The sequence below is a fragment of the Vulpes lagopus genome, chromosome 18 (assembly GCF_018345385.1).
Source record: "Vulpes lagopus strain Blue_001 chromosome 18, ASM1834538v1, whole genome shotgun sequence".
NCBI lineage: Eukaryota > Metazoa > Chordata > Mammalia > Carnivora > Canidae > Vulpes > Vulpes lagopus.
In genome coordinates this window covers 31997577-32069665 of record NC_054841.1, presented here as the reverse complement: position 1 = coordinate 32069665, position 72089 = coordinate 31997577, and the positions used below count along the sequence as shown (strand labels likewise).

At 40.8% G+C, this 72089-nt stretch overlaps 1 protein-coding gene across 1 annotated transcript; it reads left to right on the top strand.

Moving 5' to 3' along the window:
- Positions 1–40272: 40272 nt before the first annotated feature.
- On the top strand, positions 40273–71549 carry FERMT1 (FERM domain containing kindlin 1). Its single transcript, XM_041732393.1, has 13 exons — positions 40273–40410; positions 43457–43625; positions 45658–45891; positions 49274–49420; positions 50656–50869; positions 51831–52017; positions 55272–55321; positions 62841–62965; positions 63702–63808; positions 65002–65223; positions 65838–65962; positions 67670–67811; positions 69217–71549. The coding sequence occupies exons 2-13, from the start codon at positions 43475–43477 to the stop codon at positions 69388–69390; spliced, it is 1878 nt and encodes a 625-aa protein (XP_041588327.1). The 5' UTR covers positions 40273–40410; positions 43457–43474; the 3' UTR covers positions 69391–71549.
- The last annotated feature ends 540 nt before the right edge of the window (positions 71550–72089 follow it).

Sequence of the window (72089 nt, the reverse complement as noted above, 5' to 3'; positions counted from 1 at the left end):
TACAAACTTTAAATTTTATCAATGTGATCTGTTTTTTAAAAAGCCAAGCACGGGTCATCTGGGTGGCTCAGCGGTTGGGCGCCTGCCTTTGGCTCAGGTCATGATCCTGGGATCCAAGATTGAGTCTCATCCCTGAGGAGAGCCTGCTTCCTGAGGAGAGCCTGCTTCTCCCTCTGCCTGCACCTCTGACTCTCTCTCTCTCTCTCTCTCTCTGTGTCTCTCATGAATAAATAATCTTTTAAAAAAATAAAAAATAAAAAGCCAATCACATAGAGCCTTTCCTTCATCCCCCACCCCCCAAGAGCTTCCAAGGAAGGTGAGAAAACAGTGCCCTACCTATCAACAAATGAAAAAATGAAGGGTTAGGGAGACTATTGGTAGCATCCTCCTACCTAAAAAGAGCATACTAGAACCTACTCTGGATGTGAACGCTTAGGCAGAAGTTTCTCCCACTTATCCAAAAGGTGACATAACTCAAAGGGTAAATCAAAAATTACTTGCTATGTGGACAGCAGTCCAGCAGTTGGTTGTCAAATGTTGGCATGCACTGAATTACCTGGAGGGTTTAATTTCAACACAGATTATTGGATCCCATCCTCAGAATTTCTGGTTTAGTAGGTTGGGCCATTGCCAAAAAATGTGCTTTTCTAACATGCCCCCAGGTGTTGCTGCTGCTGCTGCTAGTGCCAGGACTGCACACTGAGAACCCTTGCAGTGTAGCATGGTGGGTAACACTAACCTAACATAAAGGAGCTGGAACTCTGAGCCAGTATCCTTATTTAAAACCCAACTCTGCTTCTTCCAAAATGGATGACCTTGAGCAAGCTACTTAACCTCTCTCTGCTTCCATCTCTTTACTTACAAAATGAAGATAATAACAGGATAATCTCCTTGGGTTGTCACAGTAATTAAAAATGTTAATACAGATAAAAAGCACAGAACAGTGCTTAGCAAATTGTACAAGTTCTCTCAGTGTCAGCTGTTAATGTCAATGCCTACTGAAGACAAATTAATTCTGTACTAGCTTTACTCAGAGCACTAGTAAAGCTAAGAAAAATAACCCAATTTATTTACTTTTTTATTATAAATACAATTATCAGTCTTGTTCTCAAGTACTGCATATGAAACAGTGATCTATCAAATGAGGGAACTGCATAAATTTTCTTGACTTTGAACAAATTCCAGAAGGTACAAGCAAATTTTGTCATGAGTCTGTAGCTACAACAGACTCAGAAGGACATAGAGTTCTTTTAAAAGCACTGCAATTATTAAACAAGAGTTTAATAGCCCACATTATAGCAAAAAAGGAAGAATTATTTGATGAAAAAAGGAAGTCAAAAGTCAAACAGAGCACTTTAGAGTCAGAAATAGATGGAACACAAAGGAGGAAGGTGGACATGACACAAGATGGCTGCCACTGATTTGAGCACTTGAAGACCAAGCCCAGGAAAAGCTCCATGTCCAGGACACTAGACCTAGAAAGAACTAAGGGGGTATCAGCTAAAGGAATTAGGAATGAAACATTTAGAAAAATAGAGCAAAAAAAGCAAACTCAAAGAGGAGAAAGTAGAAGCAGGTAAATGGGGGGGATCAGGCTTTACCTGAAGGATCCTGGCCCAGAGCAAGGGTTTAAGTCCATTTGCAAGTTTTAAAAATGTAGTATGTTGTCCCTGTTGTGAAAAATATCACAAATTGAACCCTTGGTCCATAGTCCAGCCCTGTGCTCTTCCAAATGATCTCCTACTTCCTCTCAGCCGTTTTATGTCCCATTCAAGCCCACTACTTACAACTGTCCCCAAACAATCTGATGCTGCAGTGGCCACAGCTGTGCAAACACTAGTCCTTCAACTTGAATTAAGTTCCTCTTCTTAGCTTAATCCTTTCCATCATCTAAGGACAAATCAAAACCCATCTTCTCTGCTCCCCTAAGTAAAATCAATTTCCCCTTTCTTCATGCTCCTGTGCTTCTTTTTAGCCAATCTATTAACAAATATCCTGCCTCATGGTATAGTAAATGGGTGCTTCCCTGCCTCCTTTTCTCAATCCTGTGACTGGAGGCACCCAACCAGCACTCTGAGCACACGACAGGATCATGGTAGATATTGCAGGGTTCTCTGCACTCCCCAGTCCCTTATAGGTTCAGACTTCCTAGTGTTCCTACTGTATGCATCCGTAAATCTGCCCCACAGGGTCTCTTTGGTGGCTGGACTGTGCTAGCCCTCCCAAGGAAAAGTTAGAATTGGAGAATAAATGTCGCTGGGAGCAGTCCTCAACAAATTATGGTCATGGATTAGTAGAGTAATACCCCAGTACCCTCGCCTCTCTGGTAGAACAATTCTGCAGAACTCTGTTCTACACATTCTCCAAGAGGGCTCCAGTAGGTTTGAGCCCTCTTAGGTGATAACCCCATATGTCCCCAACTCATCCCCACTTCCCCACTTTTCTGTTGCTGTTTCCTAAGATTCTCTCTCAAATAAATACCTACTCTAGAATCTTTATCTTAAAGCCTACGTCTGGGAGAATCCAATCTAAAACAATACTCAATAAATATCAGCATTTGTTTTGATGACTTAAATTCACAGAAGAAGAGAGACAAAAGGAAAAGTGACTATATGTTAAGATGAATCTTCAGAGTTAAAAAACAAGCAAGTAGGCCCAGAGCCCTTACTGGTATGGAGGTTCAGACTGGAGAAAGGAGGCAGTGAGGCTAAACAGGCCAGATAAGACCAGATTTTTCTAATGATGACCTTCTCCCATGAAATCATCAAAGATTTTCTCAAGGGATTTCTTTATAGAATAGCTACCAAAAAAAAAAAAATCCATTTATTAAAGTTATCTTAGCATTATAGGATTAAGAAATGGGTACTCTCAGGAAATGCATAGAAATATACCCCAAACGGAAACTCAATTCTAAGGGTGACAGCATGTTGAATAGGGCTTTCCTCTTGCCTTAGAATTTCAGTGGAAGGTTCAAAGCTGAAAATTATATCCAACAAGATGGGCAAAATTTCAGTACTTTAAAACAACGGTTTGGGATTTTTTTTTTCCTTTTTTTTTTTTTTTTTTAACACTATACATCTAAGGTTTGGGCTGGCTCTGCTTCGTGTCCTCACTCAGGGACCCAAGTTGACAGAGCCACCATTCTTTTATAATTGCCATATTTCAAAAACAAGTCTGCATGATTTGCCAAGCAAGAAAAAAGAAGAGTGGAAGTCAAGCACTGGCAATTAAATGCTTCCATTCAGAAGTTATATTCATGTTTACTACTCACATTTCATTGGCCAGAACTGGTCACATCACCATACCGCACTTGAAGGGGACAGAGAATCTTAATTATTCATGTGCTTCACAATGGAGATGAACCATATATTGGATAACATTAGTTATATTACCACAATCATGGTAGGTTGAATACTGCCCCCACACACAACAGGATGTCCATATCCTAGAGCCTGTGAATATGTTACTGTACATGGCAAAAGGGACTTTGCAGGTGTGATTAAGCTAAGGACTTTGAGATGGGAAGGTTATCCTGGATTATCCAGGTGAGCCCAATATCATCACAAAGGTCCTTTTAAGAGAAAGACTGATGAATCACTGACCTCTGCCACTGAAACTAATAATACATTATATGTTAATTGAATTTAAATTTTTTAAAAAAAGAAAGACATTTGAAGGAGAGTGATAGCAGGAATTCAACAGTCTTCCCTGAGGTGCCATTGACTAGAACTAAGTCAAGTGCCTTTTTTTTTTTTTCAGTATAGTTGACACACAATGTTACATTAGTTTCAGGTATACAACATAGTGATTCCACAATTCTCTGTGTTGTGCTGTGCTCACACCACAAGTGTAGCTACCATCTGTCACTAAACAACACTATTACAATACCATTGACTATATTCCCTATGCTGTGCCTTTTATTCCTGTGATGTATTTGGAAGACTGTATCTCCTTGCCTTCATCCATTTTGCCCATCACACCCAACTTCCCTGCCCTCTGGCAACTTAGTTTTTTCTCTGTATTTATAGATCTGATTCTACTTTTTGCTTCTTTGTTTTGTTTTCTAGATTCCACATGTAAGTGAAATCATATGATATTGGTCTTTCTCTGGCATGTTTCACTCACTCATAATACTCTCTAGGTCTAACCATGTTGTTGCAAATAGCAAAATCTCATTTTTTTATGGCTGAGTAATAACGTTCCATTTTTTATGCACATACTACATCTTTATCCATCTATGGATGGACATGTGGGTGTCTTCCATATCTTGGCTACTGTAAATAATGCTGCTATAAACACACAGGTGCATATATTGTGTTTTTGTTTTCTTTGGGTAAATACCCGGTAGTGGAATTATTGGATCATATGGTATTTCTATTTTTAATTTTTTGAAATTTACCATACTGTTCTCTTTCTCTTTTTTTTCTTTTTTTATTTATTTATGATAGTCACACACACACAGAGAGAGAGGCAGAGACACAGGCAGAGAGAGAAGCAGGCTCCATGCACTGGGAGCCCGACGTGGGATTCGATCCTGGGTCTGCAGGATCACGCCCTGGACCAAAGGCAGGCGCCAAACCGCTGCGCCACCCAGGGATCCCTGCCATACTGTTTTCAACAGTACTTTACCAATTTACATTCCCACCAACAGTGCACAAGGGTTCCTTTTTCTCCACAACCTCACTAACACTTATTATTTTCTGTCTCTTTGATCCTAGTCATTCTGACAGGGGTAAGGTGATATCTCAATGTGGTTTTGATTGGCATTTTCCTGATGATTAGTGATGTTGAACATCTTTTCATGTGTCTGTTGGCCATCTGTATGTCTTCTTTGGAGAAATATCGATTCAGGTCCTCTGCCTATTTTCATCAGATTGGTTTGTGTTTTTTTTTTTTGTTTGTTTGTTTTGTTTTGTTGGTTTTTTTTTGTTTTTTTGTTTTTTTTTTTTTGGTGTTGAGTTGTATAAGTTCTTTAAATATTTTGGACATTACCCCTTATCAGATACATCATTTGCAAATATCTTTCCCCATTCAGTTGGTTGCCTTTTGTCTTGATGGTTTCCTTTGCTGTGCAAAAGCATTTTATTTTGATGGAGTCCCAATAGTTTATTTTTTCTTTTGTTTCCCTTGCTTTAGGAGATATATCCAGGGAAAATATATATATATTGCTGTGGCTAATGTCAGAGAAGTTACTGCCTATATTCTCTTCTAGGATTTTTATGGCTTTAGGTCTCACCTTTAGGTCTTTAATCCTTTTTGAGTTTATTTTTGTGTGAGATGTAAGAAAGTGGTCCAGTTTCATTCTTTTGCATGTAGCTGTCTAAGCTTCCCAGCACCATTTATTGAAGAGACTTTTTCCCCTATTGTATATTCTTGCCTCGTTTATAATAGATTAAGGGTCACATGTAGTTCTTAACTCACTGGAAAGGAGAATGAAACTATCATGACTGGCTTGGACTTAAGATTCACCCTTGGAGACTAGGGTGAACTGAAGCACACAGCCACCGATTTATGAATAAAATGTGTTCTCTTAAAAAGAGTAGGAAGTGACTACTGATAGAAAACAACACATTATATAGAGCAAAGAAGACTATTTGTCCTACCAAGTCCAAAGAGGTGCTGTCTCAGGCAAGTTTCCTAAAAGCAGAACCTGAGGGGCGCCTGGGTGGGCAGTCAGTTAAATGTCTGCCTTTGGCTCAGGTCATGATCCCTAAATCCGGGATTGAATCCCTGCTCAGTGGGGAGCCTGCTTCTTCCTCTCCTCTGCTGCTCCTCCTGCTTGCTCTCACTCGCTCTCAAATAAATAAAATCTTTTTTAAAAAATTTAAAAAGCAGAGCCTGAGATAATTTACTTTAGGAATGCCCTTAGAAAAGGAGAGTGAAGGAAGCAGGATGGAAGAAAAGTTGCTAAGCAAGGAAGAGGCGATCTCAGCTAGACATTTCCTACAGCTTGATTCCATGGGGAGCCCCTAAGCATAAGTCATACTACAAAGTTGTATGGACTTTAAGGAAAGGAAGTTGACCTTTTGTACCCCATTTCAGTCAGTCATTGTTTGTGAATTGTTGAAAGGGGCATAAACTTTATGACAAAGTGACTCTTTTCAATGAGAGACAACTCTCTAGAGAAAGACATAGCTATGAGTCATTTGCAGCCAACACTCACAGCATCTGGGATGGGTGTACAGTCTATTAAAAGGGATCTGAATGAAGCACTAACAATGCACACCATAGAAGTTGCCACTGGAAATAGACTCAACGACTGAAAAACCTTAACCAGCCTCCAAAATGGTGCTCTGCAGAAGATGTCTGGCACGCTGGGCCATTCTGGTTTCTCCCAAACAGGACAATTATAGAAAGTGTTGTCAGCCCCTGTGTTTTCTCTGGAAGAGCCCAAAACTACTAGCATGTCCCACGGTCCAGCACTTAGTTCCCCATGTTACAGCCTGGGTTCCAGGTATTACTTCTAGAGCTTTTATAGAACATGGAACCCAAGATGAAAAGCATTTCCATATTCATGACTGCTCTGCTGTTCCCCTCTGTCCACCACTGGAAGGTGCTAGAAGCCACTTTATTAAGATAACAAACTTCAGAAACTGCTGGTCTGGCTCTCTTTATAGGTTGAGTGGTCCTGTACTTGAGGTGGAGAAAGCATCTGAACTAGGGGAGTGGCTTGTTTCTCATCTAGTGACATCAGCCTGCAGGGATCAAATGAATCACCCAGAGCCTGGGGCCTGGTCTTAAGCCTACAGCATATCATTCAACCCACACACTTTCAACAAACCTTCCACTGCCAACACTCTGATAGGAAAAGGTTAAGCAACTCTCCACTTCCAAATTTCACTCTAGATTTCCTCTGGGTCGAGGAGAGCTGAGTTATAACAATTCCCCTTTTTCACTAGAAATGGAAAGACTTTAGAGGAAACCAAGACAATGAACAAGTCTTTCCAAATAATCTACTTTAAAAATCATGGGTAGAATTGCAATGTACAGATTAATTTCCTCCTAAAATGTAGCTGGATTTCAAAAGTAGGAAGAAAGGAGGCTTGAACAAATCAATCTTGGCAGAAGCTAAAAGATTTTAAAACAACTTGAATATTCTGGCCACCATCTACAACAGGAAATGGAAAGAATTCTAAAACCCACCAATAATTAATATTAGAGAAGTCAGCAAGTATTTGAAACAAGAATAAATATTTTGTATTATATTTTAACTTCCTGCATTTATGTCTTATTATCTCTGTATTTCATAAATTCTCTTCCAGGAAGGTTTGACTCAGGCTCACCTCTGTAGATCCACCCCCGCCCTTGTGCCTTGTACACAATCAATATTGGTTGGATTTACAAGTAAATAAAATCAGCAGAAATTTAAACCATTTTATGATCTGCTACTACTATCACTACTAGTACAACTTATCACTTACCCAACTAAGAAAAATATTGGAACAAAACTTCTTAACACTTTAACACCTTATATATAAATGACTTGCCAAAAACAAGCTTAACTGTAAAGCCTTTAGAAGAAAACTCTGTTTCCTAATGCACATCAGTATCTGCAAATAATTCTAAGGGTAAAGAGAAATTCATTATGTAAGGATGCCCTCTACTGGGAAACACTCTTTTCCACTCAGCACAAAATACCAACTTTCTTCATTCACTTGCCTACCATTCACATTTCTCTTCAGAGGAGAAAAAGGCCACACAGGGTGTGAGCCTGAAATCCTAGTGTCAGAAGACTTCAAACTCCAGGGAGCAATCAAACTGCCATCATTCTCATTTTAGATAGAACCATCTCAAACTACAGGGGACTCTTGGACAACAGGCCACAGCACAGTGGTGATGTTGAGGGGTGGGGGGGACCTGACAGAGTTGAAAATCTGCGTACAATTTTCAACTACCTAGAAACTGAACTACTAAGAGCCTAATGTTGATCAGAAGCCTTACCAATAATTAAGAATCAATTGACACATATTTGTGTGTATTATATACTTTATTCTTATAATACCTACATATTCTTAAATTTTTCAGTATTTCTAGGCTATCGGGTTCTTCTGCAAGTTTTTTCAAATTGTCACAAATCTCCAAAAAATGTTTTCCAATATATTTACTGGAAAAAATCCACATATAAGTGGACCCATGTAGTTCAAACCCATGTTGTTCATAGGTCACCTGTAAAGCATAAGGTGAAGAAATCTTGGAAGATAGATAAACTTTGGAGAGAAAAAGGTGTTCAGGTTCCAAACTCAATGAACATTTTCTATATGCCCAATTTTATCCTCTCAATGTAGTCTTCTTAGACTGCCTAATCTTTGCAGATCTGTTTAGGTTTAGAAGCAGTTAAGTCCAGCCTCTGGCTGAATTCCATCTTATAGAAATTGTATTGATATTTTTTTCATTGTACTTCAACTGAAAGGGGGATTGCTCACTTCCTGGCCTAATTTGATCTTAATACTGTTAGAAACAGACTAGTCACTGGGTTTTAAAGTCTTGATGGACTTTTATTTTTTCTCCCTCTTCTCCCACCCTCCTTCTCTATCTCCTCATCCTGTTTGAATATTTTAGTGTCACATAAAAGAACATTCCTAGGGACCCTCCTTTGGTGAAGATTTTCACATTTGCCTCTGCTCTTCAAGGCTGCCTAGAAATTCGCTCCTCCTATTGAGACTTGAGGCCAGCAGCAAATGAAGGGTTAAAACCAGCAGCCCAGCAACCATAGCACCAACAGGCAGAGTTCATGCAGAGGGGCTAAAGCCACAAAGAGTGCTGAAGTGGGATGTAACTTGGATATGCGGTGGCTGGAACGGACAATTTCTGACTCAGAAAGAGGTTCTGAAGTTCTACAAAATGCTCAGATCCACCTTTGCAATTTGGACTGGAGAAACTAACTGAAGAACAGTCCGCCAGTCCTCGGAATGGGAACAGTGCCTCGGAGGCACCCTTCTTCTGGGGAAAAAGAGGATCAATAGGCAAGGGCTAGAGTATGTACCATCTCTCCCATTTCCTGTCCCTGTCTGATGCTCTAACTCCAGCCTACCCACCTCCTACCCATTCAGTCCAGTTATTTGGGAAAGCAGAGCCAAGAGTTGCTTGCAAATCTCACAGAGAGGGCATTGTGGTTTAGCTAAGGTAGTTTGGGTTAACATCACACAAAATGGTATGGAGTCTTTCCGGGGACTAGTCAATAGGATTGTTTGGGTAGTATATATTTCCTGTCTACAGAAAAGGTTGTCTGGCTCTACACTCAACGTTCTCACAGAGGTACGCTCATGATCGTTGTGAATCTCATAGGCCTTTAGCCTACTTCAGGCTCAATCAGCACATTGAGAATGAATCCAATGGGGAATCACTTGGGGAGCTTATAGAATTATGACATCTGGGTCGTACCATCACAGATCAATTTAATTGGTCTGTCTGGCTTGTGGCCTGCCATTAGGATATCTAGAAGTTCCCCAGGTGATTATAAAGTGTGTCTAAGATTGAGGACCACTGTCCTAGAGATGGACTCACTAACATCATAACTGCAAGCTCAATTCATCTCACTCCACTCACCTTCTGGATTATTATTGACACATGTTTTGGCATCTTAAAAGTAACACTGAAATATAAATGAGCAAATGCTAAAAAAAGGAAATTTCCTAAGTTTGTGATGTTAGCTCACTGAGCAAAGTAACTCAAAGTAGAAGTCACCATGGCATTACTCCAGCTGAGAACCAGCTAATAGCTAACCAGCTATTAGATGTCACAAGGGATGGCTGTCTCCATATGTATGGGTAAGCAGCTTAGATTGTTGGTTTCTAATTCCCAAAGAGAAAAATTTAGCAAAAATTCTTTTTATCATAAGCTCACCACACAGAAAGAAGGGAGACAAGAATTGGCTCCATCAGAAAAAGAAAGAAACTGTGGTGGCAAGGTTAACCATGTAAGTGAAGTTATTTCCTTTAAAACCTACATTAATTCAATATAACCCAGTATATGGCCTTCCTCCAATACAATGAAAAGTGTCTCTCTTGGCATTTTAATTTTTTCAATCATGTTGAAATGTGTTTTAGTCACATTAAAGTTAAAATTAATGTACACATACCTTCATTTCTAGAAAATATTAACTCCTAAAAAAATCAATACAAAAAAGTCGAGCGCTAAAAAAAAAATAAAAAATAAAAAATAAAAAAAAAAAGTCGAGTGCTCTAATAGAAAAATTGGCAAGACTTGAGCAAGCACTTTACAGAAAAGGATATTCAAATGACAAATAAATACATTAAAAAGTGCTCAATGTTATTAATCATCAGATCAAAGCATACTGAAACCATAATGCAATACCAAAACATACCCACTAAAATGGCTAAAATAAAGATGAAATCCACTAAGTGTTAAAGAGTAAGAGGAACAACTAGTACTCATAGACACTGCTGGAGGGAGGATAAATTGGTATGACCACTCTGGAAAATTGTCTGGCAGTATCTATGCCTACCCTGTGTCCCAATGGTTTCATTTCTAGATATACACTGAACAGAATTGCCTACATAAGTTCACCAGGAGACTTGTACAAGATTTTTCATTTCAGCACTGTTTTGATGTAGCCAAAGTTAGAAATTATGGTAATAATCAAATGAATAAATTGTGGTTTAGCCATAAAATGGAACATTACACAGCAGTGCTAATAAATGAACATGGATTAATCTCACAAATAGAATAGGAAGAGAAAGAAACCAGACACTAAAGAACATATTGTGTGATTCCATTTACAAAAACTCAACAGTAGTCAAAACAAATCTATGGTGTCAGGAGTCAGATAGTGGTTAGCCTTGAGGAGGTGGGGAAGACTGGAAGGAGCATGAGGGGGCTTCTGAGGTGCTGATGATGCTCAATTTCCTGATAAGGATACTAGCTTCATGAGTGTGCTCAGTTTGTGAAATTCCTTAAGCTACTATGTGCCCTTTTTTACACCATAACAATAAAAGGTAAAAACAGACAGATATACAAATACATATACATACTTCATGGCTGCCCAATTTTTATTTCTCTGAGGTTTTCCTAGAAAAGTGTTTACCAGTGTGTTCAAGGAGTGAGTGAGTTTGGGTCCCCTGAGGAGCAGATGCCAAGACAAGATTGGACATGCAAGAGATCTATTGGAGGAAACACCTGTAAAGAATAAAGGGAGAAGGGACAGAAGGCAGGGACACCCTTCAAACTATGAAAGTTCTAACATTTATGAAAGGAGAAAAGGAAGGAAGGTTTGGATAGGATGATCCTCAGACCACAATGCAATTCTAAGAAAATTTAAGCCAGGTCACTGGGGAGACCCTTAGCCAAAGATGCCTTGGAATCCTACATCATGCAAGTACACCACCTCTGTCATATTGCCACCGGCTGGAAGCAGAGGTGTGGCAGCTGGAAGTGACAATCAGCAATGCCACTAGAAGCAGGCTTTCTTAAGGAGTGATAGCCACCACAGGAGGCATGCACAAAGAACCGCTCTTTGTGACATCATTTGCACCAGTAAACAATGTAAAAAGCCTCAAGGGTCTATTGCTAAGGAGGTAACAAGATAACTAAATATCCACAGTGTAGAATATCCACACAGCAGTTAAAAGGAACTACACAGAATTTTTTTGTACTAACATGGATAGATGTTTTGAATATATCATAGAGAAAAAAAAAATAAGTTGTAGAACTCTTTTTTTTTTTCCTTCTGAGACTACAAAAGACCCTGCTGTAATTCTTTTAAAAAAAATATTTTTACTTATTTGTTTATTTGAAAGAGAGTGAGCAAGAAAGAAGAGAGCACAAGCTGGGGGAGGGGCAGAAGAGAGGGAGAAGCACACTCCCCACTGAGCAGGGAGCCCAACGCGGGACTGGATCCCAGGACCTTGGGATCATGACCCAAGCTGAAGGCAGACGCTTAACTGACTGAGCCACCCAGGCACCACCCCCTGCTTTAATTCTGAACAGATTTGCTCCTTACAACTTCATGTCTAAAAATACTGATAAACTTTCTGCCATTATTTTCCTGCTCTATAGGTATGTTTTTAAATATTGTACATTTTAAGCAAGTATACCCACAAGACATTATTCCTTTAGCTGCCTTTGGTAAACTCATGAATTGATGTGCTATTTTTTCATCACTACCTTTCCATTGTTCCTTTCTCAGACATTATTTGCCATAGGCCTTTGAAAATATATTTCAATAGAAGTACATATCTTTCAAGAAGAGAATCAACCATCAATATCAATGGTCTCTCAAAGTTTTGGTCTTTGTCTGTGCCCCGATTTTCACCTTTGAAATTTCATCCTTTTCCTTTGTCCATTTGTTCCTAAGAACAAGATATTCATATTATTTGGGGGTCTTTGAACCCCAACGTATTGTGTATCATTTGCAAATATTATGCTATGTACTGGTGAGTTTTTCTCCCTGATTTTTTTTTAAGGTCATTTGGTTTCTTTTTCTATAACTTGGAAGACTTTGCTCTGGGTGGCTCCCTTTCTGCCATCTGATCAGTACCTGTCACACCTTTCCCCTACCACTACCACAACCAGTTTTACACATCTCCCAGGTGGCTTGCTGATACAAGTGGCCAAGAACTAGAGTCACTTACTTATAATGAATCATGGATAATAACAGCACAGGCCTTGGCGTCAGACCTCCCCGGGTTACATCTTGGCTTTGTCACTTACTAGCTGAGTGGCTACAGCCAAGTTAGTTAACCAGTCCTCACCTGAAAATAGGAAGAATAATAGCAGTTACCTCTAAAGAGTATTGTGAGGATCAAATGAGGAAAACTTCACAAAATGCTGAGAGTTTGACTGGTTATTCAACTGATGAACTAATCACAGAACACATCTTTAATAGTATAGGCCATTAAATGACCACTTTATCAGAGGTGTGGCCCTAATGGGAAAAGAAAAAAGTGCTTTGCGTTTCTTTAAAGCAAAAAGTTTATAGTCATTCTCTTTATTTGGCAAGAGGCACTGGGAACAGTTCCATACACCTGCAAAGTGACCACATTCTAGTTCTTCAGTTCCTGGAGACCTGGACGGAGTTAAGAGAACCGTGACTCAGCAGAGCGATGCTCCCTCTGCCAAGTCAGAATGTCACCATTACCGAATCTCAGCAGGAAACAGAATCCAGGGTGCCTCAAGTTCAATGAATTCCAAGCAATTAAAATCAAGAGCAAAGGATTGGGATTTTAACACAACATGTTTACAACGTTTGTCACCAAAACGGGCCGGCTTCTCATGGGGACCATAAATAGTTCTGTCATTTCCCAATTTCCAGCTTCCACATTTAAAACAGATTTTTTTTTGAGATCAAAACAATAAAAACAGAAAGATCAGAAGATGATATATGACAGGATGTTAGGCAACGATGAATGACCTTTTAATATGTACACTCAGTCATTGCTCTGATGGTCAGCCTTTCAAGTCAAGATGACAAATCATTCCTTCCGTTGGTGAATCGCAAACAACCCACTTATCAAAAATTGTCAAATAAATCTGTCACTCATTAGGGGTTACAAGGCATTCGTAAATGTGGCAGACCTCCCAAAGTAACAAGCCCCCTAATGCCCTTGACTGTCTCTTAGGAGGAGAAAAAGCAAACTATTGAACAGTTGCTGGAGACTTAGAGATTCCAAAGACTGATGTAGGAGCCAAGGGGTCTACAGAAGCCAAGGAGGCCAGCTGCAGGCTGCAGGCTCAGCACTTGGCCACCACACAGAGACTGCTTATTCTCAGGACCCACCTGTCAGACAGGCTGTGCAGGTGTTGGCTAAACAGTGGCTTCGCCTCTCTGGCCCTTCCATTTTTCCTAAAGAGAGAGGGCTATAAAAGAGGGACCAGAACACCATCTGGAGTCATGGACTCATTGAACTTTTAACCCAGAAAAATTCTTAATGACCTGTCTAACCCATCCCCCTTCATTTAAGTCAGGACAAAATGGCAAACTTGGTAGATCATAGGCTTTACCTGAGATTCATAAAGGCAGAACCCAGAACAGACCCTAGGCCTCCCAACCCCAGCCATGTATTGGGCACTATAGGACCCATAAAGCAAAGGAAGAGATACAACCTGTCTTCAAGCAAAGGTGCTATCATATGACTCAGTGTGAAGAACCAACCATAAAACACATGTTCAAAAAAAATAGTAGTGCCAACCCTGCTTCCCAATAAAATATTACATTCTAGCTGGTAACTTATCATTTTGATATCATTTCAATGTCAAATTTGAAACAGGTCATTTACTCACATTTTTAAACAAAAAAGTCATTTAATTGAAATAAACTATCAAATCTTTAGATCCATTTATAGAAATTTTTTTCAAATTCCAATGACCAGTGAAAGAGAAAGTTTCTGACCCGGATTTGCCAAAACAAACATTAATGAGACTGGTCCAACCAAACATGTTCCAGAGCCAGTGCTTGGCATTCAAAATCACCTCCAGAGAGTTCTTACCTGAAACATTTTTTAAACCTTCCTTTTTATAGATCCCTCAAGCATGTTTCCTCATTTTCTTCTTGTTAAGTTCTTGTAAGATGCATCATGTATTCATTTTCTTTCTCACTCCTTCACCTAGCAGGAGGATTTATAATATGTCAGTGAAAGGCATGGGCTTAAGAATCAATCACTCAGATCTGGATTTCCAGTTGGGGGACTTGAATGAGTTGTGTAAATTCGCAATTTCTTCCTCTGTCAAATGGTATAATAGAGCTTATCCATAGGTTATCCGTTGTGATGATGATTAAGTTAAAGCAATTCCATGAAGTGTTGGGAAGCATGTAGGTAAAAGGGAACCATCATGCACTATTGGAAATACAAACTGGTTCAGCACTATGGAAAGCAGCATGGAGGTTCCTCAAAAAGTTAAAAATAAAATTATCACGTGACCCAGTAATTCTACTATTAGGAATTTACCCAAAGAATATGAAAACACAAACTTGAAAAGATATATGCACCTCTATATTTATTGCAGCATTATTTACAATAGTCAAATATGGAAGCAACCCCACTGTCTATTGATAAATGAATAAAGAAGATACAGTATGTGCATGTATATATATATGTATACACAGCGGAATATTACTCTGCCATAAAAAAGAATGAAATTTTGCCATTTGCCACAACATGGAAGGACCTAGAGAGTATAACGCTAAGTGAAATAATCAGAGAAAGATGAATACCATATCATTTCCCTCATATGTGGAATTTAAGAAACAAAACAGATAAACAAAGAAAAAAGAGACAAACAAAAAAGCAGACCTTAACCACCAGTTTGTTCTCTATATTTGCCAGAGAAGAGGTGGGAGGGGGGATGGGTAAAATAGGGAAAGGAGATCAAGAGTACACTTATCATGATGAGCACTTAGGTACAGAAGTGTTGAATCATTATATTATACACCTGAAACTAATATAACACTGAATGTTAATTATGCTTGAATTTAAAATTAATTTTAAATTTAAAAATTATTTTTGAATTTAAAATTTAAAAAAGGCATTTCTTTATAAAAAGGAGAGGATATGGGGATCCCTGGGTGGCGCAGCGGTTTGGCGCCTGCCTTTGGCCCAGGGCGCGATCCTGGAGACCCGGGATCGAATCCCACATCAGGCTCCCGGTGCATGGAGCCTGCTTCTCCCTCTGCCTGTGTCTCTGCCTCTCTCTCTCTCTCTCTGTATGACTATCATAAATAATAATAATAAAAAAAAAGGAGAGGATATTAAAATTAGGACATCAAATATTAAGTTAATATAATATATTTCTAAACACCAACAAAACGTCTCCTTACTCTTAAAAAAAATTAAGATTTGAGGACCACCTGGGTGGCTCAGTCATTTTAGCATCTGACATCAGCTCAGGTCATGATCTCAGGGTCCTGGATTGGAGTCTCACATGGAGCTCCCTGGTCAATGGGGAGTCTGCTTCTCCCTCTGCCACTCCCCTCCTCACTCCTCCCTCCTTGTACAAGAGCGTGTGTTCTCTCTCTCACATAAATAAATAAATAAAATCTTTTTTAAAAATTTAGATTTGTAAATAAGCAATCAAATAAGCTTTCTGGAAACCATATGTACCTATCCACTTGTGAAGCAAAGTTGAGCCTCAAGATGTGACTTTGGGTCTGATAAATCTGTTGCTTGTCTCTTTAAGTGATCTTTCTTGTTTATTATCCTTATTATTATAAGGAAGTAGGTTCTTTCTATACTTCAATTTCTTTCAAGGAAGATTCAGTGTACTTCAGTCTCCTTTTTTGATGAAATATATATTAGGCTTGAACATAAAGCCTCTGCATTTCATTTCTCTCTACTCGAAAATGCTTTAGAATTACTCAGCTGTGATCACCCCTGCAGATACCATGGCTTGCTTTATAGACCTATATAACAGGCCAGGTGACGCTACCTCCAGAGTTTTACACATTTATGTCAGAAGTTTAAAACCCCGAGTCCATTAGCGTTTGAAACTCTTCCCAGCCATATGATCTATCCATAGTGGCTGTATTTGTCAGGGTAGGCTAATGGCTGTAACAAATAACCTTAAAGATCAGTGCCTGAACACAAGATAAGTATCTCTCATTTATGTAAATTCCAAAAACAGTGTTTCCTACTATGAAGCATCTCTGATGGGGGAACAGGACTAACTGAGGATGAAGCACAAGCCCAGGGAAGCACATTAACAAGTCCTTGAAACAGGCAGAGGGATATTCCTCTACACTCAACTGCCTCAATGTTCATACTTTGCTAAGGGCAAAAGGCAATCTTAGCCCGACCCCCAGGATCCTGTAAGTCTACTTTAACATATAAAAATTCCTTTAGAAATTTCCTTTGTCGGGGATCTCTGGGTGGCTCAGCGGTTTAGCGCCTGCCTTTGACCCAGGGCATGATCCTGGAGTCCCAGGATCGAGTCCTATGTTGGGCTCCCTGCATGGAGCCTGCTTCTCCCTCCTGTGTCTCTGCCTCTCTCTCTCTCTCTCTCTCTCTCTCTCTCTCTGTGTGTGTGTGTGTGTGTGTGTGTGTGTGTCTCATGCATAAATAAATAAAATCTTTTTAAAAATACGTTTAAAAAAAAGAAAGAAATTTCCTTTATCTCTAAACACCCAAGATACATATTGGCAATCATCCCCCAAGCACATGGACCACCAATATACATCTGAAGGGTCTCATGACAGGTTTTATTAGACAGTAATAAATGACCTTTTCCCAACAACAGCTAGCCCCCTCAAGGTCCTGGAAACTTTGCTTCCAAAATTCCTTAGAGAGTATGCTATCCTCAAGTCCCACCCAACTCCCAAGTATACAATCAGCCACCTCTCACAGGCCCGGGGCAGCCACTCTTCCTGCCCACTGGTCCTGTCCCCATGCTTTGATAAAACCACTATCTTGCACTAAAGATGTCTCAAGAATTTTTTCTTGGTCATTGGCTCTAGACCTCTCCTATATTCCAAAACTTCATCAATCTCTACTCTGGCCTATCTCCAATTTGCTTTCTTATCAAATCCATTTCTACAAGACCCTAATCTGACTGAGTGATTCACCTGTTGAAAACCCTTCATTTGCTCCCCATTGCCCACAGGAAAGAGAAAGATCCACATTCCCCACCACAGCCTATGAGTCTCCCTGACCCAGCTCCTGGCCATTCACTCCTCACACACAGAGCTGCTCGTCTTCTCTAAAGTTCTCCCAGCTGATTCACACCACCTCACAGAGGATCATGCCACAATCTCTCCTCCTCAAAATCTTTCTTCCTATCTTGTGGACACTTCCTCCACCAACACTCCTCCTTTTTTTTTTTTTTTAAGGTTTTTTATTTATTTATTCATGAGAGACAAACACAGAGAGAGGCAGAGACATAGGCAGAGGGAGAAGCAGGCCCCTGGTGGGAAGCCTGATGCAAATCTCAATCCCAGGATCCTGGGATCACAACCTGAGCCAAAGGCAGATGCTCAACTAATGGGCCTCCCAGGTGCTCAACACCTCGCATTCTTGAAGACTCAATTCACATCACTTCTGCAGAAGGCCTTATAACCATCCCCAAACACTAACAGGGACTCTGCATTTCCCATGTTGTATAGGAAATATCTTCTTCTGGGTCAGATTACCTGATAAAATGCCAAATTAAAAATAGTAATGATAGTAACAATAAAAATAGCTATCCCCAAATGGCTAATGTGGCAAATGTTATCCAAAGTGCTTATATAAATGGATTTGTTTAATCTTCACAACATTCCTATGATGAATCATTCCCATTTTACAGATGAGGAAACTGAGGGCATAAAGGAAAATTTTATGAGACCCTCAGCCCATTATACAGGCAAGATTCAAATCCAAATCCCTCTCTAGAGTTTCTGTCCTCTTCACCATACCTACTTGTTTTTGTTGTCATTTCCAAAAGGGCTGGTACCAGTAAGATACCAGAGACACATGGAAGAAACCTACCCAAAAATGTACTGCTCAGAGAAAAAGGCATTAAGTAAAAATAAAGGAAATCCAAAACAAAAACAAACTACAGACTTTAGTTAATAATTGTATTGAACCAATAGAACTAATATTGGTTCACTAGCTGTCACAAATGTACCTCAGTAATGTAAGATATTAACAATAAGGGAAACTGAGTGAGGGGGTATACAAGATCTCTCTGTGCTACCTTGGCAACTTTTATGTAATCATAGAACTATTCTAAAATATCAAGTTTATTTTTTTTAATTTTTATTTATTTATGATAGTCACACAGAGGGGGGGGGGGGTGCAGAGACACAGGCAGAGGGACAAGCAGGCTCCATGCACCGGGAGCCCGACGTGGGATTCGATCCCAGGTCTCCAGGATCACACCCTGGGCCAAAGGCAGGCGCCAAACCGCTGCGCCACCCAGGGATCCCATCAAGTTTATTTTTTAAAAGAAACATACTATTCCAGGCCAAGTTGGTAGTAACAGAATTTCTACAAGGAAAGACACTATTTCTTTGGCTTAAGACTTCAACCATTAATATGATTAAATTAGAGTTTTAATAAATAAATTAAAATGAAATTTTCTATACATGGTCTTGTCAGTAATTTACACTACTTATCCCAATTTTCCTGGTTTCAGCTCCTGGTATGGATCTGTTCATGGAAGTTTTTAAAAGAAATAAAGAGACAGAAGTAGTATGGTAGTTCAAAATAAATCCAGATTCTTTGATATATGAGGTGGAACAAACTCCTACCCCTTCACTTCTAAGGAATATATGTGACAGGTGTGATGGTGTGACATCAGAAATCAAGTTGTAAAAGGCATGTGACTTCTGCCTTTCTCCTTCTCTCTCTCTCTCTCTCTCTCTCTCTCAAATCATCCATTCTCAAGGAAGCCAGCCACCGTGTTGGGAAGATACTCCAGAGACACCATCAGCAGGTCCATGCAGCTAGGAACTGAGGCCTCCCACCCACTGTGATGTGAATGCACCATCTTAGAAGATTTCCCAGTTCAGCCTTTAGCTGACTACAGCCCCTGCCAACATCTTGACCACAGATTCATGAAAGGCTCAGAGCCAGAACCACCCAGCTAAGTCACCCCCAAATTCCTGACCCACAGAAACTACAATAAATGCTTATTGTTTAAGTTGTTATGGTTTGGGTAATTTGTCACACAGCAATAGACAACTCCTTGGTTCACCACCCACCTCCACCACAGATAGAACTGTCCTTAACTGACCCTTAGTCTAGACACAGGGCCTCCTAGATTCTTTTGTGCTACAGACCTCTTTGTCACTGTATTTGCTTCCTACTGCTGCTGTAACAAATTATCACAAACTTAATTGCTTAAAAAAAAAAATACAAATGCATTGTCTTATGGCTCCGGAGGTCCAAAGTTCATATGGAACTCACAGGGCTAAAACCAATGTGTAAGCGATGCTGTTTCTTTCTGGAAACAGGGGGTTAGCAGCTCAATATCTGAATTCAGACAGGGCAGCGTGGAAGCCCAGCTCCAACTTTTACATATTGTGTGATAATCTCTCTGAATGTGGTTTCCACATCGACTTCTATTTCTCCCCAGCCTGGGTGTCAGAGAGGCTCTGGGGAAGGATTTTTCCACTGGGTGTCAGGGAGGTTCCAGAAGAGTGATGGTGTTAGGAAGGGCTCTGTTCTGCTCTTTCTGGCTGTTGCTTTCTGTGTCCTGAGGAACACCAGGTCTGCTCCCATTGTTGGCTGGAGCCTGAGCCGACGGCAGCGCAGAAACCCTTGGAAGATCTGTTTCTTTGCTCAGAGAGGCAGGCCTCCTGAGTCCTCAGGCCGCGCGTGAGGTTCGCTACGCTTCTTTTTGCCACCCTTTGTCCTACACACCTGTCTTGCTTATCCTTGTCCTCCTGAATATGTTTGGCCCAAAATTAATAGTGTCTGGGACTGAAACCCTGGCTTTACTGGAATGCCTGTGGCGTGCTGTGGAAACTGCAATTTCAGGGTCTTCAGTCATCCCACTAGTACGTTTACTGCTCAGAAATAGCATAAGCCGAATTTAATATTTTTTAAATATGAAATGATCATTGTTGTGCATTAAAAAAAAAAATAAGAGTCATTGCCTGACTCTTCTGAGTGGATCTGTTTCCTTGATTTTTCCAGCATGGGTGTCAGAGAGGCTCTGGAGAAGGATCTGTTTCCTTAATTTTTCCACTTTCTAGAGGCTGCTCACATTCTTCAGCCTGCGGCTCCTTCCATCTTCAAAGCAATCCCTTTACTCTGTTTCCACGATCACAAAATCATTCCCTCCTGACTCTGATTCTAAGTCAGCCTCCCTCTTTTGCTTATAAAGACCTTTGTAATTATAGTGGGCCCACCTGGACTAAGGCTAATCTTCCTATTTTAAGGTCAGATGATTAGCCACCTTAAATCTATCTGCAACCTTAATTCCCCCTTTGCATTGTGGCATGATATTTCACAGGTTCCAGGGATTAGGTTGTGGAGTCTTCGGGGAGACATTATTCTGCCTACCGTTAGTCAGTCTGGCGAAATCCATGGAGCCCCTCTCAGGATGATGCTTTTACAGCCACTTAGTAATATACATATGACTACAAAGGAAACCAACCCCACTAAATACGATTATCAAAATACTTTAAAAACAAATGTGTGATATAGTAATACATGTGCTTCTTTCCTAACACATTATAAGAGCTAATGGTGAATCCAGTAATTATCTTAATTTCAAAGTGGAGATGATGTATATGTGCTATTTCAAAATCATCTGCAATCATATATTATAAAAATAATGATTTCTATTGGTGACATAGTCCTAGGTAGTACAGCCACTATGGCTCATTGCCTACATTTATACTTAAAGGAGATGCTATTTTTCTGTTAGAGGTTAGTCATTTTTTTTTCCTACTCAAAAGCCACACCAAATTTGGCTTAAGATCTGGTTAAGACCCTGGTAGAATTAAGGAATTTACTTTATTTATTTATTTATTTATCTTGGGCGGGGGGGGGGGGGTTACTTAATTTAAAAGAAATGAATAGGGGGCACCTAGGTGGCTCAGTTGGTTAAGCATCCAACTCTTGATCTCAGCTCAGGTCACCATCTCCAGGTCCCATGATTGAGCCTCAAATGGGCTCCATGCTCGGCACAGAGTCTGCTTGTCCCTCTCACTCTGCTCCTACCTTTCCCATAAAAAAATTAATTAATTAAAAATCTTTTTGATAAATAAAGAAATAGTACTTCAGTAGGTTGAAGTAGGACACCATCTCCTCAAAGTTCTTTCAATTCAAATTTTGTTTAGCACCTACTGGTACAGAGACCCTCATACATTCAATATGAGCAAGAAAAACAACAAACGTAATGGAAAGTCAGTGACAACATGCAAATAAAGCAACGATTCCAATAATTTACAGAGAAAAATCTGCCTTCTAACTTAAAATTGGGCATACTTGCGTTCTCTAATGAAATCAAACCCGGATGGGGGAAGGGTAGAGGGAATACAAGCGACACAGGATTTGCAAGCATGACAACAGGGACATCTAGTGGGAACTATGTGCTAAAGCACCTCAAGTACCTACCAAGAAATGCTGCAGATGGAAGCAAGCACAGAGAGCCACACTCATTAAACATTTATTGAGCACCTATTATAGATTAATATCTCTAGGCCCAGGCCAGCAGCCCACTTGTGTTCTTTTCCCTCTCCTGGCTCTATTCCACACCATAACGGCCTCATGTGTACACACCTTAGCCAAGTCCTGGACACAGGGTAGGTAAAGAAAATGATTCTGGCTATTCTTAACCTTCTAAAATGAAGTGTCTGGAGATTCAGTGCCAAAGAAAAAACTCATGCAGGTATGAGACTACCAAATCTAGGCAAGGGATATTTGTTCATAGGGACAAAGAAAAACGTGAGCACTCGGGTAGGTTATGATGTTGACCCTAGGGGTGGAGTCATTCAATACTCCCCAGACTACTTCCATGTTCTGTCCCCAGTGATCATTACTTTTTCCTTCCTCCAACAAACCCAAAGTCCCTTAGAAATAATGCAAGGGCTGTGCAAGAAGAAAGGAAGGGGAAGGAGTAAAATAGAGTTTGGAGGAAAGTGAGGGCCTTCTGCCCTCAGACCTAAAGGTGCCGACACTTGTGGCAGATTCACTCTGCAGAGGAAGGGCAGTCCCAGGTGCCATTCCTCTCTGTGCTGGGGTCCTATACCCCATGGCAGGCTGAAGATCCTTTGGAACCTGGGTGACCACAGTCTGATGGTTAAAGGAGAGGCCCATGCAGAGACATGCTTGGGATCATTTGTATAAAGAATTCCTGAGTCTCAGGTACCCAAAACAAGGTCTACAAGGGCAGAGGGAGACTCCAAGTGGACACTCCTCTTAGCCTCCATGGACTCCTCAGCCAGTGAGAAGCCAAAGGAGATCCAGAGGGGAGGGGAGGGAGCTCTTTCCAAGATTTAAGGGTACTACGGCTCTTACCTGTACTTCCTTCCCCCCACATTTCCCAGTTGGGACCATTATCATGACTGCAGCAACTGTTTAAGCATTCATACCATCAATGTGGAAGAGAAGTGGGAGAGATCGACCATACCTCCCTTTCTAAAAGCCCTCTGGAGTACAGCTCCTCCCGTATTTCACTGTGCACAGGAATCACCTGGGTACTTGTCAGAATGCAGATTCTCATCCAGTGGGTCTGAAGGGGAAGCAAGAACATACATTTCTAACAACTCCCAGGTGCTGCTGCTTCAAGTAGCAAGGCTGTAGCAGACATGATTTCCACCTGCCTGGCACTCCATTTTCTTAGAGAACCCATCCCACTCCCATTCCCTAAGGAATCCACCTCATTCCATGTGATTCACTTGAGACTGGTTCTACCCTCCCAAGAGCAGGCACATGCCCCTAGCAAGGCTGGTGGGAAGCCTTCCCAGGGCATTGTTAGAACTATTCAGCATTGCCAACCGTGCTTTTATAATGAACATTGTGAAGGTCATCCTTTCACCAGCTTGAGTCAGCTTGAGAATGACACCACTGCAGAAGAAAATATAGCCAAGACATGATGAGAAAGAGGCAGAGCTCTGGTGAAATCCTGTACCTAGCCACGCCTCTAGACGTCTCTTTAAAATATATATATATATATATATATATATAAATTTATTTATTCATGAGAGACACAGGCAGAGGGAGAAGCAGGCTCCTCACACGGAGCCCGATGTGGGACTTGATCCCGGATCCTGGAATCACGTCCTGAGCCAAAGGCAGAAGTTCAACCACTGAGCCACTCAGGCGTCCCACCTCTGGACTTCTCAATTGCAAAGCCTCCTTCAGATGCATAGTCAAGATAAGAGCTAAACTGCCTGAGTTCAAATCCCACTTTCACAACTTTTTAGCTGTATGATGTTAGGCCAGTTACTTAGTTTCCCTGTGCTTCCAATTTCTTCATCTGTAAAATGGGGATAATCATAGTTCCTTATTCATGAGGCAGCCATAATGTTTGGTTGGTTAATGTACGTTAAATTCTTAGAACAGTACCCAGCACATGGTAAGATCCATAGAAGTGTCTACTATTACCATGACTATCATTATTTTTTATTATTATTTTATTATTATTTATCCCCAAAATAACCTCTCAGAGAAGGTATTATTTTTAATCTTCATTCTCATCTTGTAGATGTGGAGACAGATGATGATTGTGAGACAGAATCATTTAATGAACAACGCTGCTGAGATAATGTCAACATATTCCTTAAATTGTAACGTCAACTCTTCTAATGCTATCTTGTGTTATTTAATTATTTTATTGCTATACCAATACAAAACAGTATAGATAGATAGATTCGGGTTTTTTTAAATTTATTTATTTATTTATTTATTTATTCATGATAGAGAGAGAAAGAGAGGCAGAGAAATCGGCAGAGGAAGAAGCAGACTCCACGCAGGGAGCCTGACGCAGGACTCGATCCCGGGACTCCAGGATCACGCCCTGGGCTGAAGGCAAGCGCTAAACCGCTGAGCCACTCAGGGATCCCGGATAGATAGACTTATTAATATCCCTTGGTGTGGTCACCTGTCCCAATGTCTCCCAATAGGTCCTAAGTTGCTAGACTGAAGGCTCCCAGTGGTGTCATAAAATTCCATTTGGTGTCTTTGCAGTATTGTCAGAGGGGCACTCACAGCTTGGCACTCACTAGGGACCTCTTCCATGTGGAAGAACTCTCGCGGTCCTTTGGGGTAAAAAGGGTGAGGTGCCATGCAGGGGCTCTCCTTCCAACATCTTCTCCCACCAGCATGTATCTTATAATAGAGAAAAATGCTTTTTAAAAGCAAATATTTGTTCAATAAAAGCATTAAAACATATGTTGAAAATATACTGGAAGAAGTGGTTTGCATCCTGCCAAACTTCGTGGTGCTGAGAATATTTTTTCCCTAGCATTTGTTTTTGCTCTTTGGGAGTCCTTAAAATTCAATCAACTTTGAATCATCTGTTCCGGATTCTTTAGTCTACACATCCTCTCAGTTTCCTGGCTGAATTCCTCCCTCCACAACAGCTGGCATAGGACAGCTGTGAAATCTATAAAGATATTACTTAAGGTCTTCCTAATTTCTAAATAAATTTTTTTAAGTTTTCTCTTTTTTTAAAAGAATTTTATTTTTATTTATCCATGAGAGACAGAGAGAGAGAGGCAGAGACACAGGCAGAGGGAGAAGCAGGCTCCATGCAGGGAACCTGATGTGGGACTCAATCCGGAGACTCCAGGATCACGCCCTGGGCTGAAGGCGGCACTAAACCACTGAGCCACCTGGGCTGTCCTAAAAGTTTTCTCTTTAAACATATCAATAGATAAAAACTCAAGTCTGACCCCTCTTTATCATTTAGTGAATATTTGTTTGGTGCTTTCTATATGACAGACCCTGGGGGAAAGTGATGAATTAAAACACACACTCTTCCTGCCATACAGGAGATGAGAGTCTAGTGGACTTAAATCCCACCCACCTCTAGACATGATTTCCTTTTGTCATCTTTCTATGCTAAATGCTCTGCAAATTTTCCAAAATCAAAATTTCCAGCACACACTGAAGAAAGAAAGGCACCGAGGGGAAAGGCATTAGCAGAAAAGAAGTTGCTTCAGATTTATCTTCCTAATTATTAGTCTAAAATCTGCCTTTGCCAGTATATTTCAAACTCCATAAGAACAGGGGCCATATCTTTTTATTCACTGCTTTATCTCCAGCACCTAGAACAGTGGCACTTAGGCACAGGCACTTAGGAGGCACTCAACAAATATTAATTTATTGAATGAATGAATGAATAAATGAATGAAACTAGAAATGTTGCCTTGCAGATGGTAGGCCCTCATTTGTGAATAGTTAGATGGATAAACAGGTGGTGGAATAAATGAGTGGATAACTGTATAGGTGATGAGTTAATGGTGGATGGACAGGTAGAAGGTGGGATAGGCTAATGGGACATGAATGGGTGGATGAATAGATGCATGGTTGGGTTAGAGCTTATGTGGGTGATTTTTAAAATGTTAAGTTTCAGAGATACCTGGGTAGCTCAGTGGTTGAGCATCTGCCTTTGGCTCAGGGCATAATCACCGAGTTCCAGGATCAAGTTCCACATCAGGCTCCATGCAGGGAGCCTGCTTCTCCCTCTGCCTATGTGTCTGCCTCTCTCTGTATCTCTCATGAATAAATAAATAAAATCTTTTTAAAAAATAAGAATAAAATGATAAGTTTCAGTACAGTGACCAGGATACTTATAATAAAGTTTAGTTTGTAGAGGCTTGAATTTGCTCCAGTCAGGAAGATATCACAGAAACACCAGCAGGGTTTGGAGCAGCCCACGGCCAGGAAGTGGCCTGCACTTTGCTAAACTGTCATCCCAGGTCATGAGGCTCCAGCAGCACACATGGGTCGGTGCCAGGAACACCTCCTGTTTTTGCTATCCTCACCATTTTCCCTACTCCTGGCAATAGCATCTCTTCACCCTTTGAAGAATTACTTCCTCCTCCAAATATGATCTCATGGGTGGGCACATGACATAAGCTGGATTACCCAGATGTTTGCCCCTTGGAATTTGAACCTGGAGCAGAAGAACACTAATCATTTCCTAGAGCTGCCATAATAAAGTACTACAAACGGGGTGGCTTAAAACAACAGAAACTTTTTGTCTCACAATCCTGGAAGCCACAATTCCAAAATCAAGGAGCTAGGCAGGGCCCACATGCTCCCTCTGAAATCTATACATGAGAACCCTTCCTTGCCTCTTCTGGCTTCTGGTGTTTTCTGGCAATCCTTGACATACCTTAGGTTTTGGATGCATCAACTCAGTCTCTGCCCCCATCATCACATCATCTTCCCCTTGCATGCCTCTGTCTCTCCCCCTATATGGGTACTAGTTATGCTGGATCACCATCCTCCTCCAGCAGGACCTCATCTTGAGTATATCTGTCAAGATCCTTCTTCCCAATAAGATCTCATTCACAGGTATGGAGTGCTAAAACTTCAACATATATTTTGGGGAAGGACACAATCCAATCCATAATAGACATGAAGTCTAAAACCATATGGAACTCATTCATCCAAAAAGAGGAACTGAAGAGACTCCCTGGGTCCCTGATGTGACTTGGTCCTTATGTTTTCCAAAGTCTAATGGGGAGATTTTCCTTCCTTGATTCAATGAACTATACCTTCATATCCTTACCATAAACTCCTTTTAATTTTTTTCCTTTTATCCTCTTGAGACAGAAATGGTTCATGTTGCCTACAACCAAAGTATGCTAACAGCTGAACCCAATCCTTAAAGACAAAAAGGCTGAGTGTGGGGCAGACATACACACACACACACACACACACACACACACACACACAGCATCATTTCTCCCACCTCCTTTCCCTTTGGACCTTGAAGAGTGAGCTTAGCAAGAAGAGGCCAAGGGGTTTCTTTGTCAACTTAAATGAAACCAAAGGATGAGGCACCTGGCTGGCTCAGTCAGAGGAACATGTGACTCTTAATCTCCAGGTCATGAATTCAAGTCTCACATTTGGTGTAGAGATTATTTAAATAAATTTAAAAACTTAAAAAAGGGGTGCCTGGGTGTCTCAGTTGGTTAAGTGTCTGCCTTCAGTTCAGGTCATGATCCCAGAGTCCTGGGATCGAGCCCCTGCCTTGGGCTCCCTGCTCAGTGGGGAGTCTGCTTCTCTCTCTCTCTCTCTCTCTGCCCCTTGTTCATGCTCTCTGTCTCACTCTTTCTCTCTCAAATAAATAATTAAAATCTTTTTTAAAAATTAAAAGTTAAAAAAATAAAACCTTAAAAAAAAAAGAAAACAAAAGGCTTTTCCAAGTTACTTTTTTTATAAGGGCATCTCTCTCCCTCTCTATTTTAGTTCAAGAAGTTTGGATAGTTCACCAGCTAGACTGTGTTGAATTCTTGCCTAAGCTTATCACAGGGCTATTGTGACAAATAGAGGGAAAAGATTTTAAAAGAAAACATGAGCTACAAATTGTTACACATTAATGGAGGCCCATATTTCCAAATGAGGATTATCAAGCAGTAAACTTTCCATTGAAAAGACTCCTTCAGCTTAAAATCAGTCCCTTATCCTGCTTTATTTTCCTCTGTAACCTGAAATTATGCCTTATTTGTATTCATTTACTTAGCCACTGTCAGTCCTCTCCACTGGAAGACAAGTTCCACAAAGGTAAGGGGTTGGTTTCACTCACTGCTGAACCCAGTGACAGAGGGGATAAATAAGAGAATGAACAAATGAATGAAAGCAACAAGCTCCAAACCAGTTTTTTTGTTGTTGTTAGCGCTGCAAATTACTTAACCTGAGTTTTAATTTCCTCATCACTAAAATGGGAATGCTAAAACTTACTTTGCTAGGTAATTACAGGAGTTAAGATGCAGTAAAGCTAACTATTCAAAATGTATTCTGGATGGAATGGTACTGGCACAAAAACACACACATAGATCAATGGAACAGAAGAGAAAACCAAGAAATAGACCCACAACTATGTGGTCAACTCATCTACGACAAAGCAGGGAAGAATAGCCAAAGGAAAAAATCTCCCCAACAAATAGTGTTGGGACAACTGGACAGCCACATGCAGAAAAATGAAACTGGACAACTTTCTTAGACTATACACAAAAATAAATTCAAAATGGATGAAGGACCTAAATGTGAGACACAGACCATCAAAATCCTAGAGGAGAACCAGGCAGCACTTCTTTGAACTTGGCTGTAGTAACTTCTTACTAGACACATCGCCAGAGGCAAAGAAAACAAAAGCAAAAATCAGCTATTGGGACTTCATCAAGATAAAAGCTTCTGCACAGTGGAAGAGACAATTAACAAAACTAAAAGGCAGTCTACAGAATGGGAGAAGACATTTACAAATGACATATCTGATAGAAGGTTAGTACCCAAAATCTATAAAGAACTTAACAAACTCAACACCTAAATAACAAATAATCCAGTTAAGAAATGGGCAGAAGACATGAATAGACACTTTTCCAAAGAAGACATCCAGATGACCAACAGACACATGAAAAGATGCTCAACATCGCTTATCATCAGGGAAATACAAATCTAAACCACAATGAGATATCACCTCAAACCTTTCAGAATGGCTAAAATCAACAACACGAGAAACAACAGGTGTTGGCGAGGATATAGAGAAAGAGGATCCCTCTTGCACTGTTGGTGGGAATGCAAACTGCTGCAGCCACTCTGGAGAACAGTATGGATGTTCCTCAGAAAGTTAAAAATAGGGGTTCCTTGGTGGCTGAGTCAGTTTAGCCTCCAACACTTGGTTTCAGTTCAGGTCCCACATCTGGCTCTGTGCTCACCAGGGAGTCTGCTTGAAAAGATTCTCTCCCTCTGCACCTCCCCTCACTCACACACTCTCTCAAATAAATAAATATATCTTTTTTTTAAGTTAAAAATAGAACTACCCTATGATCAAGCAATTGCACTACTAGGTATTTACCCAAAGAATACAAAAATACAGATTCAAAGGGGTACAATGTTTATAGCAGCATTATAATAATAACCAAACTATGGGGAGAGCCCAAATGTCCATCCACTGATGAATGGATAAAGAAGATATGATATATATATATACAGTGGAATATTACTTAGCCATCAAAAAGAATGAGATTTTGACATTTGCAATAATGTGGTTGGAATTAGAGTGTGTTATACTAAGTGAAATAAGTCAGAGAAAGACAAATACCATATGATTTCACTCATATGTGGAATTTAAGAAACAAAACAGCTGAACATATGAGAGGAGGAAAAACAGACAAAAGAGAGAGGGAAACAAATCATAAGAGACTTTTAAAGACAGAGAACAAACTGAGGGGTGATGGAGGGAGGAGGGTGGGGGGTGGGCTAGATGGGTGATGGTCCATAAGGAGAGCACTTGTTGTGATGAGCACTGGGTGTTGTATGTAAGTGATGAATCACTGAATTCTACTCCTGACACCAATATTACACTGTATGTTAACTAACTAGAATTCAAATAAAAATTTGAAAAGAAACAAAATGCAGTCTGGAGACAATAACATCAGCATCACCTGGGAGCTTGCTAGAATGCAGATTCTCAGTCTCCAACCCAGACCCACTGAACCAGAATCTGCATTTTAACAAGAAACCCAAGTGACATGTATGCACATTATACTTTGAGAAGCCTTGGACAAAGGTATATGAAAATGTTTTATGAACTCTACAGCAATAAACACATGCATTCTCATTATTGCACAGTTGTTTGCCATAAGCACCGTCACTGTTTCACTTCTGTGTCAAAGGCAGGTATCCTAAGGGCCTGGCAAAGCACTTAGCACAGTTTAACTAACACAAGACAGTGCCTGATAACAATAAATAATAATCTTAGAGGAACTCTGAAATATTGCTGGAAAGTATATTGATGGGTACAATCTTTCTTTCTGGAAAAATACTCTTTACATTTTTGTGCACATGCACAACAATTTACCAAGATGTCCAAGGACAGCCTTAAGTTAGGGAAAAATAGAGACAATTCAAAACAGTAGATTTAATGGGTTAAAATAAATTATGTATATACAAATAATAGAAAGCTTGCAATCATGTTCAGTATTATAGAAATACATGTATCCTCACTACATTAACTAAGCAAGATTTATGCAGTGTAATTTTAAAAATTTATTTTGTTTCCCATTCTGCCTGTTGACTTGGGAGGAAGGGTATTCATTCAGATGCCACTTGCAAGAATTATGTCCCTAGACCACCTATACTCTGATTTGGCTACAAAGTCAGGGGTTCCCCTGAGCCTCAAGACTTGATAATTTGCTAGAACAACTAATAGAACTCAGAAAAATGCTGTATTTACTCTTTCAGTTCATTATAAAGGGTACAAATGAACAGGCAGATGAAAGAGGTAGTTTTAGAGTGAGGTCCAGAAGGGTCCCAAAGGCAGGGACCTCTGTCCCTTTGGGGTTAGGGTGCACCCCACTTCTGACATGTGGATGTGTTCACCAATTCAGAAGTTCTCCAAAACCCACAGTTTAAGGGTTTTTAGGAGGTTTCTTAACAGAGGCATGATTATGGCAGTTAGTGATTAACTCAGTGTGAAGTCTCTCTCCCCTCCCCAGAGATGAGAGGGCGGTGCTGAAAGTTCTAAGATTTTAATCAAGGTCTAGTCTTTCTGGCAACCAGCCCCCATCCTGAAGCTATCCAGAGGCCTGCTAGAGTCACCACCTTAGAGCAAGAGACACTCCTGCCACGTTTATCATATAGGAAATTCCAAGGGTTTTAGGAGCTCTGTGTCAGGAACCAGCCAAAGACCAAGAATCTTCCTTATTATACCACAATGACAATGCTTACACTGTTTCATAACTATAATTCATATTTACTTTGTTTATAGATTAATTTTTAAATTGAAAGGGTTATCATTTTATTTCTTTTTCTACAGTCATTTGCTTTCCTGAATTTTCTGACTTTATTTTATTTTATTTTTATTTTTTTATTTATTTATTTATTTTTTTTTTTTTTGCTGAATTTTCCTTTCACTAGGTTTTTTTTCCCAAACTTCTTATAATACCAGATTTTCTGAGTCTTATTTACCCTGGAGACCTCTTTGGAGGGTCCTCAGTTCTCCCACTCTATTCTTTTTGGATTTGGATTTACTGTTTCCTGGGTATTCCCCTTTCTTGATTTACTTGCTTGGTTTCTAGAGTTCATCCTTGAAAACGTTTCTAAGGCAGGTAATGTGAGATTGAATTTTCTGAGTCCTCATATGCTGAAAAATATCCTGATTAACAAACTGTCTGGGTATAGGATGTTGATCTGTGTTCCTTTGTAAGTAACCTGGTTTTTACTTCCTAAAAGCTTTTGAATTTTTTTTTCCATAGTGATCTTACATTTCACAGTGCTGTTCTTATTCATTTGCTGATTATCCAGAAGACACTTTAAACTGGAGATTAATGTTCCTTATCTCTGGGCAGTTTCTCATATTATTTCTGTAATAATTTATTCTACTCTATTTTTGCTTTTCTCTTATATTAATCTTCCAGGTTTCTCATCCTTTTACTCATTTTGTTGTATGCTATATTTTGTCGTATTAGTTATAAGTCAATAAAACTGGAAAAAAAGTAAAACAAAGACTCAAAAAAAAATTTTGTCTCTCTTGCATATTGGAGGATTTCCTTAAATGTTTGATAATGTTTGGGAATCAGGAGTTTTTTTTAAGATTGTATTTATTTATTTATGAGAGACACAGACAGAGAGAGAGGCAGAGACACAGGCAGAGGGAGAAGCAGGCTCCATGCAGGGAGCCCGACATGGGACTCGATCCCGGGACTCCAGGATCAGGCCCTGGGCTGAAGGCAGCGCTAAACAGCTGAGCCACCCAGGCTACCTGGGAGATATTTTTTTAGAGCTGTTTGGAAGCTCAGTGTCCAAGGTTCTACCAATAATGTTTGCTTTAGGGTAAGTGAGTGGACATTTAGCCTTTAAACCAGGTAACCTTTCAAAAGAGACATTTAACTTCTAAGAGTAGAGCCCTCTGGATTTGGGTGAGCAGGGTGGAGATGTGGCATCCACACCCTGAGCCTAAATATGATAGTGGGAGATTGTCCTGTGGAGAGACATTCTATTTATTCCCTTGTTTTTGGCAACATATCTCTCTTCCCCTGTCTGTCATGCTTGGCATTTCCAAGTCCTATGTTTCTCCGAAAATATTCTGGAAGGCCTCAGGATGTCTCTGAGGACATCATACTTCTAGACTATGGATTACACTACTCTTCTCATCACCAACCTCTCCTTCAATTTTCTTTCCTATCTTTCCAATCCTTTAAATCTCTCACTGACTTATGGCCTTTGTCTTCTTAACCTTTGTCATGGTAGGTTTATATCTTTTTATTCCTATACTATTATTTTGGCAGGGAACTCAATAGGGAGAAACAATAAATAGGAGTAACCAATCAACCATCTTTTTTTTATTTAAGATTTTATTTATTTATTCATGAGAGACACACAGAGAGAGAGAGAGAGGCAGAGACATAGGCAGAGAGAGAAGCAGGCTCCCTGGAGGGAGACTGATGCAGACTTGGCCCCGGGACCCCAGGATCAGGTGCTCAACCGCTGAGCCAGCCAGGCTGTGAGGGCCGAGAAAATTAGGGTCATTCAAGTTTAACATTGGCACACGTACAGCCACTGTAGCTTCAGTAGCCATCTCAGGCCACTGTGACCAGGTACTGAACTCTACCTTACCCCGGCTACAGAAAAAACACAAAGCCTGCCCTTATCAGAATAAGGAAGCAAGAGCTTGTGAGACCTCTTTACTGGAAATTCTCACACACACACCCCCTTACTGAAAAACCCCACCTTACCCCTAGACCAGCCCATAAAATAAAAACCCAGCTGTAATCCACCTCGGGGTCCAAGTCCCTGCTCTGCTGTGTCAGGTATACTTGGACCCAAGCTCAAGCTTGTTAATAAACCCTCATGTACTTGCATCGGTGTCAGCTCCTTGGTGGTTTTCTCAGATTCGCAATCTTGAGCACAACACAGGCCTCCCGCCAATCAACCGTCTTTAACCAAAAATCAATCAGATTAAGTTAGATTCCAAAATCTAAACCACCATGTTAAAAAGTCACTGTCAGGTGTAAGAATACTAGACACGGTCTCCAAACCACTATTGAGTTTGAAAACTATGGGTTTCAAGAACAATCATTTTGTGCATAGTCTCCCCTCCCCCTACTCACTGGAAGGTCATGGCTGGCTCCGGTACCCCCAAGCTGCCTTACCCTGTTAGTGAGTTGCTTCAGGGTCAGGGCATATGCCTATCCTTCCCCTCCTCTCCTTTCTCCTCTTCCTCTTCCTCCTGGTTTTAAATAATTTTAGACTTAGAGAAATGTCACAAAAATAGTACACAAAGAGAACTTTATACTCTTCACCCAGCTTCCTCTTGTTAACATCATACATAACTACAGTCCAATTACAGAAACCAAGATATGAGTGTTGAAATGATGCTATTAACTAATCTCCTGCCCTATTCAAACTTCAAAGATTTTCCCTCTGCTGTCCTCTCTCTGCTCCAGGATTCCGTCCAGGAACTCACATGGCATTTAGGGCCAAGTCTCTTCAGTCTCCTCTGACCTGAGACAGCTCCTCAGGTTGTCTGCTCTCATGACCAGGATACTTTGGAAGAATACTAGCAAATTATTTTGTAAACTGCCCTCCCATTTGGGTTGGTCTGATATTTTCTAAAGATTAAATAGAAGTTATACGTTTTGAGCAAGAATACTATGGAAGTGATGCTGTGCCCTTCTCATTGTATCACATCAGGAGGTGTGTGAGGTCAACATGCATTATCACCAATGATATTCATTTTGATCACTTGGTTAAGGGGATGGCTGCCAGTTTTTTTCCATTCTAATGTTACCATCATTTTCTTAAGGTTTTACTTATTTATTCATGAGAGACACACAGAGAGAGGCAGAGACATAGAAAGAGGGAGAAGCAGGCTCCTCACAAGGAGTGAGACAGGATCTCAGGACTCCAGGATCACAACCTGAGCCAAAGGCAGACGTTCAACCACTGAGCCACCCAGATGCTCCTACCATCTTTCTCTAGGTCATTGACAAATACTTTGCAGGAAAATACCTTGAAACTGCAAATATCCTGTTTCTCATCATCTTTTTACTCACTAATTTTTTATCTATCAGTGATTCTTGGCTATGATGATTCAATGGAAACCCCAAGGGCATCCTGTTTCCACATCTCACTCACTTCCAAATAAGTCTCTCTGTGTGTATCCAAGTGACAGAGGGCAGGTTGCAGGCCTGTGCCCCAGCTGCAGAGGAGGTGAGGAATTTGAGTTCTGATTTCTAGACTGGGATACTAACATAAGGATTTCTACAAACAAACAAGGATTTCTACAAACATAAAGAGCGCTTTCCAGGGATGGTAGGTAATCATGACGTCCACTACAACCACAACTATTTTATAGTGAGAAGAAGAAAAACACAGAATATGTATAGAATACAACTACTTGTATAAAAAGCAAAAATAGCCTACATGCAGAGACTATCTCCAGAAGGTTCTAGGGGAAATAAGTAACCTTTTTCTCTGGGGAAGGGAACTTTATTATCAAAGAGGAGGAAGACTTGATTATCAGTGTATATTTGTTTGTACCCTTTGATTGAGAGGGATGGAAAGGAAAGGAGGGAAAGGGGAGGAAGGAGGGTACGAGGGAGGAATGACCATCTTTCTGCTCCTCTCATCCTCAATGGTGGGCCCTAGTGTGGTCTCCAGCAAGACCTTCTTAACTTTTCTTTCTCCATATAGGGCCTCTAGATACATCAGGACACACCCTCTCCACCCTCGCAAGGAGAAAATTATAGAACTTGCCTGGGCATAGAAAGTGCTCATTATCCATCCAGCTGGAGAGGAGGGTGTAGCTTTAATAGGCACATTCGGCTTCTTTGCACTGAACAGAACATGTTTGCCAGCAAACATGAACACAGCCCCTGAGTCCTGAGGACTGGGTGAAAATAAAAATACATTTTAGGTATCTAATACTTAATAAAGAAGTTTACATTGTACAACACTCTGTCTGGTCAAATAAAACCACCAATCAAGGGAAAATCCCACCCTCTTTCTATTCCCAGCAGCATTTTCTCATTCTCTCTCAATTAATTATGTAGAAATTTTTTTAAGCTCTGAGAGCTCATCTAATGGAAGTGGGAAGGTGCTAGAGGAAGAAAGTTGCTAGTGTTTAACAAGCTAACTAGGACTATCAGAGATCCTTTACTTCTTTACTTCCCTTTCCTGCTCAGTGAATAAGAACGTGGTCACAGCTCTCACCCAGTCCAACCCACTCATATTCCATATGATAATGCAGACATGACTAACGTATAACTGGAAGATACTAATCCTCACGTCAGATTTTCAGCATATGGGAGTCTGATAACAGTTATTGTCTCAATATTTATTTGTACCACGAACACATAATACTTTGAGGTCAGGAAATACAGCTCCTCTTTATTCTCCACCTTCTGACAACTGAAGCTACCAATAACAATCTGCTAACTTAAAAATATCTTAAAGCAGTTTTCTAGAGACTACAGGTTATTATAGGCAACAATCACTTTCTTATCTGATGCTTCAAAGTCCGTCTCAAAAATCACCTCCTTTCCAAAATCTTTTATCACACTTCCCCCAATTCTGCAAACTTGGGTGAAGTAGATACCCCTCTTCTGTATTCCCCAGCATCATAATTATGATCTGAAGATAAAGTCTGTGCCTAGATAATCTGAGTATCTTCCACACATGTCACAGTGTCTAGCCCACAGTAATACAATGGCTGAATGAATTAAAAAACTAATTCACTACCTAATTAATATGTGTAAATTAATTAAACAACTGATTCAAAGGGTTGATTCTGCTTGTTTTTTAAGAGAGAGAAAGGGAGAGTATTGCTTGTTTATATATATCTGAAATTTTAAAGTCCAGAATACACTTTTTAATTCATTTCTAACCCAGGTCCTTAAGTGATGTGTTAGACCTGTGTTATAAGAATGATAATAACCCAGGGGTGCCTGGGTGGCTCAGTTGGCTAAGCGTCAGATTCTTGATTTTGGCTCAGGTCATGATTTCAGGATCTTGGGATTGAGCCCCCTCCCTCTGCCCCTCCCTCTGGTCACTTTCTCTCTCTCTCTCTTAAAAAAAAAAAAAAAAGAATGATAATAACCAAGTAGTAAGAAAGAAAAAGGTCTAGGACACACAATATGGATGAAATTCAAAAATAGAATGAACATAATGCTGAACAAAAGAAGCTAGACATTAAATAGCACGTACTGTCTGGTACTGCTTATATACAGTACAAAGATTAACAAAACCCATGTAAGGAGTTGAAAGTCAGGACAATGGCTACTGCTGGTGGGGAGGTGGTAGTAATTAAAAGAGGGGACTAGGGAACTGCTGGGGACTGATAAGGTTCTATTTCTTGATCTGGATGCTCATTACACTGGTGTGTTCAGTACGTAAAAATTCATCATCTATATATTCATGATTTGTGCTCTTGAATATAAATATAAAGTATATAATATTTCAATTAAAAGTTTAAAAAATAACACAGACCAAGCAGAAACCTTAAAGCCAGTTACATTCTTCAGCAAAATCCAGATACTTTCAACCAATATGAGATACCAATTTGGTATAAATAAAGCCATTACTACTTTAGGATCACACAGGAGATCTTAAAGAATGTCTGTGTTCTAAGCAGCCATAAGCAGTCTCCACAAAGCAAGCCTTTAGACACCTTCTGCCCAAGATAACATAATTCCATAGTTGGTATTGTGCACATAAGGAAGTGGGACCAGATGACAGTTGACACCAGTCCCATAGTTGACAAACTTTATCAAATTAGGAAATTTAGTTTCAAGTTTTAATTATTTTGTTTTAATTATAAAATCCCACATTTGAGTTGATCTTTGTGTATGGTGCAAGAGAGTGGTCTAGTTTCATTCTTCTGCATGTGGCTGTCCAACTTTCCCAAAGTCATTTATTGAAGAGACTCTTTATTCCATTGGATATTCTTTCCTGCTTTGTTGAATATTAGTTGACCATAGAGTTGAGGGTCCATTTCTGGGTTCTCTATTCTGTTCCAGTCCTAGAGGAGAACCCAGGCAGCAACCTTTGTGACTTCAGCTGCAGCAACTTCTTGCAAGACATGTCTCTAAAGGCAAGGGAAACAAAAGCAAAAATGAACTATTGGGACTTCAAGAAAAAAAAGCTTCTGCACAGCAAAGGAAACAGCCAACAAAACTAAAAGGCAACATACAGAATGGGAGAAGATATTTGCAAATGACATATCAGATAAAGGGCTAGTATCCAAGATCTATAATGAACTTGTCACTTTGGGCACTCAGTGCCCAAAAAACAAACAATCCACTCAAGAAATGCAGAGAAGACATGAACAGACATTTCTCCAAAGAAGACACACATGGCCAACTGGCACATGAAAAAATGCTCCACATCTCTTACCATCAGGAAAATACAAATCAAAACCATTTTATACCAGTGAGAATGGTGAAAATTAACAAGACAGGAAACAACAAATGTTAGAATGTGGAGAAAGGGGAACCCTCTTACACTGTTGGTGGTAATGCAAGCTGGTGCAGCCACTTTGGAAAACAGTGTGGAAGTTCCTCAAGAAGTTAAAAATAGAGCTACCCATGACCCAGCAATTGTACTACTGGGTCTTTACCCCAAGGACACAGATATAGTGAAATGAAGGGGCACGTGCACCCCAATGTCCATAGCAGCAATTTCCACAGCCTAACCGTGGAAGGAGCCAAGATGTCCTTCAACAGATGCATGGATAAAGAAGATGTGGTAAATATATAGATGTGATATATATATGTGTATATATATATATATACACACACACATATGCACACATACAAAATGGAATATTACTCAGCCATCAGAAAGGATGAATATCCACCATTTGCTTTGATGTGGATGGAACTAGAGGATATTATGCTGAATGAAATATGTCAATCAGAGAAAGACAATTATATGGTTTCACTCGTATGTAGAATATAAGAAATAGTGCAAGGGATCGTAAGGGAAGGAGGGGAAACTAAGTGGGGAAAAATCAGAGAAGAAGACAAATCATGAGAGACTCCTAACTCTGGGAAACAAAGGATTGCTGAAGGGGAGGTAAGGGGGAGGACAGGGTAACTGGGGGACTGGCATCAAGGAGGGCACTGATATGATGAGCACTAGGTGTTACACTATATGTTGGCAAGTTGGAATTCAAACTAAAATAAGAAAAAAGTCCCACATTTGCTAACAATTATTCAACTGATCTTTTTAAAGGTTTTTAAACATAATCTCTGTACCCAATGTGGGGCTTGAACTTAACCTTGAAATCAGAGTCAACTAACATTTTTTTTTTTTTAAGATTTTCTTTATTTATTCATGAGAGCCGCACAGAGAGAGGCAGAGACCTAGGCAGAGGGAGGAGCAGGCTCCCTGCAGGGAGCGGGATGGAGAACTCCATCCCAAGAACCCAGGATCACCACCTGAGCCACAGGCAGACAGACACTCAGCCACTGAACCACCCAGGCGTCCCAGTCAACTGACCTTTTAAAAAATGAATGTAAAATACTTCCAAAACCATTATAACGGCTGAATATGTTAATGTTCAAGCAAAAACAAGGATTCCACTTCTAAATTCGATTCCATTTTAAATTAAGTCATCACAAGCTTTACGTACTTGGGGTAAAGGGCTAAAGCCTATATTACACTGCATGAAATTCTGTCATGGGCTGAATGAAACCCCACCTGGAATGGTGATGGACATTCCATCTCTCCACCCATTTTACAGAGGAGGAAACTATCACTGCCTTGACTGTTTCCTTAAACTACTGCATCCTTCGACCTCAGCCCCACGCCTGGCACGTGGTGAACACTCAGCAGGTATGTGTAACATGAACCCAGGAGGCGTGGACAGGTTGCGTACATTGCCCAGTCACCCATCCTTCCAGGGCGCCCAGCTTTCTTTGGGAGTAAATCCAGGAAGGCCACCTGGGACACCGGCTGTGACCCTGAGGTGAGCGGCCGGGCCGGCCTGGGCGTGGCCTTGCGTCGCGCGGGTCTTCCCTGGGGGTAGTGTGGGGCGGGGGTTTACATCACCCTCTGACTCAGATGGGCCGCCCTTGTCTCTTCCGCCGGGCCATCCCAGGTCCCCCAGGCTCTTTATTTTTTATTTTTTAGGATTTTATTCATTCATGAGAGACACAGAGAGAGGCAGAGACGGGCAGAGGGAGAGGCGGCCGCCCAGAAGGAGCCCGGGGCGAGACTGCATCGCGGGCCGCGGGGTCGCGCCGGGGCCACGGCAGCTGCTGGAGCGCGGAGCCACCGCGGCGTGTCCCGCCCCCAGGCTCCTTAAAGGGGAGGAGGGAGCCTCGGGGCAGAGGCCGTGGCGTGGGGTGGCGGGCACACCTCAGGGAGGGCGGCGCTCGGACTTCAGCCCCCCCCCCCCCCCAGCCAGTCCCCGAAGTGCCTCGGACCCCGGGGCTCTGGAGGCGTCCTGCAGGGCGGGCTGCAGAGGTCGCCGGAGGCGCGCGGGCGGAGCGCGCAGGGTCGTCGCGCTCTCCCGGCCCGCAGCCCTCGGGCGCCGCCGGCGCTCTCCTCCCCGGGAGCGAGACCCGGCAGGCCCGGGCCGGGCGAGCCTTCACACCCCGCAGGGCGGAGACCGCGGCGGCGGGGGCGGGGGCGGGGGCGGGGAGCCGGCGGCTTCGCTGCCGCGGCCGCGCGCAGCCCCGCGGGCCCAGCCGAGCGCCGCCGCCGCCGCCGCCGCCGCCGCCGCCGCCGCCGCCGCCGCCGCCGCGAGCTCGGGCCCCCGCACCCCGCTTCGCGCGCGCGGCCTGGGGCGCCTCTCGGTCCACGTGCGCGTCGGCGAGGCTGCAGGCCCCCGGCGCGGGGAAAGCAGGTGGGTGCCGGGGCTGGGGGGCGGGGGCTGGAGGTCCCTGCGGCTTCCTTTCCGCAGCGCCTGGCACGTAAATAGCTGCTGAAATGCAAATAACGTCCCCGGCGTGTGGCCGCTTTCTCCCGCCTTACCTGTCTGGCCTTGCAAAATAGTCTCCAGTTAGCCTCGGGGCTGCCCTTAGGGGTCAAGGACAGGTTTCTGTCCAACCCACCTCACTCCCTCTGGCCCCAGGACCCTGCAGAACCGGCCAGGGACAGGCGGGGCGGCCTTTGGACAGACAGACACGCTCTCAGAACTTCAGGGGAAGCGTCAGGGGCCGTGTCCCTCCTCCTGCTGTCTGGCTGTCTGGCTGTCTGGCTGCCTGTCTCTCTGCCCTCCTTTGTTGCATCTTCTGCAGGCCAGGAGGACAGGAGGAGGCGGACAGCTGGGCCTCCCCCAGGGAAGGCGGGTCGGCCCGTGCGCTTTGCTTTCTGTTCTGGTCTCCTTCGACGGTGCTTTCGGTTGCAGTCCGCTGCTCCCCTCCACAAGTAACAGCTTGCTGCGAATGAGAAGTTCACTCAGAAATGAAGGTGCAGAAAGATAGGAGAGGAATGTGGGGAAACCAGGTTGTCTAATTTTAGCTTGGATTTCGCTGTAAGGGAGTCACTATATATTGCCTCCATGAGAAGTGGGGGGTTTTTTGGTTTCAGAGAAGTGTTTTGATTGCCCAAGTTAGGAAAAGACCAATGTCTGACCCAGGAAGGAGTCACTTTAAAGTACAGACTTTTTAAATGGCTACACCTCACAGCATAGCATTTTAGAAATTGTGAGGATCTTAAAGTCAGATCAGTTCAGTGCCACATTATGGGGTTATAGTTATTGCTTCCTCACTGGGAAAGATTCTAGTAGAAATGCTAAGAGAAGGCTCTTGAGTTTAGCTCATGTGGTTTGAAGAGGTTTGTTTCAGACTGGTGTTGCACTTTTATCAAGGACATGTCCCAATGTAATGGTGGAGAGTTTGGAGTTAGAAGGACCTGGATTTCTGTCTGGGCTCCACCGTGTAACTTGCTGCATGACTTCCAACAAGTTGCCTAACCTCTCAGCCTGAGTTTCCTCATTTCTAATGGGATTGCTGAGCCGAGGAAGGAACCACAAATTAGTGGTTCATATCCACAGCACCAGCTAAGTGTATAACGTAACAAGATACTTGAGCCTGATGATGACAGTAAAGCGAGTGGTTAGGCCCCATATAGTCATTATGTAGCATTCACTGCTCATGCAGGTCTCCAAGTGTGCCTCTGTGCTTGGGGAGGTGCAAGCATTACATCATTCACACAAACACAAGGAGCTACTTCTGAACCTTGAATTTGATTTGAACAAATAAAGTCTGTCCTGAGCCCATTCAGATTTGCAGTGTATCTTTTTGTATATTTTGAGATTCTCTTATGCTTTCAAATGTGAGCAGTTTCAAATGCGCACAAAACTGGTATGACCAAAAAAAAAACTGGTATGACATTGGTGGTGTAATTATTGACTATTAAAAATAATTATCCTCAGGTGTCACCACAGTCCCTGGCTTAATATTGATTTGGGTAGATGGAAGGCAGGAACTGAGTTCTGAAGCCAATTTTTCACATGGCTGTTTGGACTCAAAAGTGTGAGCCATAGATCAGTGTTACCTGGAGCTTATTATAAATGCAGGGTCTCCACCTCCACCCCAGACCTGCTGAGCAGAATCTGAGGTTAAGAAGATCCCCAAGGGACTCATGCACTTTCCATCAGAGAAGGCCCTTCTTAGGAGTTTGAGTGCACTGATGTTTCTCAAAAATAGGCCTTATGAAAACATGGATTTCTCATAAGCTGTCTTTACATAGTAAAGTGAAAAAGATGTGTTATTATCATTTAAATGGCCGATTTTTATTTTAAATATTAAAATAGGAGAGGTAGTATCATTTGCTTTCTTTTAAAAGTAACACAGAGCCATCATTTAAAGTTCTGCCAATTTTGGATTCCAGGGTTCCTGTTAATCCTCGAAACATTTCAGTTTTCATACTGCTTAGCTTGCTTTATTTTCGTTCCTCTGATAAGAGGAAAATTCTGGTTTTGAAGTTCTCACCCCATCTGTATCTTCAAGAGTGGGCTTTGAATGTCTGTCACTCCTATTTTAAATCTTTTGCCAGAGGTATGTCTGAAACCTTAAATGATGCACTTAATTTATCGACTTTTATATGATATAAAATGATAGCTCTAGTAAGTCAAATACATGACAATAATTATTAGTGCCCTATATCTTCATATGTAAACCTACATATTATATGACTGAAATAGAAAACTATTTTGCTATACTTCCATTTTCATATCAGATGTCATCAATATTTATGGAAGGAATATAATAAAATAGAGGAAGATATTAATGGCATCCTTTTCCAAAGTAAGCTTTATCAAGGCATAATTTGCATATAACAAAGGCATCAAACTGTACCTTTAAAATCTGTGCATTTTTGTGGTGAGCACAGCATAACATATAGAGTTGTTGCATCATCATATTGTACACCTGAAGCTAATGTCACATTGTGTGTCAACTACACTCAAAGAAGAATCTCTGCAGGGGTACCCGGATGGCTCAGTCAGTTGAGTGCCTGACTCTTGATTTCAGTTCAGGTCTTGATCTCAGGGTTATGAGTTCAAGCCCCCAACATGGAGCCTACTTCTTAAAAAATCTATGCATTTTGTTATACACAAATTACACTTCAGTGAAGTTGATGTTTTTTAAGATACCAAGGATTGCCATGATTTGTTGCCTGCTGTCACAGTAGTAGTTCAGAGAAAGTCAAGAGAGTAGACAGACACAAAGCAAAGATTGAGGCATTGATTGGGCAGCCACAGAAAATCAAAAGGCCAGTGCTCCTGGGGGGGAATGGAAAGATAAAGTCACGTAAATTTGGAAGGCCTGGGACCATTTCTATAGGACTTTTTGTCTTTAAAGTTAGGATGTTAAATTTAATATCTACTGACAAGCTCCAGTTTCCTTCTCACATTCTAATCTGTGTCTGCTTTTTTTGTGTGGCAGATACCCGCCTTTGCCACGATGCTCTCATCCAGTGACTTTGTATCGGCTTCTTGGGAGCTCATTGTCAGAGTTGACGATCCAAATGAGGAGGAGCAGAAAGATGTCACGCTGAGAGTGTCCGGAGACCTGCATGTTGGGGGAGTGATGCTCAAGTTAGTAGAACAGATCAGTAAGTTACTGTTTATTTATGGTTTCCCTATGTTTAAAAACCTCTCTATCGCTAACAGTAAATGGCTGATCCAGATTGTCTGACCATCTAAGTTGTTCTGCTTATGACTCTTGTAATAGCTCGCAGAGTAAGCCCCCTCCCACAGGAGAAAGAAAAATAGAGGATCCTGCAGAAGCCATAAACTGAACCCCGCCTCCCAACCACTCTTGTAAAAACTTGAGTCTTTGGTGGCAAACTAAAGCTCCCCAGTGGGTATAAAACCATGTTTCGACAGCCCTATCCCCCTGCTGACATCTAAGGTGACTTCAGGTAGCACGGCATTAGATTGCTGTGTCGATTCTCTTGTTAATGTTTGATTTTTCAGTGATAAAGTCAGTTCAGTGCTAATGGGTCTTTTACCATATATCCACCATGCACTACTCTCTCTGTATAAATAAAGAAAGAGAAGTCTTAAGGGTCAGAGTCTTTACATCAGGAATCAACGTGATTAACCTGGAACTTAGTAGTGTTCTATTTTCTCTGATTTGTTTTATCTTCTATCTCAGGTTGTCCAGATGTTGACTTTTCATTTACACTAATGAGATAGAGATTTTTTAAGTAAGTCTTCACTGAAGTATAATATGGACGCAGAAAAGTGTGCTTATCATAAGTGTCCCAATCAACAAATTTTCAAAGTCATGTAACTTCCACTCAGATCAAGAAATAGAATATTACTGGGATGCCTGGGTGGCTCAGAGTGTCTGCCTTTGGCTTAGGGCATGATCCTGGGGTCCTGGGATCGAGTCCCATATCAGACTCCTCACAGGGAACCTGCTTCTCCCTCTGCCTATGTCTCTGTCTCTCTCTGTGGTCTCTCAGTGAATGAATAAACAAAATCTTAACAAAAAAAAGAAAGAAAAGAAATAGAATATTACTGACTCCCCCACCCAAGTATCATGTCTGACCCCTCCCAGTCACTGTCCCATCAAGGGAAACCATTATCCTAAATTCTAACACCATAGGAATAATTTTACTTGTTTATAAACTGATATAGGTGGACTCGTGTAGGATATACTCTTATGCATCTGCTTTCTTTCACTTAACATTATGTCTGTGAGATTTACTCATATTGTTGCATATAGTTTTGGCTCATTTACTCTCATTTGCTGTGTGATATTCTATCATATGATTATGCCACAATTTACCCATTTACCTATTGATGGGCATTTGGGTTGTTTCCATTTTCAGGCTCCTACAGATAGGGCTGCTATACTGCATGTCTTTGGTGAGTATATAGAGGCATTGCTGTTGGGGTATAGCTCAGAGAGGAATGACTGCGTAATAGGACTTTCTAAAATAGTTACAGCATTTATACTTCTACTAACAGCATTGAAAGAAAGGTTTTCTAACATAAAGTGAGAAAAAGAAAAACTTTTTTTTTTTTTACAGAACAAATAAAAGATTGAATATTGGTTCCAACATTGACAAAAGGAAAAGATTCAACTTCAATGTCAGCATTGAAGGAGAGAAAAGAGTTGATGCTGACATCAAGAGAGAGAAAACATTCAGCTTATCTCAGTGTAGACACTTTGGAAACTGGGAATCTGGTGGTACTGGGATAAAAGAGCTAGACATTATAGAGAGGGGGAAGTGTCAACTTTAAAGTCCTTCTGTGCACACCTTGGGAGTTATTGATAGTCCTTTGTGATCCAACGTGGAAGGATTTGTTTCTAGTGGAGAAATAATCTTGATGAAAGTCAAATGCCCCTGGCTTTCCTAGAAAGGACCATGGCACTAAAGGGCCTTAGGGAAAAGAACTTGGGCTACTTTATCAAGAACAAAATGTGTTTGTGTCTGTTTCTTTCACTGTATTTAAATACAGTCATGATAAGGAAGGTTCAGTCTCTGTTTTCTACCTGCCCCACCTTAGAGAGCCCACTGTCAAAGGAGACAGGCAGCCGAAGACCATTTGTATGTTTCAGCTCTCACACACAATGGAATGGACCCTAGAGTTCTCTCTTGTTTCACTTCATCGTTTTTTCCACTTTTGCAGAAATATCCCAAGACTGGTCAGACTTTGCCCTTTGGTGGGAACAGAAACATTGCTGGCTTCTGAAAACGCACTGGACTCTGGACAAATATGGAGTCCAGGCAGATGCAAAGCTTCTCTTCACCCCTCAGCACAAAATACTTCGCCTCCGCCTGCCGAATGTGAAGACAGTGAGGTTGCGAGTCAGCTTCTCCGCTGTGGTTTTTAAAGCTGTCAGTGATATCTGCAAAATCCTGAGTGAGTACCCTGGAGAGGCCCCGTGCCCTTTGGACTGTTAGTAAGGGAGGACAGGAAAATTATATGTGCTTTCTGCCTACAAGCGGTTGGTTTTACAGAACACTTCTCTTACTAGGAGCATACTTTTCAAGCCCAGTTCTGGGGACTTCAGCCATGTAAGTAGAGTTAAACCAAATGGAACATCATTGGAGTAAATCAGATTCGTTTCCCCAGAGCTTAACACTATTTTTTAAGCTTATTTATTTATTTATTCATGAGAGACACAGAGAGAGAGAGGCAGAGACATAGGCAGAGGGAGAAGCAGGCTCCCTGTGGAGAGCTGGATGCGGGGCTCCATCCCAGGACCCCAGGATCACGACCTGAGCGAAAGGCAGGCGCTCAACCACTGAGCCACCCAGGTGCCCCAGCTTAACACTATTTCAAAACAGATCTGAAGACAGAAAAAACAAACCCATTAAGAATTCCCCCCCAAAAAAATCATTCCTCTAAGCCATACTAATATCATTATATTTAAGACAAATAAGAAGTTCCATTAAATCATCATCACCATAGAGCTGATGGATCTTTATTGTTTTTGAGATAATGGTGTTGCAATGTCTTAATTGCTTTACAAACACTTCACTACAAGAAATACCGTATCCACAAAAATTATTTGAGAAGTTTATTTTAAGCAGGAAGGAACACTTAATTATGGATTGAAAACTAATTCTTATGGTTTTAACAATCATTAAGGACAACACTGCCCAAACCATTTATCTGGGGAACCTCTATAACGGAAGTGAACGCTGTGTCATGAAGGTTTTCTTGTTTTATATTCTTTGAGAGTGTGTAGGCACATTCTCTGGCTCTAAGACAAAGATTTGGCATTTGAATACAGTATTTACAACATACGAGTGAGTAATCTGTCTTCCCCATTAAACTATCAACTCTTCATTCATTCTTTCAACAAATATATATTGATTAGGTAGGCATTGTGGCAAGTGCTAGGGATTGGTTAGCAATAAAAATAGTCCCAAACCCCTTCCCTTCTTGAGCTTACATTCTAGGATGCAGAGACAGAAAATAAAGAATGAATGTAAAAATAATTTAAAAGTAAGAAAAATAAGATATTAAAAGGAGTTATTTGGCAGAGAAAAAAAAGTAAAGCTCAAATAGTATACGCAGGATTAGGAGTTCCAGTGTTGGGCAATGGAGACTGTGTTGGCATGAAATAGGGTGAAGGCAGAAACCATTAACTGAGCATGCCTGTGTTCCTAACACAATGCCTGGCACACATTCACTGCTCATTAATTGTTAAGTGAACAAACGAATGGAATCTGCCGTTACAGAGCTCACCACCCTAGTGCCCCTCAACCTGGCATTGCTAGTCATTGTTTTTTTTTTTTTTTATCTATTCAACGGAAGCTAAATCAAATTTAGCAATATGATGGATTTTCTTACAAAGAGAAGACAAGACACAGATCTTGGGCTTGGAGATGCAGGTTTGGTTTGGTTTTATTGTTTTGTTTCTAATGCTCCTGCTGGAAATTCTGATTCATGTCGTGGTCTCATACATAAATTATGCATTTGGAATGGGCACAGGTGTGTACTGCAACCTGACAATTGAACATCCTTGGTTACAGGGGAAGAGGATGGAGCTAAACTGCTAGCCTCAGCCTCAGCACTAAGCAGTGTTTAAACTGAAAAATGGCAGCACCTATGGAATCAGTACATTTGCCTCCAGGGAAGCTGCTTTCAGGCTAACATCCACATTTCCTTGGCTTTTACTTAGAATCATAAAGCAGCCCAGTGTGGTTAATGGTTACCAGGAATTCTGATTGGCAATGGCAGTTATAAACATATCTGATGAATGGGAAAAATGGAAATTATCTTGGGTTTGAGTGCTCCAGAGGCAGGCCCTGAGACAAGAATTCAAGCACAGGGACACCCAGTGGCTCAGTGGTTGAGCGTCTGCCTTTGGTTTGGCTCAGGGCATGATCCCAGGGTCCTGAGATTGAGTCCCGCATCAGGGTCCCCGCAGGGAGCCTGCTTCTCCCTCTGCCTGTGTCTCTGCCCCTTTCTGTGTGTCTCTCATGAATAAATAAAATCTTAAAAAAAAAAAAAAAAGAATTCAAGTACAAACATTTATTTTGGGGTGTGGAGGTGATCCAGAAAACACTGGTTGGGGGTGAGGAAGTAAGACTGGAAAGACAAGGCCACCAATAAGAGTATCACCAATCCCAGTTGCATTTGGGGCAATCGGGGGCTTCTGGGAGATGATGTAAACATGCTTCAGAGCTCTCCCTGCCAGGGGTGAGGGAGCAGGAGTCTTGTCAGTCATGGAGGGCTGCTCTTGGGAAATGTTAATTCTCTGAACTTGTTTGGCCTGTTACATGAACATTTGGGTAGTGCAGACTGTGGCATCCAGAGCAAGCCCTCGGGCAGAAGACACTTGTCCTACCTGCCACTAGAAGTCAGATCAGGGTACACTGAAGTGGTGAGGGCCAAGAAGAGATGGGCAGGGCACCAGTGCTGTCTGCCACAAGGATGAAATTAGCAATTGGGCACAGTATAAGAGACAGGTCTCAGGAACTATGATCTATAAAGAAAAAGGTGGGGTTCTTCATTGTTATTAAAAAAAAACTAGAAAAGAAAAAGAAGGAAAAATTGGTAGTAAGTAGATGACTAGGAACAGCAAGTACTGGTGGTTGTTGAAGCTGGGTGATGAAAACATGAGGGGGCCATTCTCTTTGCTTTGGGTATCTTTGAAATATTTTCATGATAAATTAAAAAAACAACTAGAAATTTTATTGGACTAAAGCTATCTCCACTCTTTGACAACCCCACTGCCCCCCTCCACACACACACACACACAACCGTTTTAGGAGTCTCTGGTCTGTTTCTTTTTCTTCTATTTCTTTTTTTTTTTAAGATTTTTAAATTTTATTTATTCATGAGAGAAACAGAGACAGAGGTGGAGATATAGGGCAGAGAGAGAAGCAGACTCCTTGCAGGGAGCCTGATGCAGGACTTGATCCCAGGACCCCAGGATCATGACCTGAGGCGAAGGCAGACACTCAACCACTGAGCCACCCAGGCATCTCTCCCCTTCTATTTCTACCAAAGGGATGTAATCTAGTAACATTTACTTCTCAGGAATTCCCTGAGCAATCATTTCAGATGCCTAGCATGACTCTTGAGTCTTAGATGTGATTTACTTTTTACTTTTTTTTTTTTAAGTTTTATTTTATTTATTTTTAGTAATCTCTTTGCCCAACGTGGGACTTAAATTCACAACCCTGAGGTCAAGAGTCACATGCCCCTCCAACTAAGCTAGCCAGGCACTCCCTCTTTTTACTTTTTGATAGGTTTTCATTCTTCTTTATATTTATTTGTTTGTTAGATATTAGAAGATCAGAAGAACTTTCCTTGTTAAAGCCTTCTGGTGACTATTTTAAAAAGAAGAAAAAAAAAGACAAAAGTAACAAGGAGCCCATAATTGAAGATATTTTAAACCTGGAGGGTTCTCCAACGACTGCAGGTCCACCAGGTATGATTCATGACAGATGTTTTATTGTTATGTTTCATTCTTGAATCCAAGGATTTTTTAAATCCCAAGAAATCTCCCTCCCCTCTATTCCTCTTTCCCTCATTTTCTTCCCCTCCCCATGCCCCCAAACAAAGAAAGACTAAAATTGCAGGATTTCTGTGATGAAGAAAGGATATGAAATTAATTTTAGAACTCACAGAATTTTTTAAAGTAGGTTTGTTTTGTAGCTCATTATATTTTTTAAGTAGGCTTCATGCCCAGCGTGGGGCTTGAACTCATGACCCTGAGATCAAGAGTCACAGACTCTACTGACTGTATACCTCATTGTTTTAACCTTGTATATTATATTCTGATGAATGCAAAACTTTAGAGAAATTTGCTGTGAATTTGGGAGGAAAAGAAATTAGTTGGATCACTCAAATATACTTTTCTCTTCTTGATTCTATCTTCAGGTGACTCTTTCCTGAATTCAATTTTATTTTGCATTGGGCATGTAATGAGAGGGCAGGTAAAAATTCTGGAAAGACATAATCCTTGTCTTTTTATACAAAAGCAAATCAATCTCTAGCTTGCTTGCAGCAAGAGTCTTCTTGCATAGTATATTCCAATGCAAAGAATAAAGGGCACTTTTCCCATTTTCCTTACACAGACTGCATAGTGTATAAACTCCCAACTATCTGGGTTCTTAAAATTGGCAAGTACTGTTATTTGTTAAAAGGATTTGCCCAAAAATATAGTCTGTACATACACTCTTGGGAGATCCTCTGTCCTCTGTTGGTGCCAAAACTCACAGCTGAAACAGATTTTTGAATTATTTTTTAAAGGTTTTATTTATTTATTCATGAGAGAGGCAGAGACTGAGGCAGAGGGAGGAGCAGGCTCCTCACAGGGAGCCCGATGTGGGACTTGATCCCGGAACTGAGGGATCACGACCTGAACCAAAGGCAGGCACTCAACTGCTGAGCCACCCAGGCATCCCAAATTTTTGAATTATTGACAAGGAGATGGTCCCCAACATTTGTCTGGGTTGGTTTTTATAAGCTTTTACAGCCTGTAAGTTCTCTGCCCTTCCATGAGTCCTCTCCCATCAGCCATAACTCATCTCCTTAGTTTAAATGGTACACAAATTCACATTCAAAATCCATTTTAGTATAAGCAATGTTAGTCCTTATTTTTCCAAAGATTCCTCCCCTTGAACCTCATCTCATGGTGTATGCTTCCCTTCGCCTTTGCAGTAAGTCCTGGCTTATACAGTAAAACCATGACTCCCACATATGACCCCATCAGTGGAACGCCAGCATCATCCACCATGACTTGGTTCAGTGACAGCCCTTTGACAGAACAAAACTGCAGCATCCTGGCATTCAGCCAACCCCCGCAGTCACCAGAAGCGCTGGCTGATATGTACCAGCCTCGGTCACTGGTTGACAAAGCCAAGCTTAACGCAGGGTAAGGACGGGACTCCGCTTTGCTTCTCTCTGTTCACAGCATCTGTGAAGTGATGTTGATACAGTAAGAAGATGCCACAGAAGTGGGGGAGAGGGGGTTATTTAATTTTTAAGTTAGCATGCCTGGGGATTGTACACGATTAGCAAAAGTCAACGCCGCTTTTAGCTATAGAAGGGGAAACTGCCACCTTTGGTCATTGCCATACATTTAAGGTGTGACAACATATGTGTTCAGGTAACTCAATGGATTGTCGTATGTGAATACAAATTCTTTGTCCCTATCTATGTGCAAAGTGCATTTAGTGGGATGGAGATCAGTTTTAAGTGGCAGCGGGGAGATCCACGGTGGCTCACCGGGCCAACATCCCCCAAGGGGACATCACGTCTCCCTTTAAGTATTTTAATGAGTCCTTCAGCTCTGAAGTCATCTTAGAAAATATACCCAGACCACTTCTCAAACCACCATTTCTTTCACTCCCCTCCCCCGCCCCGTTCACCAAATAAAGTCGTTTGTTCATAGCATTCCACTCCCTGTGAGAGCTGGCCCAGCAGATGTCCCCGTCCTGTGTGCTCACATACCCCATCCCCCCTTGGTGTACACACACTCTTCTGTCACTACCTTTGCTCTGCTCCAGGCCTCTCCTCCTTTCATCCTGCTCAAGCTGGCCCCTGCTTGTCCTGTAAAGAGTCAATGTAAACAAAATATATATAGACAAAGCACTTGGAACATTATAAAAATTATAATATAAAATGCAAATATAAGCTATTATCAAGTCCTCTCCCTTACAGGTTTTTGGGTATATTACTTGGGCTTTGTTCAAAGAAATATACACACACTTATATTTACATATGTGTGTGTATAAATGTATATATGTATATAAGTATGTATATAAACATATTAGGTAATACTATAACGTGTGTAAAATCGATTGACTTTTAAAAGTCATCCTATTGTTTTCTAGTTGGCTGGACTCTTCACGTTCACTTATGGAACAAGGCATCCAGGAGGATGAGCAGCTGCTGTTACGATTTAAATACTACACTTTCTTTGACTTGAATCCCAAAGTAAGATCCTTGCTCTCTTCTCTCTCTCCTTTTTTCAATGTCAAGGCCTGGAAGTGTAAAATTGAGTCATTTAGTTATCAGAATTAGGGTTAATCTGTGTAATCTTTTGTGTAACTCTGCAAGGTTAGACCAATGAATGTAAACTGTCTTTAGATTTTCATCTTTTAGTTTCTAACAAGCATGGTCAGCTGCCCAGCATGGTTTGTGCCACCCCATCCATCCACATGAACGAAGGAAAAAGAGGAGAGTGGCTCAGAGAGCTGGAGTCCTTAATGCTTAGGGAGGAAGGAGCATCAGAGCCAGGGTTAAGAGCAGGTTTCTGTGAATAAGCCAGGACCCCATGATGGTGCATACCACACTCCCCATCACAGGGCTGATCTGGAGATGAGAAAGAGGCACCATCTGAATGAATGAATGAATGAATGAATGAATGAATGAATGAATAAATAAATAAATAAATAAATAAATAATAAATGAAAAAGGATGGACCCCAGCTGATTATCAATTCTCATTAAGTACACATCTGCCACCTGAAGTGTACTGGGACAACTGAGTGGTGAAATAAATCCTCTTAATTTCTGCCCCTTCCTTGCCCCTGTTTGGCCAGTTTGTGGAGTTATGAGTCAGCACTCAGCTGGCCAAATACAGAGAATATAAACTGAGCCATAGGCCCTCCGAGTGCACAGGGTGATTTTATCCCAGTTCCATATGCTTGTTGCTCTTTTCCATTCATTGCCAGGCACTTGTTTGAGGAGCCTGCCTCAGGCCACCTCTTCTGTGTAGACTCCTTTCTCATCCACAACAGTGATTCTGCCTCTCATGGCACTGTCTTCTCCTTGACCCTGATTTTTAAATCTGGTCTTCAAAGGTACATCTCAAGTTGCACTGCTTCCTCAACTGGCTTCTTCTTCAAAATAAGCCCTGTTCCTTGTCACTTCTGTGCAGCTCCTTCCCAGTCTTTGGTTTAGATCTACCTTAATACCCATGGACCTGGCTTGTGACTAGAGCATGTAACTTTCACCAAATCATGGCAAAAGAGCAAATTTTGGCTCCTCGATAAAACCTTCAGGAGAAACTACAGCTTCTCTTAAAAAGGAGGGGGTTTTTGTTTTAATTTTTTTCAAGGGTGCTATGAATGATCATGTTTTCTCAATTGGTAAGGAGTTCTCTCCACATGGCTCACAAACAAAACCTTTTTGAATCTAATAGCCAAATAGAAGCTGTCAACCCAAAAGTAACAGGAAGACTCAGGCTTTGGGGACATGGCTTTGGGGCACAGGAACAGTGATCCCCAACCACTTTAGAGTTCCCTTCCCCTCTTTTCTAGAGTATGGAATGCTATAAATATAACCAAGTTTAGTTCCAAGTTTCTACTAGGTGCTGAGTAGATAGAGGAATACAGAAACTTAAGATGCAGTTCATGTTTTCATAGAATCTACAATCAGATCAAGAAGAGCAAAGATAGCACCCATAATGCCATTGTAAAACAGACAAGACATCCTACAAATGGGAACCAAAGTGGATAGTAGAATCAGGGAGCTTCTCCAGCTTTCAGAAGAGAGATGCAGGGAGGCTGTACCAGGGTTACAGGTACTGATTAAAATCTCAGACACTAGATACTAGAATACAAAATACTAGAATATACTAGAATATACAAAATACTAGAATATACTAGAATATACAAAATACTAGAATATACAAAATACTAGAATATACTAGAATATACAAAATACTAGAATATACTAGAATATACAAAATACTAGAATATACTAGAATATACAAAATACTAGAATATACTAGAATATACAAAATACTAGAATATACTAGAATATACAAAATACTAGAATATACTAGAATATACAAAATACTAGAATATACAAAATACTAGAATATACTAGAATATACAAAATACTAGAATATACAAAATACTAGAATATACAAAATACTAGAATATACAAAATACTAGAATATACTAGAATATACAAAATACTAGAATATACAAAATACTAGAATATACAAAATACTAGAATATACTAGAATATACAAAATACTAGAATATACAAAATACTAGAATATACTAGAATATACAAAATACTAGAATATACAAAATACTAGAATATACTAGAATATACAAAATACTAGAATATACAAAATACTAGAATATACTAGAATATACAAAATACTAGAATATACAAAATACTAGAATATACAAAATACTAGAATATACAAAATACTAGAATATACTAGAATATACAAAATACTAGAATATACTAGAATATACAAAATACTAGAATATACTAGAATATACAAAATACTAGAATATACAAAATACTAGAATATACTAGAATATACAAAATACTAGAATATACTAGAATATACAAAATACTAGAATATACTAGAATATACAAAATACTAGAATATACTAGAATATACAAAATACTAGAATATACTAGAATATACAAAATACTAGAATATACAAAATACTAGAATATACTAGAATATACAAAATACTAGAATATACAAAATACTAGAATATACAAAATACTAAATACTTCATACAAACTAAATGCCAAGATTCTATAGCAATTCAGAGCCTGTCTCACATTTATAGGAGACACAGGCCTCATGAAATTGAAGTTTCTTTTGTTGACTTCCTCCACTAACTAGATATACTATTTATATACTCTGAGAATATACATATTCTCAGAATAAATGAAAAAATTCTCTCCTCCCTCCTTCAAAATCTTCATGTGATGCTAAACAATAGGCTTTTCATTTAGAAAGTAGGCACCAACCTACACTGCAGAATGAACTTTGAGCCAAGTTCCTTTTGAGAAGTTAATCAGTGAACTAGATGTAGCTAGATTTACTGGCTCTGAGGCAAAATTTGTAAAATACTTTGTACATAAAAGTAGTTTTTCTAACTCAACTTTTTAACTTGAATGGTAGTGCCCTGGTCACTTTTTTTCATCTCTTTTTTCATTGGTATGACACATGACACATACAGAAAAGCAGGAAAAAAAATAAAAATGTACAGGTTAACAAATGTGTATTATCACCCAAATCACCACCCGAATCAAGAATGAGAACTCTGCGAGTCACCCAGAAAGCCCTGTGTGTGCCCCATCTCACTCCTGCCCACTCACCACCTGCTGGGGCAACTACTGGAAATCTGGCTAGTGTAACTGAGGAACTGAGTTTTTCATTTAATTTCATTTTAATTAATTCAGATTTTAATAACTCCATGTGGCGACTGGCTGCAGTATTGGACAGTGCAGGTATAGAGTCTCAACACCACCTAATTAACTGCTTATGAAATGTTATCTATTTCTCCTTAGGAGGACATTACTGATATCCCTAAACTTGCAGATAATCTCAAGTTATTTAGGTAAGTCACCCTTAAAGGGGAAGGGAATTATTCTTAACAAAGCCTTGCAGGTAGAGAGTCCAGGAATTTAAATTGAACCTGCACTAGACAGCTTCCTGGTTCAAAGGTAAGGTAAACAAGCATGATGTCTTTGGCATCAGACAGACAATGGGCTGAATCCTAGCTTGACAACACACGCTAACTAGCTAAGTTACCTTGGGCATTGTCATGTGCCTGAGCCTCAGTTTCTTGAACTATAAAATGGGGGATATTCCTGCTCTTTGGTTTATTGGGGGGATTGAATAAAATAACATATATGAAGCACTGAGCATGGTACCTGGTTCATAGTAAACAGTGGTGCTCATTAACAGTGGTGTAAACATGACTGGTGTCAGCAGTTAGTGAACATATATGCTAGACTAGACTAGTCATCTGTGAGGCTTAAGATTTGACACCATGTGAAGGTTCTTCCATGGTTTAAAAATCAGTTGTCTCTAGAACTTTGGTCCTGGGCTTATACAGAGTAGTCAACTCGGTTTATCTACCTTTGCCTGTTAAAATGTTTCTGATAAATACCCCAGCCACATCAGATCAATCTGAAACTACTAAAAGGGCTGAAGAGTTTTTTATTTCTTGGAAAGAAAAGACTGCCACATTTGTGATGGTGCCAGGGTGTGTTAAGATGAAAAGAATAAGGCTCCTTTGAAGTTCTATCAGTTACTCAGGTCACTTTATGGTTCGTTGACTTTTCTTAACAAACAGACACTTCAGTAGGCCAGTTGGCTTGAAAAGAAACACAAGTTGTTGATAATACATGACGCAAAGAAAGACTTAGAGTGAACAGTAAATAAAGTATAAATGAGAAACAAGCATCCAAAGGTAACAATTTTTGTCCCTGGGTTACTACAGGTTGCTTTTTTTTTTTTTTTTTTTTAATGTGGTCTCATACAATAGGATCCTTAATTTAGCTTTTGTGGCATAAATGGTTGCAACCATACATATTGTTATCATCAGAGCTACAGAAAAAAAGGTAATAATTTGAATGCACGAATACGTCCTTAGAATTTTTTAGTAATCAGTCTTTTTAAAACATTTTATTTATTACTCATGAGAGACACAGAGAGAGAAGCAGACACAGGCAGGGGGAGAATCAGGCTCCCCGTGGGGAGCCCGATGTGGGACTCAATCCCCATGCCCCGGGATCATACCCTGAGCCAAAGGCAGACACTCAACCACGAAGCCACTCAGGTGCCCTAGTAATCATTCGATGAAGAGAGTAAGTTGCCATATTATCTGCCTAGAGGAAATCTGGCTCTTCACAAACCAAATAATGACAGCTCCCTTTATATAGATGTTTTCAGTGAAGGAGATGACATTCTGGGGTTAAGCCCTACATCCCCTTCACTCTGGTGCGATTGCTTTGCTGAAAACCACAGAATTGTCCTCATGTTTCACAGTGGTCGCTATATCTGCCAAAGGTCTGAAGATGTTGACTTTAATAGATAATATAGTTCATGGAAGAAAGAAATGAAGGAGGAAGAGAAGGAGGGAAGAATTAAAGAAGAAAGGAGACAGGAAGGGGGGGAAGGAGAAAGGAGACTAGAGCTCTACTCCTCCTCAGCATTTGTGACCCTTAAAAACTCTTCATTTCCATTTCCTTGGGCTTCCTTTTCTTACCAGTAGAAAAGCATTGAGCTAGTCCTGTGGTTTTTAATGGATTTTTCTGTTTTTAACAGTGAAGCTCTTTTTTTCTAAACAAAATCTATTGAACTCACAATATAAATGATGGACTTTGGTTTCCAGCATCTGATCTAAATGCATCTGATCTAAGGCAAACTTCGGTCTTGCTATAAATATGTCTGAGAGCTAGATAAAGTAAAAATAGAGATCAGTGTTAAAGTGAGACTGGGAAAGTCCAGCTTGCAGGAAATACAGAGGGAATCTAAATCTACAAATGAAGCCTCCAACCCACAGAAGGATTTGGGCCACAATGTAGATTCTCATGGTTTGGGACTGGGATTTTAATCCCTGGGAGAGCTAGAAGATGAGGCTTCAGGCCTATTGTAAGGTTGTGACATAGGACTGAGGCCCATGCCTCAAGGCAGGAACTTGCAAGGGACGCCTTCTCTGTTTAACAGGGAGTAGAAAAACTGTCCATCTGCCACAGGAAGCTGTAAGGAAATTCATCCTTGCATGGGATTCTATGTGGGGAAATGAAAAGTCTCTCTGGAGAAATTGGAGCCAAGTCCTGTGCCACATGTGAATGTAGATCTAAATTTAAATGTCTTGTATGATAAGTGAATTCTGAAAAAAATAAAATAGAAACTGGCCCAGGACCACAAAACCTGTGAAGCACTACGAAATGTAATTACAAAAATACTTGGAGGGAGTACTCACAATCTAGCATCTGTGGGTCTTCTAGAGAAAACAATAACCCCCTAAAAAATGAGCTCACAGTAAAAACTACCAACCATGGGAGTTCATGAACCACCATAAAAGAAAGACAGAAGACCCAACAAACAAGAAGATTAGTAGTTTCAGTAATTCTAGGTAATAGAACAATCTGAAAAAGCCATAAAATGAGTGTTTAGAATCCTTTTTTTTTTTTTAAGATTTTATTTATTTATTCATGAGAGAGAGAGAGAGAGGCACAGAGACACAGGCAGAGAGAGGAACAGGCTCCATGCAGGGAGCCCAACACGGGACTTGATCCCAGGTCTCCAGGATCATGCCCTGGGCCAAAGGCGGCGCTAAACCGCTAAGCCACCAGGGCTACCCAGTGTTTAGAATCCTTAAGGAGGGTGATGGGCACTAAGATGAGCACTGGTGTTAGACTGTATGTTGGCAAATTGAATTTAAATAAATATTTTTTTAAAAAGAATCCTTAAGGAAATTAAAAGATAAAAATCATCATGAAAGAGAAGAGGCAATATTAAAAAGGAACCAAATAGAAACTCTGGAAATTAAAAACTTAGTTGTAGAAATTTAAAATTAAATAAGTGCACTGATTGTCAAGTTGAAAAACACAGTTAAGGGGCACCTGAGTGCCTCAGTGGGTTAAGCATCCAACTCCTGGTTTCAGCTCAGGTCATAATCTCAGGTTTGTGAGAGCAAGCCCCACCTCAGGCTCAACATTGAGCGTGGAGCCTGCTTAAGATTCTCTCTCCCTCTCCTTCTACCCCTCCCCTCACTCACACAAGTATGCACTCTCTCTTAAAACAAATTAAAATAAGTAATAAAAATACAAACTCAGTTGAATAAAGAACACAAAAAGGTAGAAATGGAAAATGCTATAGGTAGGATGAAAAGTTTCAATGTACATCTACTAGGAATTCTAGAGAGAAACATGGAAGACAGGCAAGTATTCAAAAAAGAAAACTTAAGAATATTCCATAATTGTTGAAGACAAAAATCCTTAAACTCAGGAAATGTAAATCCCTAGCAAAATAAACTACCATAAATGAACATCTTACTAAGGCCGACCATTGATCAGAGAAAGTCTTTAGATCAGAAAGAAAAGACAGATTTCCTAGCAAGGAAAAGCAGTTAAGTGGGAGCAGAGTTCTTGTTGGCTAGGAAATCTCTTGAAAGTATGAAGAGAAAATCACAGTCAATCTAGAACTTTCTGCCCAACCAGCCTTTCAAGATTCTACATTATGCAAACCCATAAATATAAACCAGACAAGATACAATCCTACTACCAAATTACATACTTCATGAAAAGAATGATTTATGTCCAAACTGTAAGGTGTGACCACTGTTGGAGAGAGTACTTTGGAGTAAATAAAACGGCTCCATTAGAGGATTATAGGGAGAGAAGCCACACATAAAATTCATTCATTGCTTCATTCACAGGTAGTTAGTATAGGCAAGGAGGCAAGTTACTGTAGCAAAGAAGTCCCAGGCCAATTTACACGATGTGCTGTATGGGAGATTATCACTGAGATTCATGTTATAAATACAAGACACCTAAAATACAGTGGAATCTTCATGATACTTCAGAAAAAGAGAGTGACCATGAAAATCTTTGATCTCCCTAAGACACCCTGGTTATCACATGGAAAAATACCTGGAATATGCACTTCTTGTTTTTTCAAAAGAATGTGTTCCAAATTTATGACCTGTCTGTGCTGGCAAGTGGCCGTCAGTGCTAAGCCTCTGGGTGCTTTCAAAAGAATAAATACACTTAACCTCTCCTTTAAGAAATTGTGAAATGAGTGAGAATCTAATTGGTATTTGAAAGAGATTAATGGTGTGAAGAGAGCATTTTAAAAGCACTTATTTGGAAATGTTTCCATTGTCACAGTGTTGCCAATAATGATACTGCCTACTAAAACAATATTCTCTTGCCTTAAATTTTGATTACATCTGTCCTTTAAGCTGTGAATCTGCTCAAAAGGTGGGGGAAGTGGAATTGTTGAAAACCATAGGCCCCAAAGGCATCACTTAGACCAAGTCACCAAGCTGGGGCCTAACACCTAACTAATTGCAATTTCAGCTTCCCCCGGAAATTAGTCTTAACCAGTCAGAAGGAAATTTTCTGATCAGCACCAATGAGGTCATTTGTCTCATGGGCCCTCCATCTCCCAAAAGATGAGGTAATCCCCTAATAAGACCTCCTGCCCCTTCCCCACAAGGAAGGTGACCTTGCCTGAACCTGTCCTTTCTTTTGCAAATAACTTTCTCACCCCACCTTCCTTCCTATGACAACCTTCCAATTTGTACCACTCACTCCTCAGAGCTCCCCTCTACTTGCCAGATGGGATACTGCCCAATTTATGAATCACTTAATAAAGCCAATTAGATCTTCAAAGTTTAAAAAATAATAAAACAAGGTCGTCAGCATACCTTTGAAACTTGGAAACAGTTTTTCTGTGTTAAACATCATCTAAATGAAGCAATCCTGTATTTGAAACCCACTTATTAAAAATATAAAAATGCAACCTATTCTGATTGATTTGCATAAGTGAGTGATTGACACTGGGGAAAATGGAACTCAGTAGCTTTGTTCTAACAAAAAACCCCAGAACTAGGTAGATGGCATCATACAATGGACATTGTGATTTCATGAGCATAGCCAACAGCATACTTCCTCATCTGGGGTTTATGTCACTGAGTAACAACCTCCCTTTTTGAAACAAATTGAACTTTTCATATTCATTTTTAATTTCTGTATTTATATAGGTTTTATATATATATATTGCAAATGTTACACAGAAATAATTATAAATATGTTAGGGGATGGGTATTATTGTCACATAATACATATGAGTAACATTATATATGAAAATATTCAAAATATTTTAAAGATGAGGTGTACCCAGTTTTATTTTGGAGATTACTGGCCTCGGGAATCACCTTAGGAAAGCTTACTTAAAATGCAGGACCCTAAGCTATAACCTGGACCTGCTAATTATGAGTCTCTGGGACTAGGGCCATGCTTGGGTATGTCTAACAAGCTCTGATGAACCACCAGAGTTTGAGAACCTTCATTCTAGAAAATAAGGTCTGACGCCTTAGCAGAACATTCAGATTCCCACCCTGGCCCTCCCCTTATTGTGCCATTCCTGTCTCCATCATCCCTGATCCCCATCATCAGTCACAGAAAAGCACCCCCCCCATTTCCATTGCTCAGCACAGTGCCCAGTATGAGATAGGTGTTCAAGAAGTGTTTGACCCAATTCTTATTCACAAAGTGCCCAGCTCTGACTTACCTTACATTTTATATATTCAGTTACCACCTTCTGAAATTTCTCTTCCCTTTTCCTGCAGTCAAATTCTTATCCATCCTTCATTCTCTGTTTAAATGCTATATCCTCTGTAACTCACCATGCTACACATCCTTGTCATGTGACTTGGTGTATTTTTTTTTTTTTTAATTAATGTGTGCATTTCCCTCTTGACCTTATGGGCTCCATTAGGATTCAAATGACTGCCTCATTCTGGATATATCATGCTCCATCCAGCCACCTTCTCCACTTCTTCCCCAACCCTGTCCTGCCCCAGCCTCTGCAACATGGAATAGGAGCAATCATCATTAGCTTTGGGAATGAATGGAAGCAGCCTGAAAGATGAACTAAACTGGGAGACGATAGCAGGGGGAATCTTTCAATATTCTTGAAGTCTAGTTGAAATGGAGATGGAGAGTTTCATTCTTAATTCTGGATAGAAATATTTAAATACCTAGGACTAAACCGAGATCTTACTATCTTTTGATTCTAGGCTTGTGTTTAGATTTTATTTTGAAAATACTAAAAAAAAAAAAGATACTATTAATTTCGGAGAATCTGAATCTGATTCTTAGACAAATAACCTTCTAAATATGTTCCTTAGAATGATCATAACTACAACTTTCAACATGACAAATATTATTTAAATGCAGGGGTTTTCTAAATCCTGGTAATGTTAACTGCATATGATGTTTTATAATTTTATTCTATACTTTTTATGTAACACACTGGTTTTTAAATGAACATCTTCTCCCTTATACATGTGTTAAGGACAATGCATTTTTAGCTAAGGAAAGTCTAGGACTGACATGTTAAAAAACTTGCCCCAAATTATGTATGAGTGGAGTTAAAACTAGGCTTCCTCTCTCTCATTCTCAAATGCAGAAATCCACTGCTCTAGCGTAAGATACCTTGATTCATCCCCACAGCCAGGACTGCTCCATGGAACCATGGACAGCGTATATTATCTTTTCTCTGCCCAGCTGTATTCCCTTTCCTACTCCCCAGCTCTCTCATGTTTTCTATTTTGAATGACCCAACACTTGTCATTGGCACCACCAACCCAGAGTACAAAGTGTTCTGGCCCCACAGATATCACTTTTGGAGATCTTCCCCCAAAACACTTTTTAGTAACAGTAGAATCTACATAGATTATTAGCTGTTGGTTTTTGTGATTTCCATGATTCACTGGGAATTCTCTGATTATTTCTCTTAAGGATCAAGAGGAAACTATAGAAAAGGTTGCTTACTTTTAGATCTAGTTTTTATGCCTGGTACTTTGAAAGCTGTGCTGTCCATATGGACAGCTTTTTCAGATCCAAAAAGAATACTGAAATTACAGAGATCCTCAGATTCATGGATGTTTCAATAATCATAATCATAATAATAATAATTTATTGAGCACTTCAGTTATGCCAGATCCTGTGATAAGCACTTTCAGAGATTACCTCTTCTCATCCTCACAGAAACCCTATGAGTTGGAGGCTGATACTATCCCCATCACACAGAGGCAATACACATGGCCCAAGCAGATGACGTGTCTTCCCCAAGGTCACATATTAGGCAGTAGCAAAGCCAAAGTGATTTATTCAAAGTGATTTATTCTGCATTAACTTCTACATCTCCTATTAAAAACCTCACTTTTAGTTTTTAGAAATGAGTTCACAATTTGAAAATTACTTTCAAAAATAAAGAGTATGTTGTTTGAATAGCTTTCTAGAGCATCTTGATCCCCTTGAAATTTGCAGTGTGTCCCTACATTTCTGGATGCCTTCTGGATGTTAAAATGCTTACTGTACTTTAATTTGCAGGCCCAAGAAGCTAATGCTAAAGGCTTTCAAACAATATTGGTTCATCTTTAAAGACACATCTATAGCCTACTTTAAAAATAAGGAACTTGAGCAAGGAGAACCAATAGAAAAACTAAATCTTAGAGGTAAGAGAGTCCTGTGTATGGGTATGGCTTGTCATGACCCAACCAAGACCCAATGAAGCAGGGCTTACTTCCAGAGGAACCTCTCTATTTCATTGGTTTCCACATGGCAGCCTGCCTGCAGATCCTTTTCCCCATGGAGCATGGACCTGAAATGGGGTGCAATAACTGTGATTATTTGCCTTCTGCTGTCCCTTCTTCCCCAGTATGTCCAAGTCTACAAAGTGGTGGTAATTGGTGTCATCCATGTAGTACCTGAGGCATTGTAGGGTCTGGTCTAAATTCCAGAATGGTTATATTTAATTCAATGTCACTTTAGTTTCCATTCTAATTTCTGAAAGTGGCTATGAGTGTACTGGTAACACCATCAACTGAAATATTTAGCTAACCAGTGCACTCAATTCCCTTATCATTGTGACAGTAAGAGAATTCCCTCTCCTTTGGTTTATTTAAAAGTTCATATTCATCACTCCATGTTACTATGAGTTAGCATAGCCAAATTGATCTGAGACATATTTAAGAAAACCACAACAGAAAATATTTTTTTTGTTATCCATGCAAATTGTTCATGAGTCTTATTTAGTTATCCTTTAATTAATGTTGTCTGCTTGCTTCTCAATTTTTCAGAGGAGAACCAAATCTGAAGGGCTTATGTTCAAAGTGTTTCTTTTAGATGCACATCTGATTTACATAACAGATTTCTCAGAACTTGGTTTTGTCCCTGCCTTTTATCATCCAGGCTGTGAAATTGTGCCAGATGTCAATGTAGCAGGGAGAAAATTTGGAATCAAGTTACTAATCCCGGTTGCTGATGGTATGAATGAAGTGTATCTGAGATGTGACCATGTAAGTAAAATCACAAAAATGCTAAGTCCTTTCCCCTTTATTGAGCCTAAGGACAAACCAGCTGAGATGTTGTCTCAAATCAGAGCACTCGTCAGTCAGTTATTGCTTTGTAACAACCACAAAATCAAATGACATATATCAATAAACATTTGTCTCCGAAACACAGGTGAGTAGGCTGGGGCTTGGATGATCCAGCCTAGTGTCACCTGGACAGACCTGCTTCTAGCTGTAGGTCTGACTAGGCCTTCTGGAAGTAAAGCTCACTAGCTCACTGCACTTATTCTGGGTGCCAGACTGCCTGGGGATGCTCTGCTCATAGTGATGGCAGAAATGCAAGAGAGGAACTACAAATATGGAAGACCTCCTAAAGCTTGGGCTTGCAAGTACACTGTTATTTCCACTCACATTCTTTTGGCTGAAGTCCATGGTGGGGCTCAAAGTCAAGAGGTAGGAAATTACACTCTGGCTCCAATGAGACAGATTGTAAAATTACATGGCAAAAAGTGTGAATACCAGGAAGATGAAGACTGAGACCAGTAATTCAGTGTACCATACCTGCTGTTGCTCTTTAGAATTCCTCTCTTTAAATGCATCCCCTCTGCTTCTAGGACTACTTCTCTTGGCTCCCCTAGGCAAAGAATGAACACAAACATTACGGAGCAATAGAGGCCACCACTGACTGGTTCAGAGCCCATCAGTGGACCTCATTCCTGCTTTGGAATTAGAATCTTTACTAAGGATAGGTCAGGGTAGACAAAATACGAGAAATCAGTTAATGATTTTTTTGCCTCTTTTCCTTCTGTAATAGAGATCAGACATGATGTGAAAATGGAAATATGTATCAAGGAGGGCTATCAGGTAGTTTGGGTTTTCACCTTTCTGTGTGCCATGCACTCCTGTGTCCTCAGTTCATCTTTCAATGCCAAGTTCCCAGCATGGAATTTATGACAACTGACATTCCTATTCTCTAGCCCCTTAGTATAGAGAAACTCAACACAGGACTCAAAAGCTTTTGCAGGGTGTTAAATTAGGTGATTGACAGCCACTTAAAACATGTGCCGCTTCACATCTTTCCTTGCTTGGTAGGTGACAGTTTTGTATATTATAGAGATGAAAGCCCACGTCCTGTTCTGTTCACAGCCGGGTGGCTTTGCATTTGAATTTGTGTCTCAGCCCCCTGATGTTTGCTGCAGGAGAATCAGTATGCCCAGTGGATGGCTGCCTGCATTCTGGCATCGAAGGGCAAAACCATGGCAGACAGCTCCTATCAGCCAGAGGTCCTCAACATCCTTTCATTTCTGAGGATGAAAAACCGAAACGTGTCATCTCAGGTGGCTTCCAATCTCGAAAGCATGGACATGAACCCTGAATGTTTCGTGTCACCTAGATGTGCAAAAAAACAGAAGTCTAAGCAGGTACTGCTAATCTTGTTGGAGCAATGGTTTGCAGTAAATTCTGTATTTTCTGAAGTAAAATGAATTAAAATGATCAAGGCCACCATCATGCAAAATCGGCTGATGGGGATTTTTGACTCTGGACTCGGTATTAGACGATGTTAAGAAATCATCATTCGTTTTGTTAGAGCAGACTACATTTTGTTAGAGCTAACTGAACATGGCAGTATTCCCAGGCTTCATTACAATTACTTAGTCCCCACAAATTAAAAATTTTAATTATACTTCCATTCAAGGGAAGTATAATTAGGGTTATGCAGATGAACTGGTATAAGTAGAACCATTGTCCACAGACCCTATACAGATCCCAGAAACAGGACCTAGAACTCTCTATCTCCATGAACCTTAGAAGTTTAGGTGTTGGCTGGTGTTGCTCCTTCTTCTCCCCAGTGATTTATGTCTTTTATAGTAGGACAGAGAGGAACAGAGGATGAATGAATGGAAATGAATTGTCTTCATAGAGTTACAGTTGGGCCTTGCGTTTATTTTTCTCACTAGGGATCTGAGTTAAAGGGATGATTATAGTATAGTACGTGTATGCTAAGGATGGTTCAGTGTCTACCACTTCTTCTTAGCTGGCAGCCCGGATTCTAGAAGCCCACCAGAATGTGGCCCAGATGCCACTGGTTGAAGCCAAACTGAGGTTCATCCAGGCGTGGCAATCGCTACCTGAATTTGGCCTCACCTACTACCTTGTCAGGTGATTACAATGTTCACTTGCCTCTCTCACTTTGTGTGTTTCTAAGTGCCTTTCTTGGACCCCAGTTTATTCTCAGTCTAGAATGTAGAACTCTTTTTAATTTTAGAATACTGTCCTCTGGGGCACCTGGGTGGTTCAGTCGGTTAAGCATCTGCCTTTGACTCAGGCCACAATCACAGGTCCTGGGATCAAGCCCCACATCCGGCTCCCTGCTCAGCAGGGAGTCTTCTTCTCCCTCTCCGTCTACTTCTCCCTGCAGCTTGTGCTCTCTCTCACTATCTTAAATAAATAAATAAAATCTTTAAAAAAAAAAAAAAAAAACTGGTCTCTCACAAATGGCCCAAACACTTTGGCTGCTTGTAATAATCTTCCACACCTTCTCTTCAGTACTTATCTGGGCTCCCTGCTTCTCCCCTTCTTCCCCCAAATTTTCAACTTGGCTGCTAGAGTGATCCTTTTAAGATTTGAGTCAAACCAGAGTGGGCGTCTTCCCAGAACAATCTGAAAGCCTTCTGATTCACTCAGTGTATAAGCCAAATCCTTACAATGGCCCTATAAGACCTTAGCTTGGGGATTTCACATTCTCTGACCCTTCTTCACTGTGCCCAGGCACACTGGCTTCCTGGCAGGTCCTTGAGTATGCCACAAAAAAAAAAAAAAAAAAGCTACAGCCTTGCACTGGCTGTGCCCTCTGCCTACAATGCTCTTTCCCCTGATTCCCATGTGGCTCATTCCCTCACAAACATCTCTAATCAAATGTCCTCTCTTTTGTAATCTCTAATGTCCTCAAATGTAATCTTCCCTGACTCCCTTTTTAAAACTGTCACCACCTCATTGGCAGTATTCCCTGCTCCCTTCTATGTTTGATTTTCCTTCATGATCTTATCTGCCATGTATATTTCACTTATTCATCACCCTGTCCACCACCACCACCCCCCAGAATATAAGCTCCATGAATTAGATAGTTGCTCTCCAATAAGTCACTAGTATATATTCCCTGTGCCTAAAAGGGTGGCTGGCATACACAGTTGATTTTATTTCTTTTAAGATTTTATGTATTTATCTGACACAGAGAGAGAGACCACAAGCAGGGGAAGCAGCATGCAGAGGGAGAAGGAGAAGCAGGCTCCCTGCCAAGTAGGGAGGCCAATGTGTACCTGTATCCCAGGACCCTGGGATCATGACCTGAGCCCAAGGCAGACACTTAACTAACTGAGCCACCCAGGAACCCCTACAGTTGATTTTAAACTAATTGACCTGACCCTCTCTTACTTTGCTTTACTCTGATGTCAATTTCAGGTAAAGGATGTCTGTGGGACAGACTTAATTCCCTCCATTCTTCATATTATCTTCATATCACAATAAAAATGCCCTTCTGTAGAAAGTTAATCCCTCACTGTCCATTCTTTGGATATCATTTAGAAATGTTCATATTATCTTTAAGAAGTAGTGTATGGAGACACCTGGGTGGCTCAGTAGTTGAAAGTCCACCTTAGGTTCAGTGCATGATCCCAGGATCCGGGATCCAGTCCTGCATCTGGCTCCCTGCTGGAGCCTGCTTCTCCATCTGCCTATATCTCTGCCTCTCTCTCTTTCTATCTCTCATGAATAAATAAATAAATAAATCTTTAAAAAAAGTAGTGTATGAATGAAAATCATATTATAGGAAGCAGTTGCTTCTTTTAATTCATATTAATATTTTTGTAGATTTAAAGGAAGTAAGAAAGATGATATTCTGGGAGTTTCATATAATAGGTTGATTAGAATTGATGCAACCACTGGGATTCCAATTACAACTTGGAGATTCACAAATATGAAACAGTGGAACGTAAACTGGGAAATCCGGCAGGTACAGTGAAAGTTTTTGGCATCTTCAGTGTTGAGGCTATAAATGTGTGTTCCATCAGAATTGTAGATTACTCTGTTCGTGTATTTAGAACTCAGAAACCACAAGCATGTGGTATTTGCTAAAATAATCACATGCAGTTCTGGATAATTTACTAACAGGTATAGGCCAAATGGCTTTGAATTAACACCACAAGTTGGCTTAGTCTCCATATAGACTCTACATACTCTAAAATTGGTGAGCAGTTTGATTCGTTTCCTTCAACTCACCATGGGATTATGTAAGACATAGGCTAGTAATTACTTAGCAGAAATTATGTGAGATGGGACTGTCATCCAAAATGAATCAAAAAAAGCTTCATCTGACTAGCTGCCAAGAGGTCTAATTAGTTGAGGACTCAACAGCTCAACCGCCCACCTGGAGAACATTCCAGTCCCCAAAGAGAAAAACTGGTAAGAGAAGCAAGTGATATGATCAGGGATGACTGAGAAAAGCCTTGCCTCCTTAGTTAAGAAACCCCCAAAACCTCTGCCTCCCATCAGTTGAACCCTAGGGGCTAAGTTCAAGCCAAGGCTATAGCATGGGAAATTCTAGATCAAGTCAGGGGCATCTTAGCATCCAGCTGATTTAAAACATTCCAATGTTGCTGGTATAGAACCTTGCCTCCTTTTTTTTCTCATTTTTCCAGTAGAAAGCCATCTACCCTAGAGGGATGGTAAGAGACTTACCTTTTTTTAAAGAACCATGGATTCCTCTCGGCAGGGCTGTTAACCATGTGGGCACCCATCTATAGAATAGAAGCTTGAGATCAGGTGACCTCTATGGCAGTGGCCTTAAAACCTTGTTGCGTATTAGGACCACTTGGGGAGCTTTCATACACCACTGCACTGGCCACACACTAGACTAGTAAAATCCCAGTCTCGGGAAGTGGGAGCCTTGGCAGCAATTTTTAAAGGACCACAGGTGATTCCAATGGGCAACCAAGGTTGAGAATCCCTGAAATCTGTTTCTTCTAGTGTTTAGAGTTTATGACTAAACCTTTTATTCTCCATGAAAAAGTCTGTGAAGCACCCTGCCCCTTAAGAGAGGAAATGCTTAGGAAGTTCCTACATCTAAACAAGAGCAGCCAAAAGTATCTCTGTGTGTTGGGAGTTAGAATGTTTTGCTAGGTGTGCAGCAAAGTTAACACCACAAGAGGGCGCAGGGAGCAAAGACTTGTTTTTTGTAAGCGTTTAATGGAAATGGTGATTGGGTTGGGTTTCTTGTGGATTTTGTTGGGGGGGGGGGCAGCAGAGGGAGATCATCTGTAAGCCACCTACGCAGTCCTCAGCTCTGGGGCCATAACAGGGCAGTTTTTTCCCCATTTTCCTTGCCAGAGTGTGAGTTTACCTGTGCCTTCCTCTTGCAGGTGGCAATTGAATTTGACCAGAATGTCTCCATTGCGTTCACCTGCCTGAGTGCAGATTGCAAAATCGTGCACGAATACATTGGTGGCTACATTTTCTTGTCCACTCGGTCTAAGGACCAGAATGAGACACTCGACGAGGACCTGTTCCACAAGCTAACTGGTGGACAGGAATGAAGCAAAGCAGACCTGCCCACACGCAGAGGGTGAGCCAAATGTGGTCCTCCCTGGACAGATGGCATCCTTGGCTCACACAGTGTGTAGGCTGCAGACTGATGGACAACATGTGCTCACCACTGGTCACTCAGATGAAGATCCTCATCTCATTTCAAAACAGACTGCCTAGCATATCCTCTTCCTCTCTTTACCCTGTCCTACCAGTGATGGAAGGGGCCTCAGTTGCCTTTTCTGTAAAACACGTGGGTAGGAGACAGGCTAGTACTCAAAGATTACACCATGGCCCAGCATGTGGCTATAGTTCTATGACTTCAGAACCCACAAGGATATGGCTGGGTTACCAGTGTGTTTTTCTGCTTCGTTGCTAAATCAGCAAAAGACAGAAAGGTCAAAAGCACATGTAACCAAGGATATGTCTTATTCTACAACTCAGGTATAAAAAGTAATTTGTCTTTCCTAGCAGAACCACTTTTAGCTCCCATCTTGTGAACATGCAGAGGGAGTCTCCACATATATATTTTTTCCCTGGGGGTAGGGAGGGGAAGATGGAGTTACTGGTACTAGCTGGTGACAAAGGGTCAGAGCAGTGGCTTTCAATGTCATCAACTCACAGTGACTTCTGCAGAAGTGACTACTGACCCATCTGGTCTTGGACATTTGTCCCCTTGGGTCACTTCTGCCACTGCAAGTCCTCCTAGTCCATTCCTGGGGATCCGTCACCCACCTTTAAAGTCTTTCTTGATGACACAGGTGACAGAGGTACAGGGAAATCCATTCCTCACCCAGCTGCATGTCTCAGCTGCTTGTCTTCTGAGCTGGGGCTCCAGAAGATGGGTCCAGTTCTCTCTGTTTATAAAAACCATCCTCCCCACATCTCCAGGCTTACCATGGGGTCTCTATCCCAGCTGGTCAGGAAGAGAAGAACAAGCTCATTCTCAAAGACCACCAAGTGCAAGGGCTAACAGTTTCCCCTACTGACTTCTGTCTACATTTTGCAAATCAGGAGCCAGTAATAGACTTCTGTTTTCTCTGCTTTTTTTTTTTTTTTTTGCTCTGTCATCTCTACCTCAAGACATGAGCATGAGCCAGTTAATTGCCATCTCACCTGTCATTTTCTGCTTTAGTTTGTCAGCTTTGGGAGGAGTGGGATTTGAGAAGGAAAGAAGCGATATGGGGGGTAGAGGGAAAAATCAGATGGCATTTAATTATGTTTTTATAAACATTCTGCTGTCACAGAAAGGACTTGGGTTACCAGGGTAAAGCAGAGGCTCCATCTCCATTTTGAAATCCTTTAGGATACAAAAGCTCTGGGGGCCTGGCCAGAGCTCAGATGCCCCCATTCATCATCTGTTTCTATATTTTCCAACAAAGACATTTGAGAAGAGAGATCTTCACAGCTCCAGGAGCCACATTAGGACAGCCTTGTCTAGGGAACCCCAGGCCCTGAGCTGGAAGCTGTTATTCCTCTTTCAGACTCTCCTTTAAGGTAAATGTTCGTGAAAACCCTCCAGGCACCAAGGTGAGCTTCCAAGGCCTCGTTTAAAGCTTGGAGGCAACTCAGGCCCTTGGAAAATATGGTCCACATCATAAAGAACTTAGTTTGAAATGTTTTGTATGGAAACTAATGCTGAGCATACTGTTCAACTTGGTGTTGGTCATTTCTGTGTAGTCTTGGGCTCCATGATTTTTAGAACCTAAGTCAGGTCTTTATGAGTATGTCATACCCTACAACAAAATAATGCCCCTTGATGTCACATTTTACCTATCTCCTACCAAGTACAGCTCTGCATCATTTACCAAAGTTAGACCTCCAGTGTGACCCTCTTAGCTTTTCATGGTTGTCTGACGTTGCCATGAAAACATTCAAAGGAGTTTTAAACCAAACTTTCCGGGGAACATTTCTCCTATGACTACACTGCCACATCCCAAAGGAATAAACAAGTGTGTCAAGAAAAACCTTAAACGCTGCTATTCCAAAGAGCAACTTGAGGACTTTTTTTATATTGGGTGCAAAAGGTCATGTGACTTCCTATGATGAAATTTTAAATTAATGTGTGTCTTTCAGCCTCCTATGCTTTCTTAACTACACTAGATGGGGAAATCTGCATTTATTATTATTTTATAGGACTTTTTTAATTAAATGCTTTATATAGATTTGAGTATGGTCTGGTGGTGTCCTCTCCACTCTGCTGTCTCTGAAAAAAGGTGAATATTTTCTCCCCCATGAAAAAGGAATGCAACTTTCAGGCTTAATCCATACTTTTCCTCACAATTTCGAGATTTGAGCTCATTCTTTCCAGTGAGGTTGACCTAGAAACCTCACTTAACCATTCACTTTAATTCCTTTCCCATTGAAGGTATCCCTAGATTCCTGACATCATGAGCTCTTTTTTCCCAGTACCTTTTGGAAAAAGCACCAGAGAACAAAGAAATATCCAGAGGTGGAGGAGCATCAGAGGGCCTCTGATCTGATGGATGAATGTCCAGGACAGTTCTTTGATTTAGTGGTAGATAGTCCATAACAGGCAGTGATGTGCAGTTTATAGATGTCCCTTCATACAAGTCTCACATCAACCCATTGGAGGACAGGAATGGCTTGTCTTCTCATTTCACAAAGGAGGAAACAGAATCAGATAGCTGGTGAAGCACTTGCTCTAGGTCACACCACCAGTAAGCAAAACCAGAATTCAAAGCCAGCT

What these genes read in the sequence shown, in the direction of transcription:
- FERMT1 (XM_041732393.1), top strand. Translation starts at nt 43,475, where the DNA reads ATGCTCTCATCCAGTGACTTTGTATCGGCTTCTTGGGAGCTCATTGTC. An exon ending in TGATATCTGCAAAATCCTGA is followed by an intron (nt 45,892 to 49,273) that starts GTGAGTACCCTG and finishes TTTGTTTGTTAG; the next exon opens with ATATTAGAAGATCAGAAGAA. An exon ending in AAAGCCAAGCTTAACGCAGG is followed by an intron (nt 50,870 to 51,830) that starts GTAAGGACGGGA and finishes ATTGTTTTCTAG; the next exon opens with TTGGCTGGACTCTTCACGTT.